The 71,317-nt window shown below is 37.6% G+C and overlaps 6 protein-coding genes, 1 long non-coding RNA gene and 1 pseudogene across 10 annotated transcripts in view; 4 read left to right on the top strand and 4 right to left on the bottom strand.

Moving 5' to 3' along the window:
* Positions 1 to 8,418: 8,418 nt before the first annotated feature.
* Positions 8,419 to 9,155, top strand: LOC103408005 (uncharacterized; annotated as a pseudogene).
* A 6,837-nt stretch (positions 9,156 to 15,992) lies between these two features.
* On the top strand, positions 15,993 to 18,750 carry LOC103408007 (aluminum-activated malate transporter 8-like). Its single transcript, XM_008346878.4, has 6 exons — positions 15,993 to 16,489; positions 16,580 to 16,720; positions 17,012 to 17,284; positions 17,377 to 17,501; positions 17,665 to 17,808; positions 17,965 to 18,750. Exons 1-6 carry the CDS (start codon positions 16,195 to 16,197, stop codon positions 18,466 to 18,468), a joined length of 1,482 nt encoding a protein of 493 aa, XP_008345100.2. The 5' UTR covers positions 15,993 to 16,194; the 3' UTR covers positions 18,469 to 18,750.
* A 12,564-nt stretch (positions 18,751 to 31,314) lies between these two features.
* Positions 31,315 to 31,986, top strand: LOC139189775 (secreted RxLR effector protein 161-like). The gene has a single exon (XM_070808999.1). It carries the CDS (start codon positions 31,315 to 31,317, stop codon positions 31,984 to 31,986), a length of 672 nt encoding a protein of 223 aa, XP_070665100.1.
* Positions 31,987 to 39,072: 7,086 nt separating this feature from the next.
* Positions 39,073 to 45,044, bottom strand: LOC103429278 (digalactosyldiacylglycerol synthase 1, chloroplastic-like). Its single transcript, XM_029090368.2, has 7 exons — positions 43,915 to 45,044; positions 42,874 to 42,906; positions 41,957 to 42,044; positions 40,923 to 41,404; positions 40,565 to 40,831; positions 40,062 to 40,411; positions 39,073 to 39,891 (listed from the first exon to the last, which is right to left on the bottom strand). The coding sequence occupies exons 1-7, from the start codon at positions 44,533 to 44,535 to the stop codon at positions 39,357 to 39,359; spliced, it is 2,376 nt and encodes a 791-aa protein (XP_028946201.1). The 5' UTR covers positions 44,536 to 45,044; the 3' UTR covers positions 39,073 to 39,356.
* A 1,882-nt stretch (positions 45,045 to 46,926) lies between these two features.
* LOC114820107 (uncharacterized) lies at positions 46,927 to 48,435 on the bottom strand. The gene is made up of 3 exons (XR_011573918.1): positions 48,211 to 48,435; positions 47,876 to 47,997; positions 46,927 to 47,257 (listed from the first exon to the last, which is right to left on the bottom strand). It is a non-coding gene; the product is annotated as an uncharacterized lncRNA (long non-coding RNA).
* A 4,125-nt stretch (positions 48,436 to 52,560) lies between these two features.
* Positions 52,561 to 56,331, top strand: LOC103443253 (receptor protein kinase TMK1-like). Its single transcript, XM_008382068.4, has 2 exons — positions 52,561 to 55,370; positions 55,607 to 56,331. The coding sequence occupies exons 1-2, from the start codon at positions 53,036 to 53,038 to the stop codon at positions 56,113 to 56,115; spliced, it is 2,844 nt and encodes a 947-aa protein (XP_008380290.2). The 5' UTR covers positions 52,561 to 53,035; the 3' UTR covers positions 56,116 to 56,331.
* A 2,748-nt stretch (positions 56,332 to 59,079) lies between these two features.
* Positions 59,080 to 61,594, bottom strand: LOC103443252 (mediator of RNA polymerase II transcription subunit 27). Of its 3 annotated transcripts, none has more exons than XR_003767233.2 (5): positions 61,316 to 61,594; positions 61,163 to 61,231; positions 61,018 to 61,061; positions 59,913 to 60,942; positions 59,080 to 59,400 (listed from the first exon to the last, which is right to left on the bottom strand). XR_003767233.2 is itself a non-coding variant. In XM_070810048.1 (5 exons), exons 1-4 carry the CDS (start codon positions 61,331 to 61,333, stop codon positions 60,789 to 60,791), a joined length of 285 nt encoding a protein of 94 aa, XP_070666149.1. In that variant the 5' UTR covers positions 61,334 to 61,368; the 3' UTR covers positions 59,080 to 59,400; positions 60,774 to 60,788. The 3 variants fall into 3 exon arrangements, 2 of the variants coding, with proteins under 2 accessions (XP_070666149.1, XP_070666148.1); XM_070810048.1 differs by having other exon boundaries at positions 60,774 to 60,942; positions 61,316 to 61,368; XM_070810047.1 differs by lacking the exon at positions 59,080 to 59,400 and having other exon boundaries at positions 59,560 to 60,453; positions 60,774 to 60,942; positions 61,316 to 61,361.
* A 7,713-nt stretch (positions 61,595 to 69,307) lies between these two features.
* The window catches only part of LOC103438987 (uncharacterized), a 6,747-nt gene continuing 4,737 nt past the window's right edge, over positions 69,308 to 71,317 (bottom strand). The window contains exons 9-11 of one of the 2 annotated variants that reach the window (XM_029090744.2): positions 71,283 to 71,317; positions 70,619 to 70,783; positions 69,308 to 70,225 (exon numbers count right to left, since the gene is read on the bottom strand). The exon at positions 71,283 to 71,317 is cut by the window's right edge and continues 91 nt beyond it. In XM_029090744.2, coding sequence (XP_028946577.1) covers positions 69,575 to 70,225; positions 70,619 to 70,783; positions 71,283 to 71,317 — 851 coding nt within the window. In that variant the 3' untranslated portion in view covers positions 69,308 to 69,574. The remainder of the gene's footprint in view (positions 70,226 to 70,618; positions 70,784 to 71,282) is intronic. The other variant, XM_070810088.1, reaches the window with a different exon arrangement.

Below are 71,317 nucleotides of genomic sequence, written 5' to 3'. Positions count from 1 at the left end.
GTTCAAGCTCTCCTTTAGTGAGTACTAGTGAATGATTTAGTACAAATGACATTAGGAAATATTGTGAGAGAATGATCTCTATTTATAGAAGAGAGTTTCTAGTTTCATTTTGACATTGACACGTGTCGTGTTGTGATTGGCTTCTGATGTTGACACGTGTCGCGCTGTGATTGGCCTCCTGGTATAACATTGATCGGTGCTCAGTAGTTTCGGGATTGGTCAAGTATGGTACAAACATCATGGAATGTGCAATGTGGAATATGGAGAAATAGAAGGAAAGTGGGACTTGGAGCCCAAGACTCCTATAAAATATAGAACGATCTCCTACCTCTTTTTTTTTTCTTTTTTTTTTCTGCAAACATATATCATTTAGGGTTTGTAGAGGAAAAACATTTTCTTGCAAAAATTCACTTGACTTGAGATATCATCATGAGTTTAGCCTTCGGCTACAATCATAGTTTAGCTTGTGTTTACGATCATAATTTAGCCATTGGTTACGATCACATAGTCATATTATCGTTCGACCACGATCAATTGGTCATAACTTAGCCTTTTGTTACGATCTCACTATTATAATTTAACATTCGGTTACGATCATACGATTATAATTCAGCATTCGGCCATGATCATAGGTGAATGTTTAGCCTTCAGCTACAATCAAACGGTCAATATTTAGCCTTTGGCTACAATCATACGGTCAATATTTAGCCTTCGGCTGCGTTCATACGATCATAGTTTAGCATTCGGCTACGATTATGCGGTTAATGTTTAGCCTTCGGTACATACTAGGTCTCAATCCCAAAATAGTGAACCCAGTCTTGCTATGGAACAATTTAGAAGGTTAACAAGGGAATTGCGTGAAACAAAAAAGACAGCAGAGGAGGCGTTGAAGAAGGCTGAAGCAAGAAATACCGTAGAAGATGTAACAGGTACCAAGAGACAACGTGCAGAGGAGGAAGATAAGGAAGGTAGCTCTAGTAACGCGCCATCTAGTAACCGTGTTGAGGTGACGAAAAATCAGGGCGAAGGGGGCTACAGGGGAAAATGATTGAAAAAGGTAAAATGTTGATTTTCGAGAGCAAATTGAGAAGATTGTGAAAGGATACAAGCCACAAACCCTAGCGGAGCTTGCCTTAGAAGCGGCCAAAGGAATTCGCAAATCGCCGTTCACAGAGGACATCTTGAAAGCTAAAAAACCTGCCCAGTTCACCCAACCAAAGTTTAGGCTATTTAAAGGCGTAATTGATCCCGTCGAACATATTTACCACTTTCAGCAACAGATGGCGCTTGAAGGAAACGACGAGGCTCTCCTGTGCAAATTGTTCCCCTCAAGTCTTTCGGGATCATCGTTAACTTGGTTCATACAACTGAAACCGAGGTCAATCAGAAGTTTCGCAGAGCTTTGCGAAGCATTCATATCTCAATATGTCTGCAATCAGAGGCCAAGAAAAGATGTTACGATCTTGTTCAGCACCAAACAAAATGTTGGCGAGAGCCTTTAAAGCTACATGACTAGGTTCACGAAGGAAATGTCCACTCTAAAAGAATGTGATTCTCACACTGCATCTTTGGCATTCCGAGAAGGGGTGCTGCCTGGAACGAAGATGCGTAGGTCGTTAATCGAAACACCGCCACTAGACATAAGAGAGGTGATGGCCTGAGCTGATGGAATCATCAGACTAGAGGAGGAAGAACTTATCCAATCTAGCAGAAGCGGGGGCAGGGATCATTTTAATTTCCTCTGAAGGTGTAGACTTAGAGTGTTCAGTTCGGTTGGAATTTCCTGCATCAAACAATGTGGCGGAATATGAAGCCTTGATACTAGGCCTTGAACTTGCAAAACAATTGAAGGTAAGCCGTCTTACAATGCATAGTGATTCATAACTCATCGTCGGCCAAGCAACTGAAGAGTATACGACCAAAAATGCGAGGATGGAGGCATATCAGCAACTGGTTAAAGGGCTGGCGAATGGATTCAAGTATTTCGAGCTGAAGTAAATACCTGGATAGATGAACAAAAAAGCGGATCAGCTAGCGTGCATGGCGTCAGCCGCACAAGAGAACCTGCGGGTAGCCAAAGTAGAATATCTGCACTCCCCGAGTATCAAAGCAGTGCAATCAGAAGTGATGCAAATCGACGGGCAAAGGTCAAGATTTGACAACCCGTTGCCAGAGCAAGCTCAAGCTGAGGATAATGACTGTTGGATGATGCCAATCGTAAACTACCTGACAAAAAAGATCCAGCCAGAAGATCTTGTGGAAGCAAGAAAACTCCGAATGAAAGCAGTAAGATATGCAATCTTTAGCGACACGCTCTATAGGAGGTCATTCTCAGGGCCTTGCCTCAGGTGCTTAAATCCAAAGCAGTCTGAATGGGTTCTAAGAGAATTACATGAAGGAATGTGTGGGAATCACTGAGGAGGAAGAAGCTTAGCACATCGAGCATTAACTCAAGGTTACTTATGGCCGTACATGGCTCGAGAAGCATAGCAGTATGTAAGAAAGTGCGACAAGTGCTAGAGATATGCCCAGTTGTTAGACAACCCACCGAATAGCTCAATTTAATCGTAGGACCCTGACCATTTGCAAAATGGGGCATAAACATTGTAGGCCCGTCATCTAGGGCTCTCGGGAATAACAAGTTTGTCATTCTCGCCACAGACTACTTCACTAAGTAGGTAGAAGCAGAAACGTACATTTATGTTACATAAGATGACGTTGTAAGATTCATATGGCGGAACATTGTATGTCGGTTTGGCATACCAAAAGCGATTGTGAAGGATAATGGGACACAATTCTATAATCAAAGATTTAGAAGTTATTGCATAGAGAAATGGATCACATTACAATTCTCTTCCAGAAGTTATCCCCAGGGAAATGGCCAAGCAGAGAAGACAAATCGAATGATTTTCGATTGCTTAAAGAAAAAGTTGGAACAACGCAAATGAAGGTGGCATGAGGAACTCCCCAATATACTATGGGCTTATAATACCACAAAGCGGAAGCCAATCGGTGAAAGCCCATTCTCTCTCGCTTATGGCATTGAAACGGTTACCCCCATGGAACTCGGTCTACCTACGATCAGAACATTAGTCGTGGAAAATGGCAAGAATGATCAGCAGCTAGCCCATAACCTCGACTTAGTCGAGGAGCAAAGGGAAATCGCCGCACTACAACTTGCCAACTACCAGAACCAAGTTGCGACCTACTTCAACAAAACGGGTCAAGTAAAAAAGGTTCGAGGTAGGCGAATAGGTATTAAGAAAGGTCATGGAAAACACAAAAGATTTGAATGCTGGAAAACTTGGACGCATATGGGAAGGACCATATGAGGTGATTGAAGCCTTCGGGAAGGGAGCTTATAAACTTAGGCACGTTGAAACAGGTCAGTATGTGCCACCCCCTTGGAACGCAATTCATTTAAGAAAGTACCATATTTAGCCTGTCATGTTTATGTCTTCCATATTAAAATTTCTATTTCCAGCAATGTTAAAGGGTGAATCCTTTCTTGTCTTCCTTGCATGTCAAAGGGTGTATCCCTAAATGTTTGCTGACATCTCCTCATTGTATGATAAATAAAGTTGCACTTCATTAAATTCTAAAGCTAAAAAGCATAAGCCATGGATTGAGGATCGAATCAAGATCGAAAACATAAGATCGAGTGGGAAAAGAAAACCCAAGATTGGATAGGCAAAGACCCAATCAAGATCGAAAATCTAAGATCAAATGGGAAAAGAAAACCCAAGATCGGATGGGCAAAAACCCAATCAAGATCGAAAATCTAGGATCGAATGGGAAAAGAAAACTCAAGATCGGATGGGCAAAGACCCAATCAAGATCGAAAATCTAAGATCGAGTGGGAAAAGAAAACCCAAGATCGGATGGGCAAAGACCCAATCAAGATCGAATGGAAAAGAAAAACCAAGATCGGATGGGCAAAGACCCAATCAAGATCGGAAATCTAAGATCGAGTGGGAAAAGAAAGCCCAAGATTGAATGGGCAAAGACCCAATCAAGATCGAAAATCTAAGATCGGGAAAAGAAAATCCAAGATCGAATAGTTAAAGACCTAATTAAAAGAAGAAGTCAAGGTTGAACGGTTCAAGAACAATAACGAAAAGGTGAATCTGTGCAAAAAATGATTTTCCTCCGCGAACACATCGTGTGTTTGCCAATGAAAATGGAGCTTTACGTGCACAAAAGTAAAAGCTCAAGTAGTGGGACGTTGTTTTTCCTGCCCGTAAAAGGGAATATCTTTTATTTAAAAGAGGAATTTGTACCCGTAAGTGGAATGTCTGAAATATTCCCACAATAGGGGTTTGAAATGAAAGGTTACCTGGAAGCCAAGAGGCCACTCTGGAACGAGAAATCACAGGCTTGGTGAAGAAACCGAGCAGAGGAAGTGAAGGAGAATGGGGATGAAGGAACTCAAGGTAATGACATATAAATATATACACTTGTATGTGCAGAGATATATACGAATATATGAACAGCACGTGCAAAGATTTGCATGTTGGTACGCAAAGGTATGCCCAAGGAAGAAAATATCGATAATATCGGCGAAATATCGCCGATATTATCGTTTTTTTAGAGATCCGAAATTTTTTTAACTATCCATATGATTTTCGTCAAAATATCGCGATATTATCGAAATTATCGATAATATCGTGACATAATACTAAAAAATACTTATTTATGTTGAGAAAACTCAACACATACTTCACTTAATCATAGCCCAAAAGGCGACCAAGATATGGCTTACTTAGCAGGGGAATGTGGGTTTTATAGGACAAATTGCGAGGGCAGTGAGCAAGTATGGGCGATGTGGGACTCTCCCAATAGGAGAAAATCAGAATTTCGGCCGAACATTTACACCCACTTTAAACGGCCATAACTTTGTCAAAACTCAACGAAATCAAGCAAGAAAAAAATGAAAGTTGTATCCCTCGAAGATACGAAGAGAATGGTACCTTACACGACGTCTGAATCGTCGTGGTTTGGCCGGAAACTGCCTCGAAAGTCACTGAGATCGCCGGAAACTGGGTAAGATTCAAATGAGTATAACTTTTTTAATACGCAACGAAATTGAGTGAAACAAAAAGGAAAGTTGTACTAATCGACGAGACGAAGATATTGATACCTTGCACGCCGGCCAACTGGCCGTGGTTTGGCCGGAAATTGCCTCGAAAGCCACTGAGGTCGCCGGAAATTGGGTAAGATTCAAATGAGTATAACTTTTTCAATACGCAACGAAATTGAGTGAAACAAAAAGTAAAGTTGTAGCCCTCGAAGAGATGAAGAGAATGGTACCTCACACGACGTCTGAATCATTGTGGTTTGGCCGGAAATTTCCTCGAAAGCCACTGAGGTCGCCGGAAACTAGGTAAGATTCAAATGAGTATAACTTTTTCAATACTCAACGAAATTGAGTGAAACAAAAAGGAAAGTTGTACTACTCGACGAGACGAAAAGATTGATACCTTGCACGCCGGCCAAAATTCAATTGACACACTCCTGGCTTTCAAAATTCAATTCTTTTACTTTATATGAACTTGAAAAAACATAATCGGCATCCAAATTAAAGTTTAGTCTTATTCTTATGTGTAAGAAATTTAAAGTGTCAAATTCGGCACATTATTCTTCATCATTTTATTCACTTCCCTTTTTTTTTTTATATCCTAAATAAAACCTCCAAATATTGTACTAATTAATTATATATAAATGATTATGGTGTGTTTAAACTTCTTTCATTAATTACTACATATTTTCTACACTCACAATGTTTGCCAGCTCGCTATATAATCAACTTAAATCAGTTAAATCCATCATGCAATGCATTTCCTTCCAATTTTTTGTGATAAACTAATAGATAATTGACTAAATAAACATCCTACAAAGTTTCATTAAAAATTTCCAAGTTTTTCTTACAATTTCCGTGGTTTCCATGTAATTTTTATCGATATCGATATTATCCCGATATTTCCATCGATATTTCCGTGTTTTCGGACTACCGATATTTCCGATATTACCGATATTTTCTTCCTTGTGTATGCCTATGTTGCGTGTAAGAATGTGCCTATGTATGCCAACGTACCCAGATATATGTATAGATATATATGTGTAGTCTGGTCAAGAATGTGATGTCTACAAGTCCACAATAATATATATAGATAGCCAGATAGCCTAGTCAAGGATGTGATGTTCGCAGGGATATACATAGATGTGTAAGAGAGGAAAAAACAAGTGTTAATGTGCATGTAGTTTCGGCAAAAACGAAATATATATATATATATATATATATATATATATATATATATATATATATATATATTTATAAAGAAAGAAAGAAGAGAATTTGACTTTTGTGGCATCATAGCATGTCCATGATTGTATTTTCTTGTCAAAGCCGCATGTCAAGTTGCCATGGATCTTTATATAAGCTTGCAGATTAGAAGTGCAGATGTGCAGCCTGCCATTATGGATTATATGCGGGATGAGGAAACATGCATGGTATATACATATATATATATACATATGTATATATATATATACATATATATATACATATGTATATATATATATACATATATATATACATATGTATATGTGTATATATATATATATATACATATATGTATACATATGTGTAATAAGTGCGGTGTCCACTGTATGTCAGTCCACTTTTATCAGTCTTCGTAATCCCCTTTCGTGATGTTCGTCATGTGAATTTACTTTCGTGATGTTCGTAATGTCAGTCAGTACTTTCGTAATGTTCGTAATGTTCATGATGTTCGTAATGTCAGTTCACTTGCGTAATGTTCGTCCTGCTAATTTACTTTCGTAATGTTCGTAATGTTCGTGATGTTCGTAATGTTCGTAATGTTCGTGATGTTTGTAATGTTAGTTTAGTCAGTACTTTCGTAATGTTCATAATGTTTGCAATGTTCATGATGTTCGTAATGTCAGTTCACTTGCGTAATGTTCATCCTGCCAGTTTACTTTCGTAATGTTCATAATGTCAGTTCACTTGCGTAATGTTCATCCTGCCAGTTTACTTTTGTAATGTTCGTAGTGTCAGTCATCGTAAATCTCCGTTCGAAAATCATATAAGGTATCAGCCCTTTAAAGAGTACGATTTTAAGGCCTCATGAGATCGAAAAACTCAATTTTCCCCTATTTTACATGCGTAAAAAAAGAAAAAAATGGGCAATTGTGGGAGGATAAAATCCGGCTTCGACTTATAGGCCAATACCAATCATCCAAGGAGAAAGAGGTGTGCAAGACAAAAGCCCACAAGAAGTATACGCAAGGGAACGTGCCTAGATAATTCCCACTACGGAGGAGAAGTGGGAGAGGGAGACGGGTCATGGTAGTTGTTCCCAGGGCATGCAGTTACATGACGGATGACCATTAAGGAAGTGGGAAGGAGGACTGGTGGTGGGACTTGATCATCAAGCATGCGGTCTTATAAATAGGGAGAGGATCCAAATAACCAGGTACCTGAGATCTACCCAAGGGAATCCAGAAAATAGAAACGAATCAACTGACTTGAGCGTCAGAGTATCTTTTGCAGGTACCCCGCCTAGGCAAGCTACGGAGGAAGATTATTTTGGAGACATCTCGAAGAAGGATTCGGCGAATGTGAGGATTGCGGTCAACAAATCTGTGAAGGTATTTCTTCTTGTAGGAAATCTCACTCCAACAATATTGAAAGGCTTCAACACGCTCGTAGAAATTGCCTAAAAGATAAGAATTCCTTCATTCTTTTCAATTATAAATTAAGATCAATGCAATTCACAGTCTCTCTTTGGAAGGAATAGAAAGAGAATGAAGTTTTGCTGCATACCAAAAATGTACATGGGCAAATAATGCACAAGCATGATCAAGTCAAAAGCTACGAAGAAAAATGAGGTTACTTATTCGGCAAGCACTTAAGGCTTGAAAGCAAAAGAAATACACTGAATTTGCTTCGACAACAACGAAGTTGTCTAACAATGGCAAATAATTCACTGGAAGAGTGCAAATAACGCTCACTGTAAAGGAGGCAAGGCCATTGAACACTAATTGGTGCAGGGAGCATGAGCTAAACCTAAAAGGGGAAGATTTCTATTCTTTATGTTTTTATTATTCTACGAGTTATTGTATGAAATGCATTTTTAGCATAATACATATGTTATAGCAAAATGGTATAATCATCGTATATTTTATTGCCGTAGTGCAGTATGATAAGCAATTGTTAATTTGTTAGAATCATAAATCATTCACGTTTTGAAATTTTAAGAAAATTTCGGTTGAAAAATCATTAAATCAGAAGTTTATCCGATAGTAACATATGGAATATGTGCAGAGATAGTAGGTTCAGTTGAAAATTCATTTATTGAGTCTTAAATTTTTAAATTGGTGAAGGTCCTATGGAATTGGGGACATGCATGGCTTAAAACTTTCATAAAGGTCTATCTAAATACCTACAAATGAGAAACTCAAAGGAGATGTCATTTCAAATAATACTCGGATCGGCGTTGGCGGCGCGCCGGAGAATACTGGTGGAGATGGGATACCATTTCACAGTCGTGACTGCAGATATTGATGAAAAAAAAAGTATAAGGATGGATAAGCCTAAAGAATTGGTCATGGTTCTAGCTGAGGCCAAAGCAGATACTAATATTTCAAGGCTCCAAAGTGAGATAACAATTGAATGGGGATGCTCCTGCTACATTGTTGATTACTGCAGACACGGGGGTGGTGCATGAAGGGATAATAAGGGAGAAACCATCCTGCAAGGAAGAAGCATGGAATTTTATCAAGGCTATTATGGTGGTCAAGCAGCAGTTATAGGATCTGTACTGGTAACCAACCTTAAAAACTGGAAAAAGAAACGGTGATTGGCGCAGAGCAGAGGTTTGTCTTTATGTCATATCAGAGGAGGTGATCGATAGCCTGATAGAGGAGGAAATTACACTCAATGTTGCTAGCGGGTTGATGCTGCAACATCCATTGATTTTTCCGTTTGTAGAAACAGTGATACTGATAGGGTTGACACCGTTATGGGATTGCCTAAAGAAGTCACAAAAAACTGATTCTGGAAGCAGTCTAACTATATATTGTTGTGGAGTGGTGATCGGGTTCTTATTCGAAACTTATCAGCTGCTGATGAATCTACGATTTTCCATTTTTACTCCTCCAACACCGTAACCACCATATATCACTTATGTTTTAATCTCATATGTCCAGACATATATTAGAGCAACCGTAATGGAGAAATCAACCTGAGTGGTACATTCGACCAAGGCTTCGCAATGCAAAAGTTTCAAACCTGTAATGGGAAACAAACTCTAACCTAAACTCGCTATTAGAACCCCCACACTAGGGAGAGCCACCAGATCTAAAAAACCTTCACATACCCCTGAAGTACATCCAAACAGAAATACAAAAGAAAAAAAGATGAAGCTAAGGGGAAGAGTATTCATTCCTCGGCCGAAGTCACTAAGTGCAACAGTGGGACATCACCACACCACCATATTCATCCTATTTATCCGGCCGAGCTTGGTTTGCGGATTGTCATGCCCGCAATAGCAGAAGGACGTAATTAGCTTGTAAATTACTTTGGCCTAGTCAGCGTAATTTTGAAGGTCAACAATATCTTATAATATGAACTTTTATTTAGTAACACTTTTCTTCATTTTTTTAAGGTCAACAATATCTTATAATATGAAATCTTATTTAACCATTATGTAAGGCTTTAGTTTGCTAATATGTGATTCACACTTTCAATAGTTATTTGTTCAAATTATATGGATAAGAACCTCTTGTAGGGTTGGTAGCGTTGTGTAACTCAAAAGCAAATGGACGGCGTTGGGGCGTGCAAAAGGTCACATGACCTCCAATTTCTAAAGGGCACCCAAAATTTATATCCTTTTCTATATATATTATGTATATAAAAATTCTAATAGGAAATTAATAATAAAAAATTAGTTTATATATGACAATTGGTTTTTATTTGGTTAACTGAGCCTATAATTATTATTTTCATTTTTGCATTTTTCTCTAATAATAAACTAAGTCATAAAAATTTACTTGTGTTGTAGACCTATTTAACTAAAAAATTATAGAGGGAGAGAGGGTGCGGCAATAAAGATAAGGAGGCCCTTTATAAAGTAAATGAACTTTTTTCCGATGCCACTTAGTATCACGATCTAGTGATATTTCTCTACTTGTAAGTGAGAGATCTTAGGTTCGATTCTTCCCAAAGGCAAATTTAAATCACATTACTGCTAGCTCATTCTCTACCTCTTAGGCCATCTCTAACCGAATGGTCCAGAGGGCCAGAGGGTTGAAAATAGCCCTAAAACCGTCTCCAACCGAGGGCTAGGCCAGAGGGCTCGGGAATCTGGGAGGGCCCCACGAAATTTCAAAGGGCCAAAGGGCTGGCTGCTTTCGGCCAGCTAGACAGCCCCGGGCTGGCTATTTTTTTTATTATAGTTTTTCATTGCTATTGGTTATAACCGACAGTATTAAAGAAGGATTTTAATACTGTCGGTTATAGCCGACAGTAATAGTTATTTAAAGGAAATTTTTTTTTTTAATTACTATTAGTGTCGGTTATAACCGACACTAATAGTTTGAATTTTTTTTTAATATAACGGCTAGTAGCCGTTGTATTAATTTTTTTTATATGAATTTAAACTTCTTTTTTTCCCTTGTTTTTTTCCTTTTCATATGAATCAAATTTTGTTTCATATTTTTTTTCAATTCTATTTTACAAAATTTGTTTCAATTTTTTTTTAAATTCTATTTTTTTTTCCTATAACTTCTATTTTACAAAATTTGTTTCATATTTTTTTTAAATTCCATTTTTTTCCTATAACTTCTATTTCACAAAATTTGTTTCAATTTTTTTTTAAATTCTATTTTTTTCCTATAACTTCTATTTTACAAAATTTGATTCATATTTTTTTTTTCATATAACTTCTATTTTACAAAATTTGTTTCATATTTTTTTAAATTCCATTTTTTTCCTATAACTTCTATTTCACAAAATTTGTTTCATATTTTTTTTTAATTCTATTTTTTTCCTATAACTTCCTAGGCCATTTATACAACATTAAATTAAATTAAGTAACATGAAACAACATTAAACAATATAAAACAACATTAAATAACATTAACCAACGATCAACATGATGTCAGCTACCAACGGCTAGCTGACATCATGTTGTCGTCACTTAGCCGTTGGATTTGAATTTAAATTGTAGTTTTTAAATAATAAATTATGTTTGGCCCTATGACCCTTTGAACCTCGGTTGGAGACGGTTTTTTGTGACAGGGCTAAAACGAGCCTTCTGGCCCTTTGGCCCTCGGTTGGAGACGGAGGCAAATATGGCCATGTACTGTTCATTAAAATATTAATATCTTAGAGAATCTTGGAGGGCCAGAGGGCTAAAACGAGCCCTCTGGCCAGCCCTCGGCTAGAGATGGTCTTAGTGTAGATAACATCGTTTGTTAAAAAAATTAAAAAAAAAAAAAAACAAGAGCATATCAAATGTTTGCTTAATCTAATTAACTACCGAACTATATATCCATAATTTCTCTTTTTGAGCAATGCTATATGCTGAGAAAATACTTACCATTTCGAATAGAGCTTAGAAAGGTACGTGCACATATCTTGGAATCCAAATTTCTAAAACTAAATTAAAGACAATGGTCACATTAATGCACCATTGATCGAATAAGGTTCCATGAAAGGAATGAAGCAGAAAACAGAGAGGCTCAAGACAAAATCTTAAATAAACAAACCACATATATTCTAGCTGTCCAGCAGCATGTGAAGCTATCAACACTTCAGCAATCGTAATCAAAACAAGTACAATAAAAAATAACGAAAATTCAGCTCCATTTAATTGTGAATTTTAAACCATTAGATGATTTCCAAAACTATGTACAATTGGTATAGTGGATAGGGCATGCATATATACAAGTACTTTAAGCATTTGGATTGCCTCGCTGTTTCCCTCAGTGAAGGACCTATCAAGTTGGTGTTGCGCTTATGTACCTCCTTTACAAGTTGCTCAAAATTTTGGCAAAATCCTGAGTACAAAGAATAAACAGTGAAAGGAATATTGTTTCCAGTTTGGGTTTTGCGTCCTTTTGTTAATTTTGGGTAATTTCAACACATTGACGTGAGGAATTAACGACGATGAAGAAATACAAAAAGAGTGGCAGACAAAGTGGGGCCTTTAATTTCTTTATTGTTCGTAAAGTCTAATGATCAATTGGCATATATTCTTACTAAAGTTGTTTCAAACCGAGTTTTTCATAATTCTCTCGACAAATTACATATTGGTAATATCTATACGCTAATTTGGCGTAGTGTTAAAGTGAGCCCACTCCATTGGGCTTATTGACGTAAACAAATTAGGGTTTCATGTAATCTAGTAACTTTGATAGTATAGCCTACTATATATAATCATAAAGAAATTAAACCGAGTTTTTCATAACTGTCTCGACAAATTACGCATTGGTGATATCTATACGCTAACTTGGGGTAGTGTTAAAGTGAGCCCACTCCATTGGGCTTAGTTGACGTAAATAAATTAGGGTTTCATGTAATCTTATAACTTTGCTGGTATAGCCTACTATATATTCATACAGAGATTAACTTTGCCTCCAATGGGTTACTTAATACTGTGGTCTAATGATATTTCTTTTTACTTGTAAGTGAGAGGTCTTAAGTTCGATTCTCGTCAAAGGCGAATTTGAACCATATTATTGCTAGTCCATTGTGAGGCTTAGACAATATCGTTTGTTCAAAAAACTTTGCCTCCACTGTCATACAAACTTTGGCAAATTCAAGCCAAGTACTTAAGATGTGTCAGAAGAATAGGTTGCTTTGTTACCATGTTAAAATTAATTCTAGCGTTATGAAACTTTTAATATATTATCCATCTCCAAAATAGAGGTATATAAAGTGATTTAAAGAGGATTTTACAATACAATTTAAAACCTGATCAAAGTAGAATTATAATAAGAATAAAATAAAATCTCCTAAATTAGGGAAACTCACACCAACACAGCAGCCATGCCTTATTTAGTACCATGCCTCCACATTTGGAAATCTTAAATATGGTATAATGCTATTTTCTAAAAGTAAGGTAGATAAAAAGAAAGGCCTACAGATTGAGTCAGATTCTACTAATTAAAGCAGTGGTTGCTGACATTATCAGTTTCATATATGAGCAATTTTTTATGGGTTCTAAAGATGACCAAAAATAATAATCAGGATAATACATGTACAACTACATGCTTCATATATGTAACATATAGAACGCGTACAACATATATAAGAAATAGAGAGAGATGCATGTACAGATCAACAGGGTTAGGGTTCTAAGCAGCAGTTTCCAAAGTGGATTAAATACTCATTTCGTTTCTAACCATGTATATTAGAAAGGAGGCAGATTGTCTGCCTTTGTGTTATGGTGCCATTCTTATCCCCCTCCTATTTATGCGGTCACGGTTAAGTCACGTTAACATTTTATATTTCTATTGTTTTTTGTATTATTATCTCTATAAAAAAATCAATATAAAATGTTAACATGGTTTAACCATGACTGCATAAATAAAGAGGGGATGAAAATAACACCATAACAGAAGGGCAGACAAATTACCTCCTATTAGAAAAAGGAAAAGAAAAAGATTGATCAACTTCCAAAACATGACCCCGATCGATGCCTTTCGTTCTAACTTCCAGGTTCCCCTGTTTTGGCTTTTCTCCTTGTTTTTTTCTTTGTCATCATGTTGTCACTGTGACCCCAACGTGATGCTACATCAGCGATAAGTGGTGACCTAATAATATTTCCTCCTTGTAATGAACTGAAGGCAGACACTAACTTTTGTTTGATATCACATTAATATATTCATTGGTACCTTAATTTGTCGTTTCATCCCAATTCCCCCAATGCCTAAGCACTTGCATATATTGAAATACTTGATAAATAAGCACTTGCAGATATTGAAATACTTGATAAATCTCCTCAGATATATCATGAATTTTTTTTTATTTTTTAAAGAATCTTCGACAGTACATATATTCAAGAGAATTATTAACACACAAATAAAAAATTACAGTTAATCAAGGACATAAATCTCGGGAGAGGATCCTCTCCGGACCCAAACCCACCGGATCCTTCTTCTTTAAAGGCCGCGTTGGCATCGTGGCTTCCCCGAAATCAGCGTCGTGCTTCCGGAGTCAGCATCCTGGGTTCCCCGGAGCTAGTTACTGACAACATCGTAATAGTTGTCGACGAAAGTGATTTTATATAAAACTGATCATGTAGAAGTTTCCTATAAACATACAAAAAATAGTGAAGAAGACCCAGGAGTGAAGGAGAAGGATTATTGAAGGAGAAGAATTGAAGAAGCAGCAGCAGTAGAAGCAAAACTGCAGAAAAGAAAGGAGGATCCCTTGGGTTTGGGTTCGGAGAGGATCATCTCCCATAAATCTCATTGTTTGAGAGATTTTTCAGTTTGATCATCAAATAGAGTGGTACACCACGTGTCACTATATAAATGGTGGGCTATGTGTTTTAAAAAGTAATAACTTAAAAAAAAAATTAATACCACTTACATAAAAACACGTGGTGTGCCATCTCCATCACAACTAAAATTTCTCGTCATAAAGAAGGAAAAAAGAAACAACTAAAAAGTGAAATAACCAAATAGAAAAAGTCTTCCAATCAGTACACAGATACTACCTTTTCTATTTGGGTTACTTATACAGTATACTACGTTACTATACTGCATCACTTTCCACTTTTGTTTCTCTGTTAACCTTGTGACGTTATCATTTTATAGTTCTGACCTCAAAGCATACAAACTTTCTACTGGTTCATATGTGAATGTCATTGGTTCTATGGATTCTTTGACGTATCTATAGTTTAAACGACGAATATATATATAGCTTCATCATTCTTCCACTACTTTCGTAGTAAATAATTGTAATAAAGCTGCTGTGGTTGGTTAGTGCATGGCATGGTGAAAGCGTATTCTACTCAAAGTCAATTCATACAAGTTCTGATAATTAACTTCAAAACTGAGTTAGCAAACTGACCATCTTCTCTCTCTCGGAACAGTGGGATACAGTGCATGTCAGACTTTACAGTGATCACACCACCATGTTTCGGGGCGCGGTGGTGAGAGAGAGAGAGAGTTTCATGGAAACTAGAATACACACTTACCCACTTGATCATCAAAAGCTGAAGGGTTTTAAACTTTTAACCTTATAGTGCGCAGAGTTGCGACTTGGGAATGACTAGTGGGTTGAAGCACTCTTGATTCCTTTAGTCTGACAAGTGGGATAAATTAACGTTTGTGGGTTTTATTAAAGGATAATACTTGCATCCCTTTGACATGAACTCATTCTTCCACTTGCAAATAATATATCTTCAACGTAAAACTTTTATAATTGGAACCGTCTAATCTCTTAATATTCATTAGAAAGTCATCATTAAAAAAATCATTCGATCATCTAGATAGTCATTCAATTGTATCAAATAAATCAACAATATAGGTACCAAGTAACATATTTGTAATAAAACGCGGATTTATTTAATATATTTAGATGACTAAACGATCATTGATTCATATGATTTTTAGTAGGAATGACTTTCAAATTAAGGATTAAGAGATTGAACGGTTCTAATTATAAAGTTTCTACATTGAAGATACGTTATTTACAAGTGTCAGAATAAACTCATTCGCAAGGAGAGGTAAGCATTATCCTTTATTTAATATAAGCTCAGATCCAAGTAAAAGCCTAGTCAGCCCACGCTTTTCAAAACCCTCCTTTTTCTCTCAAAGCAAAATCTTTGTCTCTCTTCTTACAAGAGACACAAAGACGTGTAACCCATAAAATATTCTTCAGTCACACCAAACTGGCAAACTCTGCCTTATAAATTAGGGCCAATAGTGAAAGAATTCAACCCATCAAAGTTGCTTCCATTTTCTTGCCCAACCTTTTCTCTCTTCCACACCCTTCTCCCTTTCTAAAGTCTCTGAAGCTACAAAAGGAAAACCCATCTTTCTAAGGGCTTTAATTAGCTTAGTTTTTCTCAATATAGGACACTTTAACTTGTTAGGAAAGGAACACCATCTTTCTTAATTCAAACCTTTTATACAGTTTGTCCCTAAACTGAAGACATGGAGATCACCGAGTTAGCAACTGCAGGGGAAGAGAAGGTTGGAGCTTTCACGCGGTTGTGTGGATGGCTCAAGGCCTTGCTAGTGAAGTTGAGTACCAAGGTTGTCAAAGTTATAAAGAGCATTATAAAGCTAGGACAAGATGACCCAAGGAGAGTAACTCACTCTCTAAAAGTGGCTTTGGCTCTTACATTGGTGTCCATATTGTACTATTGGCAAGCCCTTTTCGATGGTATTGGTGTTGCAGGAATCTGGGCGGTGCTAACCGTGGTAGTAGTGTTTGAATTCACTGTAGGTAAGTTACGAACAAAGTGAACATACATTAAAGTTTCATTCAACTTATAATGTTCAATTAATCAAGTACTTAGTTTCTTTTTCTGTGTAGGTGCAACCCTCAGCAAAGGTTTAAATAGAGGTTTTGCAACATTCTTGGCTGGTGCTCTTGGCCTTGGAGCTAACCACATAGCTAGTCTCTTTGGAGTGAAAGGAGAACCCATTGTGCTTGGGATCTTTGTCTTCCTACTAGGTATGGGCCCCACACCTAATCCCCATTTTTTTCAAAAAATGGGGATCCCTCCCCTTAAGCTCTCTGTATATATATATATATGTTAGTACATAAAAAATAGAGTTAACGTTCTATTGCCGGATATGACATGACCAACATGGTCCCCCTTAAATTAACGGCCCCAATTCACTATCTCTGACATAATTAACATGACATTATTCTGCAAGAAGTATTCTCCTATTATAGTCTGTCTCTATGTAAAAGACTATATTGCCTATACTAATTCATGCAAGTGTTATTCTATGGTTGCAGCTACAGCATCTACATTCTCACGGTTCTTCCCACGGATCAAGGCGAGATATGACTATGGGGTGTTGATATTCATACTGACATTTAGCATGGTAACCGTCTCGGGGTATCGTGTTCAAGGGATCTTGGAGATGGCACATGAGAGACTCTTAACAATTGGAATAGGTGGAGGAACCTGCATGATCATTTCAGGTTTTGTCTGTCCAGTATGGGCTGGTGAAGATCTGCAGAAGCTGATAGCTTCCAATATAGAAAAGCTTGCAAACTACTTAGAAGGTAAACTAAATTATATATTACCTAATTCGCTCTAGCTCCTTTAGTTTTGTTCAACATGTTCAAAGAAGAATAAGCAATTTAATAAATTACAGATTTTGGGGGTGAATATTTTCCATTACCTAAGAATGGAAAGTCTGGCATGGTCTCCAAAAATAAGGAATCATTTCTTCAAGGATATAAGAGTGTCCTCAACTCAAAAAGCAGTGAAGAATCCTTGGTGAGTACTAAAGCATCTTTTTGTTCCTTAATTTCCTGCTGCCACTAAATTTTACCCTGGATGGAAACCACTAATATACTTATCTAGCCATTTTTTACGGGTACAACTTGTACTTGCCAGATATGGTGTAGTCATATTTGTGTCACATTGTATATTTGCTTAGGTAAATTTTGCAAGATGGGAGCCAGGACATGGTAGTTTTAAATTTCGCCATCCATGGAAGCAGTACTTGAAGATCGGTGCCCTTGCCAGGCAATGTGCCTACCAGATTGAAACTCTAAATGGTCACATCAACTCAGATGTACAAGTATGTATCAAACCATCATACTCTTTTAAGGGTCCATAATTTAATTAAAATATTTAACGGAAGGAAAATGACCATGTTAAATGATTTTATATAACGTGTAATTGATCTGCCTAAATAATTTAATTTTCTATATAATTAATTTTATCATCCTTGCAGGTACCACCAGAATTTTTACAGATAATTCAAGACTCATGTAGAACAATGAGTATTGAACCTGGAAAAGCCCTAAAAGCGTTAGCCATAGCAATCAAAACCATGAAAGAACCAAAAGATGCTTGTGAACATTTGGAGAACTCCAAAACTGCAGTCGAAGACCTCAAAATTGCACTCAAAGCTGCATCACTAGAAACTGCTGACATACTTGCAATTGTACCAGCTGCAACAGTTGCTTCAATACTAGTTGAGATTGTCAAAGGGGTAGAAAACATTTCTAAGTCAGTTCATGAGCTTTCTGAACTGGCACACTTCAAAAAAGCTGTGGAGCCCACTGTATCGCCAGAGAAGCCACCATTGCTGCACAGGGGAAGCGTTAATCCTGTACTTTTGGATGGTGAAGATGCCCACGTTATAATCACCGTAGGTGAAACAAACATTGGTTTCCAAGAAAATGAGGTTAATCCTCAGGCACCAAAATGCCCAAAACCAAGGGAGGAAATGTAAATATTTCTCACTCTAACATGTAATTAATCTGGGTTGAAAATACTCAACTTGCATGCTATATATATTTTGTTGAGTATAATGATCAACTCGATCATGTTCTAATTTCACAAACTGTGGGATTAGTAGGGAAAGACATGTTAGCAATATTTCCCCATTTTATACTCAAACTTTTGCAACAAGAGTCCTCCCACTATATACCTAGTAAAGGCGAAAGATGAATATTTCTCTTCCCTTAGGCTATGTATCTGGTGTTCTCCTTTGAATTGAATTGAAAATTTTAGACCTCGTTCGATAACTATTTTCTTTTTTTGATTTTTTGGTTGTGTTTGAGATCTAGGGTGGTTATATGGAGAAAAGGAGAGATGAAAGGGTAGTGAAGGGAAGGAGAAGAATATAATTCTTCCTATCTGTCAAATTCAACTTATCAGCATTCAATGATGAAAAGGTTGAAAAGTGGGGCTATTGAGAAGAAAAATTATGCAGCTTTTTTTGCTACATTTCCTAAGCTAAACTCTCTACAAATCACTGAAGATGAACCTTTTTTCTGGTGGCTTTTCCTTTGTCACTTAAGTATCAGATTGTGCAGAACCAAATTCATTTCAAAAAGCTTCTTCTTTGCCTCAATGGAAAAAGTCTACGCAAGAGGAGTATGATTCTCTTAGAGCTTAGGGTACGTGGAGTTTAGTACCTATACCTATAGATAGAGCAATTGTTGGCAGCAAGTGGGTTTTCAAGGTGAAAAAGAATCCATATGGCAGTGTTTCAAGATATAAAGTTAGGTTAGTTGCACAAGGTTTTCTCAGGAGCATGAATAAAAGGGAGTTAAAACAATTGGACATTAAGACTGCCTGGTGATTTGCAGGAAGAAGTATATATGAAATAGCCTTAAGGTTTTGTTGATCCACAACATCCCACACATGTGTGCAAATTGATAAAGTCTTTATATGAATTAAAACACGCTCCAAGGGCTTGGAACTCTAAATTCACAAGCTATCTCTTATCTATGGGATTCACTGCTTCAAGATCTGATACAAGTCTTTTCATGAAGAAAGATCAATCTGATATGGTCATTTTATTGTTGTATGTTGATGACATTATCCTTACTGGATCAAACTCTATTAAAGTGTAACAAGTGATCACTGAGCTGTCTACAATGTTTGATTTGAAAGATTTGGGAAAACTTACATGTTTCCTGGGATTGCAGATGCAATATTAGTCAAATGGAGACATCTTTGTTAACCAATCAAAGAATGTCAAAGATCTCATTCATAAAGCAGGAATGGATTCATGTAAGCCTGCTCCTACACATGTAAACCTCATAGTTCAATGTTGGTAATATAAGGGGTTCCTCGAACAAATCCAAGTTTTTATCGAAGTATAGTGGGATCAATACAGTACTTAACTTTCACAAGGCCGGACGTTGCCTTTGCTGTGAATTTTGTTTGTCAATTCATGATGAACCCAACTGATAATCACCTTGGAGCAGTCAAAAGAATAATTCGATATCTTCAAGGGACATCTTAACTTGGTATTGTCTATTCAGCTATTGCAAAACCAACACTGAGTGCATTTTCAAACTCTAATTGGGCTGCTAATCTCAATACAAGGAGATCAATGACAGGTTATATAGTATTCCTTGGTAACAATCATATTTCCTGGCAATCGAAGAAGCAAAGTTCTGTCTCAATGAGCTATATTGGAGCATAATACAAAGCTTTAGCTCAGACTGCTGCAGATGTAGCCTAGATCAGATATATTCTTAAGGATTTGGAAGTGTTTTTACCTAGTCCTCCTATGATATATTGTGATAATATGTCAACTATAGCTTTGAGTCCTAATCTAGTGTTTCATTCTCGGATTAAGCACCTTGATACTGACTATCACTTTGTAAGGGAGAGAGTACAACAAGGAGATTTGGAAGTGAAGTATGTTCCAACTGATGAACTGATGGCTGATGTATTGACAAAAGGTTTACACAGTCATGCATTTGTTAAGCATTCATTCAATCTCAAACTTGGAAACCCTAGTTGAGATTAAGGGGGGATGTTGGATAATGTTGCCACATCAGTAAGGCCAATTCAGCAAAGTTAGTTAGCCATGTCAGCAAGCCAAATCAGCAAAGTTAGTTGAAGTTGTTGTTAGTTAGAATTGGTTGGATAAGGTTGAGTCTGTTTACCTAGTTATCTTAGGCGCCAAGCTTTGTACACCTATATAACATTGTAAAAGCTAGTGTGTAATTCAGTCAAGTCAATAGAATACAATCTTGAGAGCTTTCTCTCAGTTTCTTCTTCTCTCTAAAATTGTTCTTCTGCATTCATTCCTTTTCTGCAACATTCCATTGTTGTTATCAAACGTAAAGAACCGAGATTATAGACTGCTGTTAAAGCAAAATCAAAGGGGGTTGGTTGAAAGGTAAGAATAGCACAATTGGCTGATTGGTGAGAAGGTAAGGATTAGCATGAAATTTGGTTAGGGTAAAGATTGCAAAGTCAATGTACAGAAGTGCAAAATTGAGCAATATTCTCAAGTGAAAATTACATTAGCACTCCGCAAAATTAAATTAAAATACTTAGCAAGAAAGTACAAATTAAAAGACCTCCGCAAAATTAAACAAAACAAAGAGATCAACTTCAGTTGGCTTAAGTACTTTAGCACTCACCATTTCATTATTGATATATTCTTTTCCTTACGATACCACAACCTTTTATTCAGGTATGTAGATTTTAGTTCCTCCTCTACGAACCCTCTTCCTTCTCTTTTCCATTCATTTGGAAGTCATCCTACAAAAATAATTCTTGTCGAAGAAAAACAATCGACCGATGATGAAATTGAGGTTCCACCATAAAACCAATTGGCAATATGGAGAGTAACCTAAGACCATATGAGCACATAAGCAAACCTTGTCCCTCACCAATGTGGGATAACTCTCAACACGCCCCCACACGTGGGGCGGATTTTCAAGCCTACATGTGGACAACAACTGGGTGACGTAGAGCATGTTTGGCCGTTTGGCTTCACACAAGGACAACCCGCTCTGATACCATGATGAAATCGAGGTTCCACCATAAAATCAATTGGTAATATGGAGAGTAACCCAAAACCATATGAGCACATAGCAAACCTTATCCCTCACCAATGTGGGATAACTCTCAACAACCAAATTAAAAATCAAATGATTCCGATGATCAAACTACGAAGAAAACAGCTACTATCACCTTCCAAACATTGAAACAGCATCCATGTATGGCGGAGAATCTTAGATCATATTGGGATATGGAGCCATGAGTTGTTTCCCACTCCTATACAAGTGGGTGTTGTACAGTTGTCTCCTTCCGAGAGTGGAGGGGATTAGATGATGCTATACAACCCCTCCCCCACACACCAAACCACCACCCAATCTCTATTTTGGCGTACGGAAGTATATCCTTCTCTGCATGTTTTAATTTCTTTAGGTTAACCGTACATCAGGGGTTGGATAAATCTGGATCTTATACAAGGTGTGCATACTAGGGTGTGTGTATATACAATAAGACAATACTAGGTGCCTTTTCTATAAGTACACCAAGCTTGTTCTATAATTAAGCGCTGAATGCACCAACTTGCTCTTGGTATGGTGCTATACTTTTCTAAGTTCGAATTCTAGCTCCTCATAGGAAAATCAAACATACGTTTCAAGCTAAAAAACAGTCGAGTCATAAGTCATTCAAATTCGTGTTTATTTTAAATTGAAGGAACAAAGCACTACTAATTTATCCCCTTCAACAACATTCAAGAGAATCTTCTGCCTTGTAAGTAATTAATATTATTTGCATTTGGAATTGATCACCACCACAAATCGAAGTTGATGTTGAATCAATATATATATATATATATATATATATATATATATATATAAACATGCATGTGAAACAGGTATATATGAATCATAAGTTTTTTCCATTTCAAGTGCTTCACTCACTACCAAAAGATTCCTTACAAGTACTACATATAAATCTGCCCTAACTATCTTAGTTTTATTTTCTTGTATAATGCAACTTGCTTAATTTTTAATATGAATCCAGACAATGAGTGGTACGTATTAGCCAAAAACGTAAAGTTCCACCCTTATCAAGTGCATGCCTAATTCCTCATCAGGAAAATCTTTATTAGCAACCTAAGTGTATATAATGAGTAGATATATACACCTAAACCCTAATGATGCATATATCGATTAAAATATTTATCCCGTAGTAAAATATATAAAAAGGTACATTTCTAGGGAACCGGATCCCCTCCGGACGCAAAGGAATTGAGCTCAAGAATCAAATATTCCGGGCCATTGAAATTTCATTGAACGGCTACAATTATTATAATTTTTAGAGAGTCTCATGTTTATAGTCGTTTGATCAAATTTTAATGATTTGAGTCATTTGATGAGTAGACTCAGTTCCTTTGGGTATGAAGGGATTCGGTTCTCATTTCCAGCATGTGATTGACTTCATATGTGTGGGTGTGTGTGTGTGTGTATATATATATATATATATATATATATTTATTAAGAGCAGTAGAAAGTTGAACAGTGGAGGCAGTGCTAAAGTGGCTGCAATCCCGAAGCTAAAAGGTCACATTAAGAAAGCTGATCATTCCACGCGGATCACGGTTTGTGACAGAGGAATAATCAGTTCAATGTTGGGAGGCTGCATAAGTGCGCGCACGGAGAGAGAGTTAAACAAAATTTCTTGGGTGCTCCGACCAAAATACTTCGAAACACTTAAAAAACAATCTAGAGTAAAATATGTAATCAAATGGTTCTTCTTCTTTGTCCCATGTACATATAACTTCATTAATTATTTAGTAGAATAAAAGCACTGACTGACGGACCGACCGACTGCAATCCCATAGCTCGAAGCCTCGAACCCACATCGGAGTTTGGAAACATGACATACTTCGTTAGTGTCATCAGATTAAATAAAATTCTTAGTAAAAAGGGTAGGAAATATAAAGTAATATCACTAAGACCCTTCTCGAGAAGAGAGTAAACTAATATAAAAACGAATAACGTGGTGCTGATGTGGGGAAGAGAATCCTCTCTGAATTCATTTTGCGGAATCTTAAAGATCTTTACATTTTAATCGTTCATCGTATATCGTGCGATCAGTTTTCATCAGATATTATTTATGTTTAATTTTAATAAAAAATATAAAATGATTTCTGATCGCAAGATGCACGATGAATGGTTAAGATGTGAGTATTCTTAAGATCCCCACAATTTAGATCCGGATGGGATCCAAATCCCTGATGTGGAGACCTTTTTCACTATATGCTTCCGCCATGTGTTGCGGACATGAAAACGATTTGATCATGAAAAATCCTCTTGTTATTTGGAAAAAATATCATGTCTGAGTTTGGTTCGAAATTCATCATATCCTCATACGATATTATAAATTAAATGTGAAAGGATAAACACTAGCAATATAGATTGATGATGCATAGAATGATGAATAAGAGTAGGTTAGAGATTCAAGGTTCGGAATCCTAATAAAAACCAGAGATTGAAATAACTTGTGATCATTGAAAGCATGAACGATTAATTCAATATCAAGTATAGTTTAGGCTATAGTTTACGTACGTGTGTGTGTGTGTATATATATATATATATTCTTAATTATTAACAGAAGAGAGGTCACAAAATTTCCTAGAATATTCTAGTAGTTTCATCCCTAATATTCGAATAAATTTTAAGCTGTTCCTCCTGCCCAAGATTCACTATTTACAGTGTAACGAAATGGGGATCACATGATGGAGGAGTCACTTTTGTTTAATTTGGTCATTCCAATCTCATGTCCAATTCACTTGAGTGTACATTTTAATAGTTAAGCTGCACATGGAACCCATGTAGAAGTTAAAACACTAAAAAGTATATGCAACCACTATTAACTGATCATATTATATCCTGATAGACTCTAAATAAAAGATTGTTGATTACATGAAATCAAATGTTAAACATGGCACATTAACAGCATCTCCAAATAAATAGGTATCCAATAAGTTTGCCTCATCAGCTCATCTTATCAATATTGCTTTTTAAGAGGAGAATAAAAAATGTAAATCTAACAAAGTATATATTTTTTTTAGAAAATCTCGGCGGTTCGGAAAAAAATTATTTAACAAAGTATACTTACATCATCGATCACACCATACAACTATTGGATTTAAGTCAACAATCTGTGATAATTTATATATGCTAATAAATAATTGAATTCAATAGAAACTAACAGAATATAAACTAGAATATGAATTATAAAACAGACAACTTGAAGATCGAGGCTTGCGTACCGCAATGTCCTTGAAACAGAAATTTTGTCCCTACTCTGTGCTTGTAGTTCTACGGATGTCTGTTCCACCAGGATTCAACGATCTAAGTCAGAAATTCCAGCACCGGAAAATAGACTTCTGGCGAATATTAATGTGGTTCTCTCAGTAAGGATGTTTAAGATTGCAGGAGGAGATTTATGATTTTTCTATATATTGTAAATGCCATGCAGATGGATGTATATATAATGTGATTGTACCTGTTCGCAACAGGTATAAGGAAGGGATGCAACTGTTGGGAGACATCTGCTGAAATGGGTGTTTTTGTTTCTGCGTTTTCACACTTCAGACTTCATCTGAAAAGATGAGTCTGTTGGAAAAAATAAATAAATAATTAATTTAAATTCGAAATTAAAAATAATTAATTAATTCTGAAAATAATTAATTAATTTAATTATTAGAGCCCAAGAGCCCCAAGGGTGAGCCCAATTTTAGTCTCCAGGCCTATTACTCCAATTACTTTCTTTAAAGGACAAAGCCTTATAAAGTGATAAACTCTTTTGGGAATGGCCAATGTGGGACAAGGAAATTTCTACTCAAACTTCCAACAACAACTACACCTTGTTTGTAAAACATGAGGTGAGTTAGGAACCACACAACTTTTGCATAGAAATGAATTTAGTGATTGGACATGTTTTTACTTAAATTTATTCATCCTAACATCTATTGAGGTTTTTCATGTTTCCAGAAATCCCACAAGGTTTCGAAAATTACACACATACCCAGTTAGGGTTCTAAATGTTTTCACGAAACCCCTTGGTTAATAATTCAACGAAATCGAAGGTTTGTTGATGTCATTAAAAAATTTCTAAATTGTTGCAGTCATATTAGGAATAGGAATATAATTGTATAAATCCTAGTGTATTTAGGGATATCTTTTATATTCCCTTTAGTAGTCTAATTCCTATTAGAGTTGTAATCCTAAAAGGGTAAGGATTTAACATATCCTACTACTATAAATAAAGGCACAATGGGGTGATACAACACACACCTCACAATTAAATCTCTCTCTTCTCTCTCACCACTGCTGGCCTCCCTCTCTTTATTCCCTTAGAATAACTCAATTAAATAGGCCTACAACATGTTATCAGCACGCTCTTGCCAGAAGCTAAGGAACTGAAGGATCGTAGAAGGAGGCTCTCTTCTACAAAATTCAAAGGCTTTTATTTGTTTTCTGCTAATCAGGTACGTTAAAATAAAAGAAGATATTTGAAACGTCCACGAAGCATGAAAACATTCCCCATGATGCATGAACCCCTCTATGTTTATATTTTTCTTCCTATATATATATATATATATATATGTTTCATGCATTACGCAATTATATTGCTATGTGGAATTTGTGAGTCAAAGCATATAAATAAATTAGAAGCAATTTGGGTTTTTCAAACCCTAGAAAATTCGAAAAAAAAAATTAAAAATAAGAGCAAAACTGGGATTTTTTTTTGCAGCACTGCCGCACCACTGTGACACCATGTCGGACCACCGCATTGCCTTGAAGCCCTGCCGTGGGGGGAAACGGTGTCCTATTGACACCTGGATAAGGCACACAGCCCTTTAGGCTCGCTACCCTATTGGAAACCAACCAAGCTTCGACTTAGGTTGCATAACCTAAGGGCCTGAAGCCCCGATCCAACCCGAGCCCATAACCCACAAGCATTTGGCTTGTTAGGCTTGCTACCGCACCGGCCCGTATGTAACTTAGCTAGCCCTGCAGGCTAGGCTTATCCACAGTCCAAAAACCCAACCCCAATTTCGACTGGGCCTCGCATGTGTTAACCCACAAGCTAGCTTCGGCTGGGCTTGCTCCCGTGCACTCTTTGGCCCAAAAACGCAAGCAGCTTGCTGTTGGGCTACCTAGTCCCTCGGCCAGTGGCCTGCAACCATATGTGGGCTACCTAGTCCCTCGGCCAAAAGCCTCTAGGGCTTTGCCTTACTCACAGCACCCAAGCCAAAATGATATTGGGCTATGGTTTTTTTAATCTAATGCTAATTTTTTTGCATTTTAAATAATTTTAACCTGAATGTTATTATTATTTTTGCTTCCAAGATTGATCCCGTTTGGTCCCGATCTATTAATTAATTAAAAGTGACCTGTAGTCCATTAATCTGATAATTAATCCAAAATTATTGACCTGAAGATCACTTTTAGACACTATCGATTCAATAATTTATTTTTATACCTTGAACCGTTGACATCCTTTCGTAGCCCCGAAGCTCTCACACTTGAGTTCCCGAAGCAACCCAAATCCATTACACTTAAATCAGTATATAGCATTTTGTGTTTCTTGCAGGAACCTCTCCTTTATGAACTAATCGTTCATAAAACTAAATTGAACCTGCAGTTTCATATTTAGTGCCTTTGAAGTCCAAAGTTTTCACTCAAAACTTACCACTTGAAACCTATAGCTTTCATTCATAAATTAAAACAATACACGCCTATAGAACCCAAATGTTTTACAATGTATGTCTATGGATTACCATATGACTAACCACGTTTTTGTACCCTCCGTTTTAGGGACATGTCGAACTTGAACAAGCTCAATTTCACCGTTTTGGAAGTATCTGGAAGAAACTACTTGAAGTGGGTTCAAGACGTGAAGCTTCATCTTACTGCAAAGGGTATTAGAGCTGCCATCGAGGCACCTACCGACGACAAACCTATCGACGAAGCTTAGAAAGCTACTGCAATGATCTTCATTCGAAGACACATCCATAATCTCTGCAGATCGAGTACCTCGCTGAGGAGGACGCGAGCACCCTCTGGCTTGTTCTAGCTGACCCGTTTCGATCACCAGAAAGACATCTACTTGCCTAAAGCAAGACACGATTGGCAGCATCTTCGCTTCCAAGACTTTAAGTCCGTGAATGAATACAACTCTGAAGTTTGTAGAATTCAATCACTGCTAAAGTTCTATAAAGTAAAACTAATCAAATCAGTTCTCTTAGAGAATACCTATTCGACCTTCCATGCCATCAATATTGTCCTCCAACAACAATATAGGGCAAAAAAATTCACCAAATTTTCAGATTTGATCTCTATTTTACTTCTCGCTAAAAAGTAGAACTAGCTTTTGATGAAGAATCATCAAGCTCGACCCCCTGGCTTGAATGTTGTGCCTGAAGAGCATGCGACCAATTATAGCAACCACAAACAACGCAAGAATCGTAGTGGCCATGGCAATAAGCGACAAGTCCCACCATGGGCCCAAGGTCAACAGAATCAATGCCCACCCAATGGGGGAAATGTGACCCATAACCGCCAATCCTTTGCCCCTAAAGCCCCAAACTTCAAAAACAAGGGAATAGCTATCGTTCAATCGATTTCCACTTAAATGGACATGTGCTACCGTTATGGATCAAATGATCATTGGTCATGTGTATGCCAAGCTACCCCCAAGGCTATTGCTAAGTATCATTTCCGTCGTGAGTCTAACTTTGCACAAGTGGATCATCCCTAAGATGCTACTACATTTATGGAGATATCAGATTTTCAGGAGGCATCAACTCCTATGGATGAATAAGTTTTTATTCTTCTAGACATGTTTTAGGGTGTTTTACCCCTAGTGGCCGGACCCCTCCCCCTATTTTTCTAGGTTTATGGTTTAATTTTGGACAATTTTTCTTAAGTATTTGGAATAATTTGTTTGGTTTTGATTTGATTTGTTTTGAATTATGGATAATTGTTTTATGGATATTATTTCTCGAATTGATTAATTGAATGAATGGAATTATATTTATGCATGTGACCAATTCAATCAATATATTTCTTGGTATATGTCTAATGCGGAAGTTAGTTGTCTAGTTGATAGTGCTACCACACACACAATATTTCGTGAGTGACATTATTTTACTAACTTTGTACCTAAGAACGCCCTCTGACAACTTTCTCAGGTCATCCAACCTAATTTAAGGATACGGAAAGGCCTATATCATGTTGTCCACTGGTACTATCTTAACCATTAAATAGGCCATTTATTCTCAACATTCTGGAAGAAATTTGCTAAGTTTTAAAGATATTCGAGATAATCAATATCATATTGAAACCACTGAAGATAATGGTTCTGAATTTCTTTGTATCAGTTCATACGAATATGGCCAGCAGTGTATTCATTGGAACGTTTCTCGAGTGGGTTATACATCACAACCATTCGCGGTATATAAGTTCACCATGTGGCCAGCCCTGTGCCTGAGTTCCATAGAACTTTGTTGTTTTGGCATGACTATATGAGACATTCCGAACGTGACATGATGCACCGTATCCTCAAATCATCACATAGGCGTCATTTACCTTCTTATGCTGGATTCCTGCCATGCAAAACATGTTCTTTAGGGAAGTTGAATACTCAACCTTCGATTACAAAGATCATTCACAATCCTCCGAAGTTTCTTCAAGGGATTTAAGGGGATATTTGTGGACCTATCCAACCAACATGTGGACCATTTAGATACTTTATGGTTTTGGTTGATGCATCGACATAATGGTCACATGCTTGCCTGTTGTCCACACACAATGCTGCATTTGCGAAACTCCTAGCACAAATCACTAAGCTAAGGGTTCACCACCATGATTATCCTATCAAGTTGATTAAACTGGATAACGCTGGAAAGTTTACATCACAGACTTTTGAAAATTATTGCATGTCTGTAGGGATTGATGTGGAACATCATGTGGCACATGGTCACACCTAAAACGGCCTGGCAGAAGCTTTCATAGAGCGCCTTCAATTGATAACTCGGACTTTGGTTATGTGAACCAAACTGTCGTTATCTACCTGGGGCTATGCAATATTGCACGCAGCTAAGCTGGTCCGCCTGAGGCCTACCGTTACCCAACCTCATTCACCGTTACAGTTGATTACTAGATACGAGCCTGACGTCTCACATTTACGTGTGTTTGGGTGCGCAGTTTATGTGCCAATAATGCTGCCACTACGTACGAAAATGGGTCCTCAAAGAAAAATGGGAATTATGTCAGTTATGATTCACCATCAATTTTACCGCACATTTTGCAGATTGTCACTTTGATGAGACAGTCTTCCCGTCGTTAGGGGAGATAAACATGCTAACGTTCCTGGAGAACGTCGTAAATTGTCGTGGTATGCTCCCACTATGTCTCATTTAGATCTCTACACTACCTAGTCTGAAACTGAGGTGCGATGAACTAGAGATCTTTAGAGCATTGCTCAGAGCATGCCAGGCGCTTTTAATGATCTAGCTAAGGTGACAAGATCACATATACCTGCTGCAAATGCATCTGCAAGGATATATGTACCCCGCGTATGTCACAATCCCGTATGGGAAGGCTGGACCATCCCCGAATGTGGAGAGGCCGCATCTTCCACGCGGCCCAGTATATTAGCAGCTAGCCAATCATCTGCTCTGACCCTAAACCTTGGCAAACCCCTTGGTTCAAAGGATTCACAACCCTGGAAATGGAAATCGACACCAACTAGTGACCCTAGTTTGAATCCGACCATCACTTACTCATCTATTCCAACACATAAGGTTATTCTAGATTACAGTGATGTCCTACATAAGACAACCCGACCTCCCGAGAATCACAAGATTTCAATCCACTACACAGTTTTAGATAATGTTTAAAATCAGAAGGAGATGATCGTCGATGGTTCATTTGTGTACATAGTAGCTACTGATATTAAACCACGTTCCATTGATGAATGTCAACGTAGAATGGATTGGTTAAACTAGAAACAAGCAATCTAGGTCGAACTTGATTCGTTTGCTAAATGTAAGGTGTTTTGACCTATTGTTCCTACATCACCACATGTAAAGCCTGTTGGCTACAAGTGGGTTTTCATGAAGAAGCGTAATGAGAAGAATGAAATAGTGTGGTACAAAGCACGCCTCATAGCACAAGGCTTCTCTCAGCGCCCTGAGATTGATTATGAGGAGACGTATTCCCATGTAATGGACGTCATAACATTCCGCTACCTAATCAGTTTAGTAGTTTCCGAAAAACTAAATATGCAGCTTATAGACGTGGTAACCGCGTATCTTTATAGGGATCTAGATATGGAAATCTACATGAAAGTTCTAAAAGGACTTCCATTGACTTGTTGAAATAGTTTTAGACCACGGAACACTCTCTTTATTAGATTGAAGAGATCACTCTACATATTGAAACAATCCGGATGGATGTGGTATAACCATCTAAGTGAATATTTGACAAGTCAGGGTTATGTGAACAACGAATTATGCCCCTGCGTGTTCATAAAGAAGTCACATTCCGGATTTACAATCATTGCAGTTTATGTCGACAACATGAACCTCATCGGAACTCCCGTAGAGCTTGAGGAAATTATCGCGCACTTGAAATCGGAATTTGAGATGAAAAATCTTAGGAAAACTTGATATTGTCTCGGCCTGGTGATCGAGCATTGTTCGGATGGAATCCTAATACATCAATCGAACTACACCCAAAAGGTGTTGCAACGTTTTAATGAGGATAAAGCGAAACATTTGAGTACACATATGGTCGTTTGGATTCTAGATGCTAAACGAGATCCCTTCCGTCCAAATGAGGATGAGGAAGAGATTTTGGAACCCAAAGTTCCATACCTAAGTGCAATTGGGGCTTTATTGTATTTGGCTCAATGCACTAAACCCGACATCTCTTTTGTTATTAATCTGTTGGCTAGATACAACAATGTGCCCACAAGTACGCACTGGAATGGTGTTAAAGACATTTTCTGCTACCTCAAGGGTACGACAAATTTAGGCTTGTTCTATACCCGCCAATCTTCAAGAGTTGTCGCCCCCATCGGTTCTTGGATTGATTCCTACTTTGTTGGTTACACAGATGCTAAATATCTGTCTGACCCACATAGGGCACGTTCTCAAACGAGCTATGTCTTTACAGTTGGAAACACCACTATATCTTGGAGGTCTACCAAGCAAACGCTAGTTGTGACTTCTTTGAACCATGCTGAGATTCTCGCCTTACATAAAGCATCGCATAAGTGCTTTTGGCTGAGAGCAGTTATGGAACATATTCGAAGCACTAGTGGTCTTACTTCAGTCGTTGACCTTTCTACGATGATCTTCAAAGACAACGCAGCATGTATCGAACAGCTAAAGAAGGGATACATCAAGGGAGACAACACTAAGCACATAGCAACGAAGTTTTTTTACTCTCACCAATAACAACAGCATCAGAACATTGAAGTCAAGCAAATATGTTCCTAGGACAACCTGGCCGATCTCTTCACCAAGTCATTACCCAAGTTTACTTTTCAGAAGCTCGTCCAAGGAATCGATATGTGTAAATTATCTGAATTGAATTGCTTATAGTTCTCTTATTTGAAAGTTATGTCTAACTCAAGGGGAGTATCCTGAAGAATACTTACTTGATCTTAATGTACTCTTTTTCCTACGATTAGGAGTATTTTTCCCACTGGGTCTTTGCTACCTAACGAGGTTTTGATGAGGCACCCATCCTGGGATGATCATACTTCGTTGAGTTCACTACTTTCCTCATGTTTGGCGTTTGTTTTAGACATTATGCATACTTCTCACTTTTCTCCTTAGTCTATGGGTTTTTCTCCCACCTTGGGTTTTACCATAGCGAGGTTTTGTGAGTTTTACTACCAATGCATACTTTCTTAAATTTGAGACTCGCATTCGCCCATTGTGCTGCTGACTTCATCAATTGTTCTACCTTATCTGCTAAAGATCTGATGCGATATTTGTTTGAGTATTTACACACATAAGAATGAGTGTTGCAGTCATATTTGGAATATGAATGTGATTGTGTAAATCCTAGTGTATCAAGGGATATCTTTTATATTCTGTTTAGTAGTCTAATTCCTATTAGAGTTGTATCGTACTACTATAAATAAAGGCACAATAAGGTGATATAACACACACCTCACAATTAAATCTCTCTATTCTCTCTCTCACTATCGTCGGCCTCCCTCTCTCTACTCCCTTAGAATAACTCAGTTAAATAGGCTTACAACATAAATGATAAATTTAATCTTCTAGATATATAGTTACATGGCTACAGAGATTTTACACAATCCCTTTAGGTTTTTTTTCTTCACATAACCCTAAGATTTTAAACCTTACAACAGGACCCGCTAACATGCTTTTTATAACCTCTAAACACAAAATGAAGTGATTCTTGCAGTTAATTTTGTTTAGGGATATGATTGTACAAATTTAGAAGTTGATTCCAATAGGATTGGGGATACCTAAGCCCCGTTTGATATTGCCTTTTTCACTAGAGATTGTTTCACTTTAAAGTTAAGCACTAAAAAAATGTTTGGTAACCTGACAAGATTTAACGAGACATTTATCCTAGGTTGGTTATATCCTTATATGAGCATTCATTGCTGCTTGATCTCCTTGAGTTTCGACTTTGCACTTCTCACATTTTTCTCCAAGACTTTGGGTTTGGTCCGACTTTGATTTTACCATTGTCAGGTTTTTGTGAGTTTATAATTCTTTAATGCACCCTTAATTTTGATTTGCATGTAAACTGCCGATGCCGATCGAATACTTCAACAATCATTTGAGAAGACATGATTCAATTACTTCTTAAGCTTTACACATTTAAGGGGAATGTTGGAGTCAATATTGTTTAGATATGATTGCCTAAATCTAGAAGTAGAGTCCAATAGAATTTGGTGTTTTCTAATCTCATTATGATGTGTATTAGTTGTGAGGCAAGAAAAGACCACCTCACTAGTATAAATAAAGGCATAATGCCACCAAAGAGCATAAGTGAAATTACAACCTATGAGATCTCTTTTCTCTCTTTTGGCATCCCTCTCCTACCTTCATTCTCTAAATTCTGTGTATTTGTATTTCAATCTTTGAGAGTAAATTTTTTATTGGGGAAACTTTTTAATGACATCAACAATTCTTCTAACCGAAAGAGTTTAGTAAAAACAATTCAAAACCATGCAGAGCTTTGTGAAAACACGAAAAATCTCAGAAGTATTGGTGTACTTTCCTCATCATTTGTATAAATTAGGAGGATAAATTAGGTTCTCATCCTTTCTTTTGTTACTCCATTGATTAAAATCCTATTCATTTTCAATTTTTGATCAAGGTCCTTGGTATTAATAACATCATTAATTATTTTAATAATAAAATATTTTTTATTTCTAAAATAATAAAATATTTTTTATTTCTAAATATATTCATTTAATGTTAAAAATGTTACAATTAGTATATTTATATTTATGACTAAATTTTTTATCATATATTTTTATTTTTAGTTTGTACCCATTTTTAATTTGTACCAATTTTCTTTTCAATTTTAATTTGTACCCATATATTAATTTCTTTTTGTGCCCATATTTTTTAAAGTTTATTTGTATTTGTACCCATATATATTTTTTTATTTGTACTTTTTATTTTGCTAAATGTACCCATGCTAATTATATGTACCCATTCATGTAAAACTTTTTAATCTTAAAATGTACTCATTCTTAAATATACCAATTTGTTATATGTAAAATGTACCTTTTTTTTATATATAAAATCTATTCAATTTTTTTCTAATCCATTTTTAAACTTATATGAGTACATTCTTTTTTCTTTGATTTTAAAATGAATCCATGTCAAGTTTAATCGAAGAAATTTACTAATGTTATTAAGCATAATATCTTTTTTTTTCTATTTTTTTGTGATTTTGAAGATTGTACCCATGTTTTGATACAATAATTTTTTTGGTTAATTTTGATGAATGTACCCATGTTTACACACACACACACACACACAATAGTATATTTATATTTTTGTTTGTACCATACTTAGGGCCTCCGTATTTAGATCTCGTGTAAATACTCGGAGGACTCAAATGTAATTATGTAATAAATGAAGGGGCAAATATGTAATAAGTGAGGAGCCCTTATTCTATAAAATGACTCCTCACTCTCCTCATTAGGGGATGCCATTTCTTAAGCCCCATCATCCTCTCAAAGCTCTCAAGCCTCCCATATTCAGAGAAAAGCCTCACTCTCATTACAGAGGCTCTCACTCTCTCTTCCTCACAATCATCTCATAGAAATACAATATCAGTGTGGACGTAGCCCAAACATTGGGGTGAACCACGATACATCTTGTGTTATTTACTTTCTTGCAGATTCACGGTCGGATTTACGTTGTTCCAAGACCCCTCCGGTTTTGTGCATCAACATTTGGCGCCGTCTGTGGGAATCGACACAAAAATCTATGTCGGTTCTCTCTCAATTTTTCATCTCACCATCGTGAATCTGCAAAAACCCAAGAACCCAAAGCTTTCCTAGAAAACCCACGGAGCCACCTCCTCTCTCACTCAGTCTTTCCCTGCAATTGCAAGACAAATTCCCCCACCAATTCCTCACTCGCTTCACACTTTGTAGTTTACTATTCTCCCTCTCACAATAGGCAGTGGATATCATAATAGGCGATGGGGATTCAACGGATAGTTCCAACCTGCCTTTTGCTTGCGACACGTGGCAGGGGAGCAATTCTGATTTCGATCTCTACGACGCCAATCTATTTCGACCCCACTGCCCGAGTCGACTCAGCAATCCCTGTTCTCCACTGTCAAGTCTCTGGTTCGACTCAGGGAATCGGTCTCGGACCATGGAGATCCAACTGAAAGAGTCGTCTTTTACTTCGCAGAAACGCTGCAAAATAGAGTATTGTTTTTGCAATCAGAGAAGAGCTTTACGATTGTGTACGACACTCCTTGCGAGGACTTCACGCTGTCGTACAAGGCCCTAAACGACGTATGCCCGTATTCCAAGTTTGCCCATTTAAACGGCGAACCAAGCGATACTCGAAGCGACGGAGAGAGAGAGAGAAAGATCGGTAACGTCTCCATTCCATTGTCCGCCAAAGCCTTCTTCTTTAGTTGTGTTTGTACCATACTTAGGACCTCCGTATTTAGATCTCGTATAAATACTCAGAGAACTCAAATGTAATTATGTAGTAAAGGAATGGGCAAATATGTAATAAGTGAGGAGCCATTATTCTATAAAAGGACTCCTCACTCTCTTCATTAGGGGAGGCCAATTTTTAAGCCATGGGAAGAGCTCTCTCATCCTCAGAAGCTCTCACCCTCTCCCTCACAATCATCTCAGAGAAATACAATAATCAGTGTGGACGTAGCCCAGTACTCCAAAATTATTCGGCAACCTGCCGTTATTATCACCAACCAGGTGATCAAAAGTACGCCCAATACTCCAAAATTATTCGGCAACCTGCCGCTATTATCACCCACTGGGTGATCAAAAGTACATCCAGTACTCCAAAATTATACATGAGCATCACTCATGTCATTTATACATAAACATTCATGAGTATCACTCATGACAGTCATACATAAACATTCATGAGCATCATTCATGTCAACATTCATGAGCATCACTCATGTCAACATTCATGAGCATCACTTATGTCAACATCCATGAGCATCACTCATGTCAAAAGCTTCATTTACAGAGCTTCAGCTTCAAAAGCTTCATTTACAAAAGCTCCAGCTTCAAAGCTTCACTTGCAAATCTTCACTTACAAAGCTTCAGTGCAGGGTATACAAATACCTCATCCCAACAACCGCCACTTCGGCCCATACATGGATTGAATTTGAAGTCTCCAGCCAACAGCCTCTATTGGCTGAAAACTTGGGGAACTACACTATGTACCATATATTGGGCCTCATAAAAAAATACTTGGGGGACTTAGCCCATTATTTATGTATTGAGGAGCAGACCCTTATTTTATAAAATGGACTCTCTCACTTTCATTAGAGAGCACCCATCACTTATGTATTGAGAAGCGAGCCCTTATTCTATAAAAGGGAATCCATCACCATCATTAGAGAGCATCGCCGTCTGCTGAGCAACCGACTCGCCGCGAGCATCACTCCTAACCCATCACTTATGTATTGAGGAGCAAGCCATTATTCTATAAAAGGGAGTCCCTCACCATCATTAGAGAACATCGCTGCCTGCTGAGCAACCGCTTCGCCTCGAGCATCGACTCTAGCCCATCATTTATGTATTAAGGAGCGAGCCCTTATTCTATAAAAAGGACTTCCTCACCTTTAACACCACAAGCCGAGCCAATCAAGGCAACATAAACCACAAGCAGAGCAACCTCGCAACATGTGATACTTCTAGTTGAGCATCATTTCAGATTGGGCACCGCCTCATATCGAGTATTAGTTCTAGACGACATCTAGTTACTTCGGCCCACACATGGATTGAATTTCAAGTCTCCAGCCAAAAGACTCTCTTGACTGAAGACTTGGGGGACAACTGTTTGTACCATACTTAGAGCCTCCATATTTAGATCTCGTGTAAATACTCGGGGGACTCAAATGTAATTATGTAATAAATGAAGGGGCAAATATGTTGTTCCAAAACCCCTCCGGTTTTGTGCATCAACAATTTTAATATTTTTAATCCCACAAATTATGGTTTTTTTATTTAAAATCTCAGTTATATAAACAACTAAAATTTCTAATTTTTAATTTAAAAAATATAGTAACGTACATAGAAATAAATTATCACATCAATTTCAGGAACCTTGACCAAAAATTAAAAATCAACAAGAATTCAATCAAAGAATATTAATAGCTAAGGATCGCATCTAAAATCTCATAAATTAGGATCACACCACTTTTATGATAATGGTCTGTAAAGTATCCAACCTCATCCTTTGGAGTAGGCTAAAGTTTGATAAGATAAATGGATAAACATTATATCACTCCTTCCAGATGCTAACGGCAAACAAGAGGCAATTCCAATTTGTCTAGCCACCTCAGAAAATAGGAAGGCAAACTCAATCTGCATCTCCAACGGGGATCGAATTTTAATCTGGATCCTATTAGATTTGATATAATTAACACGATAAGAATTTAGAAGGGCAGTCTGATAATTCATTCAATAATCCGAATACAAATGAATGTGGAAGAGTACGATGGGATGTTAATAACGTCTATCAAAGTAAATTTAAAGCACCGTTATTTGGTTTAGTAACACTCAGGCTCCAATGTATTAGAGAAGATTCTAAGTTTGAATCCGACATGCCGCAATTGTTGAACAAAAAAAGTAAGTAAATTTACATTTATGAAAGAAATATTTGAAGAAACAAATCATCTTATTTCATAGGATTAATCTCAGTTTACCACCCTCAAGTTTCGTGGGCTTCAACATTTAGTACATGAAGTTTTTTTCGTCCCAGAGTCATACTTAAAAAGTGTTAATTTTGGAACAGTCTTATATATTTGTTAAGTTTTCCGTTAGAATTTCTGTTAGCCGATGACGTGGCACTCACGTGGACAATTATTGGACGTCACGTGTCAATATAGACCCACTTCAATATTAAAAAGAAAAATACGAAAAAAAAAAAAACAAACAAACAAACTAACATCCGTTCCCACCTTCTCCCCCGCACCCTCTCCCTCCCTTCTCTCTGCAACCCGCACCCCTTCCCTCCCTTCTCTCCTCTGCACCTACACCACCCTCCTTTCCTCTGCGCCTCCCTTCTCTCCTCTGCAATCCGCACCACTCACCCTCCCTCATCTCCTCTGCAACCTGCACCCACCTCTCCTACCTCACCTCACCCCCACTCCCTCCCTTCTTTCTCCTCCATCCTCTTCACCTCCACTCCCTGCTCTAAATCGACTTGGGACATTTCGGAGGTTAAAATTTCAAAAACCCAGAAGCTGAAACTCTGCCGGAAGGTAAAGAACAGAGCATTCAGACATTAAAGTTTGGAGCTTTGGGGTTTTTCTAATACTAAATTGAAGAAATATTTTATGGAATTTGAGGTTTAAGGAAGTGGGTTTTTTTGGATTAGGTGCACTTCGACTCCATTAAGATTGTTTATGTTGGAAATTTGTTACCAACAAAATTAAATGCATCGAAAAAGTTTAATCAGTTTAAGGGCAAAGGTTTAGGCTTGCAAGCTTGAAGAATGTAGGGAGAGAAAGAGAGAAGGGAGGGAGAGGGTGCGGGTTGCAGAAGGGAGAAGGGTGGGAGAGGATGCGGGGGAGGAGGGTATGGATGTTTTTTTTTCTTTTCGTATTTTTCAAAAAAAAATAATATTGAAGTGGGCTCATATTGACACGTGGCACTCAATAATTATCCACGTAGACACCAGATCATCGGTTAACAAAAGTTTTAACAGAAAACTTGACAGATGTATAAAACTGTTCCAAAATTAACACTTTAGATATGACTCTAAGACGAAAAAAACTTCATATACTAAATGTTGAAAACCACGAAATTTGAAGATAGTAAACTGAGATTCCTATTTCATAATATATGCTCACTTGTCTCATCAGTTCAGCAAAACGTAGTACAATTTCATGGCTTGACTATATACTGGCAATTATTTTCTACAAATAAATACGAGAGAACAAAGAAAAACTTGGATCTGGATATCTACCAAAATATATGCTCCATTAATGCATACATTTGCAGCAACAAATTTTTTCTACCTAAATCATTGCTTGCAGGATCCTAAAATACCGCGTGTTAGTATTATACACAGTTGGACTGGTAATCTACTTACCACCCATATATTGGATTCTCTACCTGGGGAGGCAAGAGATGAAGGTCTTTGCAGTGTTGCTTGTCATAGTCTCGGCTTCCGGGAATTGCTCCGGTGCATAGTCTAAGGAATTCATTGCCGGTGAGACAGTAGTGGGCAAATGCCAATCCTCCGTCAACCATACCTGTCAAGCTAGGCATTGATGCGGATTTTGGGATCCTCTTTCGATTTCCCGTGCTTGATTTTGCACCATCGTTGTCTTTGTTCAAGACTCTGTCAAGCTCAGAATACTCCATAAACCTCTGGGTAGCAGCTTCCCACGAAAGATGATATCTTTGCTCGGGAGTAAGGGGCTGAGGATTAAATGCCATTGCTTCCTTCACTTTGGCAACAAATTCCTCGGATGTTTTGTAGGTCAAGCAATTAGGAAATGATCTGAAAAACTCATTTGATGGATGATCCGCACAAATTACAAATTTTCCCATAGCAAGAGCCTCAGCAGTAGCCGTGCACAGCACATCACTAACGCTGGGATTTATGAAGACTTTGTACCTTCAAGCAAAGGAGAGAATATCATTAGCAGGAGAAATGAATAGAGGCGGAAGCAACAAAAAAAAATGTATAATTGAACAGTTTAATCACTCATGGCATGATATTTCTAATCAACGGTCGGCACAGAAGCGAATGTGCTTTTGTACAGTGAATTCCTAAAAGATCCTTACCCGTGAAGAGAATGATCTGCATGGTCTCTTCCTTTCAGAAAGTTGAGATTTAAATCCAAGCTTTTAGCCGTACTCTGAACTTCATTGGCGTCCTCTCCATTTCCATACACGTCCAACTTGAAGCCATCAAGGTCACACTTGTGCTTTGCCAACACATCTATAAGCTCACGGTATCCCTTTGCCCAGACCATCTTCCCTAAGAAGTATGCTCCTTTTGAGAATGCTTCCTGTCCAAGTTCCCTTTCTGCAGCGACCTTTTCTCCAATTCTCAAGAACTTGGGATTCACGCCATGGACATTGCAAATCAGAGACTTAGGTAAATCCTGTGTGGCAGAGGAAAGGCGAAGAACCTGGAGAAATCATTAACAATTTAGTTGTCAGATCAAGAAAAGCATACGTAGGTCTAAAATATCTATCTGAACCACTAGTCCCTAATAAAATTAGCAGAAACCATGCTAAAAAGAATTGCACGTGATCATCAGATATTCAATGAATTAACTTACTTTGTCGCAGTATGCTCTTGTGACCCAATTGTTTATGTGCTTCACAAAGAAGGCTTGGAGAGCACCATTCTTCTCCCTCTTGATATATTCCAAGTAATTTGTGTGAACAACACCAACAACATGGTTAAATTTATCGGTCCAACGCTTACCATGATGATACCAATTCAAGTGTTCCGGTTCTTCCAGGATAGCAATGTCAGCATCCTTGGACTGAATAAACCGAGTAGTGTCCCCAGCTGGTAAAATGCTTCGCCTTGCTTTTGAAAACTAATATATAGCAAGACCAAATATCAATTAGCAACCATAATATGATACAAATAAAAAGTCATTTGTATGGTCAGATTCACCAGATAATTACCTTTCCTGGATAAAATGATATCTTAAAGTCCGCTTTAAAGCCAATCCTTTCCTCAAGCCAGTTACGGATATAAATTTCCTGCTCTTCTGGTGAAGTAAAAGTAATGTTGCTAGGATATACAAGTTCTTGATCTGATTTACAAAGCCATGGAACTAATAATGTAACATTCTGTTTCGCAGACTCTGCAAGATATGCAGCACGAAACAGTGGATTCACTGCTGTTCCTGTCATCCAAGGAAGACTAGCAGTTGTGACAATAGCAACATGTCTTTTCTCATCTGACTGGTCATGTTTTGCATGGTCTGTCCAAAACCCACCATCATAAGAATGCCCTGTGCTTTGGATGACGCTGGCTATCCTTAAATCTAATTCATCATTCATGTTTTCACTGTCTATAAGAGATGAGTCTCCAGAAGAATGTGAGTGCAGAACTTGGTTCTTGTATTTGCTGCACAAGCTTTCCACTAGTTTCTCACACACATCTGCAGTCATTTACAATACTGTACATGTTCAGCAGTCTTGTAAGATGAAATCAAAGATAAGGATATATGAAATTATATTCCTTTACTTTTATTTTCCTTTTGTGTGTACTGTTGTTAGAGAGTGAAATGATCCTGAGATTACTCAATAAGTTAACATACCCAAGTGAATCCCTTTTTCAAGATAAATTTGTGTTCATGATAGGGATGCCGACGCTATGAGTTTAGAACATCGTTTATACCATGATTGATATCATATGTTTTACACTTGGAAATAGTCCAACAACTTTCGAATTGTAAATTCCATAACTTACCCAAAATGTTTAAAATAAAATAAAACATATATCATCAAATTTAATATAAAAAAATAAAAAAAAAAAAAAACTAAAAAAAAAAAAATATATATATATATATATATATACACCCTTGAAGTCTCACTACTCATCTAATTACTTCATACAAGCATGAAAGTTTCCCTAGCAGAAGAAAAGACACAAAATACACCTAAGAACATATACAGGAACAGCTTTAAACAGAAATTAAAGAATCACTTACTTCTCCTAACGCCAAGTTGATCGAGAAAAGGCTCAGATTGCCTAACCAAACATGCCAAAAGTTCTGTCACATCCAAAGGAGGTACTGCCTATATCATGTATACAGAAGAGAAAATTAGAATACCACATTACGTACTTAATTCCAGTTAAATTGGTTTTATGTTATGTCTATATAATAATTCATATATTCTGAAATGAAACAGGCACAGCCAAACTAGTTCACAAGGAGCATCATCAAAATCCAGGCCACTGGTTTTCCTCGGAGAGTCTTATAATAAATGACACCCAATCTAAGTCTAGTATTCTCTTGCTAACATGTCTAGACACCCTTGCCCAATATGTAGAGTTTCTGGAATACGGACTCCACAGTTTGCAAGAACAACAAATCTTAGCATCTCATCTTTCTTGGTTAAGTTTTGGAAACTTAACATTCTTTGTTGGAACTGTACTAACCCATCATTTCTCTTATTTGGTTACACTTAGAACCGTGTTACAGAAATTAACAAGCTTTGTCGTGAGTTCAATGGAAGAAAAAGGACAGCTCCAAGAGAAAGGAGAGGACTAGGAAGGCTTGGGCATCAAGGCTATATATGATTTCTTTTATACATGTAAAGAATTTTTTGCAAAAACTAAGTGTTGAATAAACAAATATACACAAAATTTACAGATGTCACCAAATGTTTCTTTTATTTACCCAACTTATACAACCACCTTTGAACAAATCAAAGAACAAAAATTCCTCTGGAGGCTCATGACAGTGATGGATTAAATAGTGTGCCTAATTATGCCAAAAATGAGTTCTGTACGGTAACACATTACAACAAAAGATTCCAACAAAAAAAGACACATGATACACAGGTTTCCAATCAACAGAAAACACAGGACAACAGAAGCAAAATATGCCGAATGTATACCAACCTTTGACTCCTCACGCTCCTTGTAAATTGACTTCTGAAAACAGCAGGAAACAAAATTAGTTGTAAAAATATGCATGCACTTGTCATTACCACTCCTCATGAAACAAACATTGATCAAGGATAGCAAAAACTGGGAAATTTAAAATGTAAACTGCGGTAAAAACAACTGTGATATAGTGATATTTATGGGTAAATATATAATGTTTTATTCACCAAAAAGAATGCTCCTTTCAGAAAACAAACATCATATGATTTGGTTGGCATCACTATGCACCTCATCATTGAATAAAATAACAATTTGCTTGTTAAAAGGGAGGATTGCCTCACACTAGACGCTCAGACTTTAGCTTTTACACCCAACGATATAGTCATAGGCACATATCAAGTTTTAACTAATCTAGTATTCCATTTGGTGCACAGGTTGTGGTTTCGAATGATATTGGGCTCCCAACATCTATGCATAACGCAGAACTACCATAAGCCTAATATTGATTAGCATAGCATAGCTCAAAGTAGTTGATCAAAAACCCGCTTACTGTTAACTGCAAAACTCTCTCCAATGATTTCAGAACCTTAGCTGAAGGATTTTGTTCTATACCTTCTTATGACCAAAGGATCACAAAAAATAAGAAACCTTTTGTATTTTCAACTCTAACTTGTTTATTCATATTTAGTGCAGGAGACCTTAGTAACGCCGTAGTGTCTCAATGTCCTTTACCCTGATTTAAATTAGGCTACCCGATAAACTCACAAAGATATCGACAAGGAAAATAAGAACACAACTATCAAGTTTAGAGCCTCATAGTTTCTTTTACTTCTGTTTTCATTTCACATGCCAAAAACACAACAGCCACCAATATCTATCACTAATACCTACTTCCACATGAAATCTAACAAGTCATTCCAATTTAACCACAGGCAAGATTCAATTTTTGTTTTTGGTACATGTAGCCAATCAAAATGCAAAGTTAACAAATTCAATTGCTATGAAAACTCAAAGCCGAAAGCAACAAATTATGAAATGAAGGTAGAGAGAACATACCAAGCTGGACTTGAATTTCTCCACAAACTCACTGTTCTTAAATCCACCGAGAAATTCCCGCTTTTCGAACTCTTTCAATCGAGTCTTCAACGCCCGAATTGGTTCCCAGTCCTTAATGGATTGTCTCTCCTCATCCTCCCCCTCACCCTCTCCCTTCCACTCGCCCCAAAACTCACTGAACTTCAATGGCCTTCCCCTAATACCCCTATTAAATTCCATAACCCCATCCCTGTCCTCCACCTCCGACACCAGCGCATTCTTTATCGCCGACAAATTGATCCGGATCCTCGACCTGGGGCTCCACTTCTCCAGAACCTTCTTGCTGAAGTCCGGCGACGAGTACACCCTCCGAAACTCCGACAGCTTCGGCTTCAGCTTCTTGACGAAGTCAATCTCTGCCGGCGGCGACGCCGACGACCGAATCCCCGCCGAGGACGCGGAGTTAAACTTGAACAGGTTCTCGAGCTCGCGGTCGAACGACGTCGCTAGGTTCTTGAACTCGTTGGCCCGGTGCTTCATCAATTGGAGATCCGCATCGGCCGAGTCCTTCACTTCCCTCCACCCTTTCGATATGAAGGAGAAGGCGTTGGAGGAGGTCGAAGCTTGGCCTTCGCTTCCCATGGCGGAGGAGCTAGGGTTTTGACTGAGAGCAAACGAATTGAATTTTCCAGGGTTCCGAATCGGATTTCGGGAATCTTCGGTATCGGATTTCGGATTTCGGGAAGCTTGCAGATATAAAGAAACAAACAGAGACGAGCTGTGGGTGGGTTGAGAATTTAACGGTTGGTATTTTCGGGGCTTTCTTTTTCCGGAACCTTGCTGGTACACGTGTACTTTCCAAGTCGGATTTTTCACGTGATGATACTGTTATGGGATGATGACGTGGAGAGAAGGCACGTGATAGGATGAGGTGGCGATCTGTGAACCGTGCGATGGCGGATTGGGTTCCTGATAAGAATATTCTGGAGGGAAAGAATGCGCTGGACGCTGGTGATTGACGGTTGAGATTTTCGCGCACCGTGATTCGTCTTTAACGTGATTAGGTAAACGTGGCTGGACGTGATTGGGGGGGGAGGGGGGAGAACAGAGAACATTGGCTCGGTGGCCTAATTTCCTGTCCCGCCGTTTCCGTCTCTGTTCTGCACCGTTGCTTGTCAAAAGAAAAGAAAATGTCAGTTGATTGTTCAATTGAAAGCTACGATATATTTCGTCCTTTTAATCCATGTGGCTTTGACAATTTCAAATGTGTTGCGTGGCATGCTCAGAAACGAGAAGGCTTTGTATAATACGGATTCATCGTCACGTGACGTCTTATGCCAATAATATAGAAACATGCATGTATTAATTTTCTACATATTATTGTATTATTGATACGAAACGCTATTGTAACAGTAAACTCATGCTATACATACAAGTTCTCCCTTGTAAATCTTGACCTTGTTATTCACCGTGTATGTCATTGTCTATATGCTTTTTGAGAGACGAACGCAACATGTTACGACACCTGCGGACCGCATCTTGCGACGCTGGCGTGTCTGTGCAACCAGCGACACTGACTTGTCCTTCTGGACCTACCTAATCGATTTCTATTGCAGCTATTGCACTCTCCACCTTCTACTCCAATAAACCGATATCCAACATACACTCCCTCCAATTTCAATTATTATCCCCAACATTACACCGTGTTATGTGAATGAGCTTGTTCCTCCTATACGAGTTCACTCTTCATCCCAGCAACCACGACGTTTGCACCCTCAATCGAACATTACTCTTTTGAATTTTCAGTTGGCAATATCCAATGAGAGTGTGACCTTGGAATTTTGGATGTTTGCATTTTCCAAGAGACCTAAGATCATTGACCACATGAACTATCCTCTTCGAACTGACAACAATGGGAGCATCGTGACAAAGGCGGGGGCCAAACATTCCAGGCTTCACAATCTTTTTCGACGGGACATCTCAATGTTGTCAGGGAATTGCACTGAGCTCTCAACTCCAATGACAAGAACCTTAGCTTCAGGAATGACCATCTCGTTGCCAATTCGAACAGCCTCACGAATGAATTAGCACTATACCGTTCTCTTGGGGGTTAATCACTGAACATGACATAGTCCCCAAATTGATTGTTTCTGACCTTTTACTGCATGATAATGTTTGGTGGGTGAATTCATGTTGTAAGAACAGATTCGAGAAGGTCAAGGTCTAGCTAAGCCACTTCCAACGCCATTTTTCAGAAAAGTAATGAGAAAGGGTTAAGTCTGTATACCTCCAAGCAGCTAGCAGGCTTATTGATTACGATATGCCTGAGAAATAACCACCAGCATCAGATATTATGCGATTACTAGAATGTTGGCTTGCAATCATCTGCGTTTAAAGATGGAAGCGATTGAGATAGTAGTTACAGCTTTGATTCAACGTTGTTCGGGTGTCATGAGCAGAATTCAAGCTTGTAATACAGAAGTAGAATATGGACATACTGAATTCCAAGGCTGTATCATGTTGGAAAACCATATGTCATGACTTGGCTAATGCGGAAGGAATTCATGATCTTGAACTCAATTATAAAGATGTAATGACTTCTACACTTTGAGTTGTATCATGTTCTTGCAACTGTTGTTTCAATGTCCGTGGAGTTGACTACCCCAACAGCAATAGCAGTTTTATTTGTGTGGTTAGAAGTGGGTCAATGTCTCATCTCTCTAAATATCTGACACTATCTTGTAGCATAAGATATACAACTTCGAAATGTAAAAAACAAAATTGTAAAATGTCCATTTCAAAGTACTTTGCATTGAAGATGCTCTTAACGAGAACCAAATGCTCTTAATAATCTTAAATAGAAACTTAAACCTTTATTTTTTTGTCAAGGATACTTATAAAACGTATATTTTTATTAATATCACATCTAAAAGCATAAACGCGCATACTCATATTATAACACGTGAATTAGTAACATTGTGAAAAACACGCGGACCAGCAACATCATTCCATACTACAGCAACCTAACCCTGATGTCATCAAACCTCAAATAAACTTCACTTTCAAGCGACGATTTTTGGACTAAACTGGTTACAACCACACCACAATGTATTCTCTCTCTCTCTGCTAAAACAATATTCACTAAGAATCTACCTACTCACTAACAAAATACTTAAGCCTTCAAAAACCAAGAATTTGGTAAATGTCAAGGATCACTTATCTGAACCTTTCGTTTTGCTTCTCCATAGGCAACTACCCCCATAACAGCTACCATGTATCCGCCAATGCCGGTAACAGTCACAGGGTTCTTCAATAAAAGAATTGAGATAACAACAGCGACAGCGCCTTTTGCATTGCGTAATACCTGATCGTAACATAATTTCCATCAAAGAAATTATATGAGAGTTCGAGAACAAGAGATAAAATTAAAAAACATGTTCACCTACAAAAAAGGCTTGAATAGTTCAATGATTATGTACAGATACAGTTGCCACTCGAGTGGCCTTTTATACTTTAGGCTTACACTTACAGTCATAGCTAGCTTCGATCCGCAGCAGTTTAATCAATGTTTTGATCCTATGCCCAGTAGAGTTGATAGTTTAGCGGTGTACGATCACACTACGAGTTGGATTTTGGGTTTTGATTACTGGGTTTTGGGGTAGACAGTGTTTTTCTACAATATTAAGTATAGAATTTCTAATTTAGTGGATTTTTTGTGACGATGTCCCATGAAGGAGTAGCTTCTAGGGCGAATGCTTGCATTCTTTTCAAAAACGAGGAATCTGGTCCTAATTCATAAATTGAGCAATGTTCTTATGCTGCTAGACTGTCAATTGAGACCATGCAATCAAGAGAAACGAAAAACCAACCTGATGGTGTGGTGTGTGTTGGTTTCTATACACTAACAATCAACATATTAATTCGAGAAATAATTAGATAAGGCAATATGAATTAGGAAAATCAAGGTGAAAGAAGTACAAACCTGAAGCGTTAATGCACTTGTATGTTTGGTCACCAAAAAATTTGACAAATTAGCAGATTGTGCCATTACTGAATTAAACAAAAGAAGTGTACAGCAGCAAATTCATTGAGTTCAACTTCTCCCTGGTAAGTATAAGACATATAAGCAGAACAAGTAGTAAGAAAACGCAGAGCAAGAAAAGAGTGATTTAATTTGGCTTGAGATAAAGATGGAACTGAACCGGAGAAACCTACAAATTGAACATAATCACAACTATTTGGAAAAATTATAGTTTTGATTGCAGAATGTCCATTGTTTGCCAATCAAATAAAGCAAGGGGAGCATAATTAACTAACCACATGAATTTTTGCATGACCAATTAACCTGAAACGAATGAAAAGAAAAAATGAAACTGATAACATCTTAATTTGAACAGACATTTCAAACAGATCTACGTGAACTTGAACTGAATTTGTGGGAAAACATCATAATTATGATTTGCGCACTTCTTCCAAGAAAGATGAAAGGCATGAATTCTGCGTATGTATTATTGCATGAGGATACAAGAGGAGGATTCTCTATCCTCCTATTCCCATCTCCTTCCATCCCCTCCTCTCACACATTGCTTTTTGTCTTATTATCTGTATAAAAAAATCAATATAAGATGTTGACGTGATTTAACCGTGACCGTTTAAATAGGAGGGCATGAAAGGGTAGAGAGATTAGGAGGGTAGAGAATCCTCATCCGAGGATACAAACCGTCATTTTGTTCATTGCTTTTCCGTTTCTTTGGTTGTTTAAGCCATCATATCATTTAGTTAATTAGAAGCTTTATTATTAATTTGTTTAAGATCACGGGATTTACGCGGCAAAGTCAAAGATTAAGACTAATCAAGTAGTTGAACGTGGCCACCATTCCTATACATCCTCAGAGGAGACACCGGCAGCCAAAAGAAAAATGTGGGGGACAAGTCGTGTCCAGCAGTATGTAGTGGTTCTTCTTCTCTGGTTACACACTATACTGTTCTGATTCCATACTATACTGTTCTGATCAAACACTGAGGTGCGTGCGTGGTACCTTAGCCACCGTCGTAAGTTCTCACCACAATTATCGTTAAATACGTGGCCCCGTCTCTAAACCCTAATTCCAGGGTTACCACAGTTTTTATTGACATTTTAACTAATCTTCTTTAATTTGCTTTTGACATTTCCCTAATTATTGAATACAAACGGTATTTCTGCTCTCATCTATATTAAGGAGAGGCAAGAGAGACTGAACTCGGAACAGAGTGGGTTGAAGATGAATGCTCAAACTAACATAGCAATCTACCACTTTTCCAACTTTAATTCATTCTTCTTCCAATTTTTACTTTTGCCATTCACATATACATTCGTGTTCATTAATTAATTTCATAAGAAAATTAACAGAATTAATTTGGTGGTTTACACACTATTATTAAACTTGTCAATATTTTGACAGTTCGTCTCAGACCTCAGATTTCTTAATGTAATTAAGTACTCTATAATTTCTTCTTCTTCTTTTTTTTTTTTTTTTGGATGTTATATTGTGAGTTCAAGTGAAATTCTTCAAACTTGTGTACACGTAATATTCTTGGATATTTTTCGTGAGTCATTGATTCATCTATGGATTATGATTTGGCAGTTAGTGAATGTGCAATCAACATTGTCGAGACAAATCTAGCAAAAATGTATATACAAAATTATAAGTATCATGTGCAAACATTATTTCAACAAGTATAATTTTATACAAAACTTGGACCATTTAAATTAGACAGAAAAATCGATTAAATGGCCTGGATGGACAGATGTTTCTAAATTAAAAACCAAATATTTTTCAAGTTATGCGTACGTGAATGTGTTTCTATATATATGGAGAAGAATATTAACCAATAACCATGCAAGATTCTTGTACTAGATCAATGGCGGAGTTAGGAATTTTTCACTGGGGTGGGCTAGCTTAAAGATTTAAATTTTTATAAACAAAGAAATTTGATACTGTATTTTTCACAGTCTCAGCTAGCTTAAGAATTTTTTCACAATGTGAGCCAAGAGTTTTCGTTATTAAACAAATATGTGTTTAGATTGAAACTTGTACATGTACAAGCGCTAAGAAAAGAGATGTAAGAACAAGAGATGGTTTGTAAACTGTATTATATAATTTTAAATATTTAAACTGAGAGAATTTGGATCAATGACTAAATATATAGTGGGTTACATTTGAAAATCTATAAAAATTACATGTAAAATTTTATTTTTCACCAAAAGCTACATGGGTTATAGCCCAGGGTAGCCCTTAACGTGGCTCTGCCAGTGTACTAGATTAAGCATCAAATAATGGGGAGACATCTTGCAAGTGGCAAGTGGCAAGTGGCTAGTGGCTTGTAACTCAGTTAATTACTTTTCACATTTGCACCTGAGGTATTGTGCTCGTATCTCCCTCCATGTAAATATCATATGTATTGTTTTAGTAAAAAAAAACAATAATAATAGGGGAGACATTACATAATAGGGAGTTTTAATGAAAAACTCACGGTACTGTTCACTTTAACGAAAAACCACATTTTTATACTAAAAAGTCAAACCTGATACTATTCACTTTACCCTTTATTTTGTCCTTATTGTTAAAACTCAAAGTTTTCAAGCCCTTTTCATTAGTTTTCCTATTGCCGTTAATACTTGCATTATATAATTTGGGATACTGGAATTAAATTTTATTTATGGTCAAATTTACAATTTAATAGGACAACTTTTTCAAAGGAAAAAAAAAATCAACACCTATATCACACATATATAAGAACTTCCAAATCCCGATCATCCACATGCATTCAGAAGAGTCACTCATTGAACACTATTACTAATCCCACATGGCTACAAGTGCCTAATAATATAATTGCATATAGTTATCAAGTTTTCCACCTCATACCTTAATCTTTCAGTTTTGTTTGTGAATTTGACTAGCTATTATCCCATTTAATTGCTTCATTTAATAGTTACCCCATTTCGACGATTTCTTATATACTGTCGCCATTTTTTTTTTCTGGTATCCAGGAATTTGGGAGGAGCAAATGTACAAGAACTTTTTTTTTTGACACAATGACATTGTGAGGTAGAGATTTAAGTTTAGTTGCACGGTAAATCAGTCATAACATTATACGTGTCAATAAACCATCAATTACTTTCTTTTACAGCTTTGAGCACAATAAGCAAGTTTTTGCAATGACTTTATCCATTTGGCATTTGCAATGACACTAAAATTAAAATCTCCTACAGAAAATGAAATTAAAAAATTAAAAGCTAAAAAGGTTGCTTGTACGAGACAGAAGCTGTGGAGAAGCTTCTAATCTTTAACCATTTCTAATTTTCTATCATACAAAATCCAGGTCACGGAATGAGAAGCAGCCATGCATGCATATGGGATCGGTCTCAGTCCAAGTCCACCACAAAATGTTCGCGACAAAATTCATTAAGCATGAATAAAACTATTTATCTTAATATTTTGTTTGATAGGTTTGATTATTAATTTCATATATTAAAGTGTAATTATGCCCTAACGGCCTCAACCAACCATAAATTCTGTTCCGATCTCGTCGTACTCCATTTCATAATATGATTTGAGATTTTTTTTTTCCCGGCAAAATCTTCATGTAATATGAAGTTTAAAAGATTTATTGATTTATATAATTTTACGATTTTCGATGAGCTCGTCTTTTAACAAGTGTTTGAAATCTATTCATTCTTTTATTATTAGCGATACTTTATAATACTATTTTTAGATCTAATTTACAAAGAATCTTTTGAGACCGAATTTTTCGTGATATATACACTTGTAATGACATTTTGTACTTTCAATGAATGAAATCGTTCTTCTTTTTTTTTTTTTTTTAACTCGTTAACGTCCACGGATGGGGAGCCACCTTGGGCCCAGGGGCGGATGACCCACTTAGTTTTCTTTGTGAAAAAAAATGCACATAATGTATAGCAATCCCATGTGATAAGAGTATTTTCGGCTATGAAATATTTGAGAAATTGGATAGAAAAATAATAGATGAATGATAATATGGTTATCTTTATATAAAGAGATGTTTGATGGTATTGGTAATAATTTCCATGAAACGATTTCAAAACATGAAAATGAATTGAGGGGTATTGTAGCATGTTGTAGAAAAACCGTATGGATTAATATATAAGTGTTTTGTTTAGTAAATTATTGAGTTTTTCAATTTGTGACGTTGTTGTTTGAGTTCAATATTATTTATTGGGGCAGATTTGACGTAGCATGTTGTGGTTGAGTTCTTTTTTTCTAAATATAAGATTTTGGCATCGAATAAGTTAACTATAATTAAGCATCAAACTTGTCATCAATAAAAATCAACAAATAGCATCAAATGCAGGCATTATATACTATGTGAAAGGTTTTTGTAAAATATATAACTTGTTTTACAATCTAACAAATAGCATCAATCATGAACCGAAAAAATGATGTTCACACACCATTTTTCTCCTTTTACACAACTCTTGTTTATTTCTGCATCTTAATTTTCTATTAATTATTCATTTTAAACATAAAAAATAAACATAAACGTGCATGAAGAGAAAAGTAGCGTGAATACATCGTTTGCGTGAAACTATAAGCATTGAGCACATGTTCGAAGGACAATGACGCCCTTGGTAGTTGAAAAGGAAGGTGTGGTGCGCACCAAACGTCCATAAACAGTACGGATGAGACATGCATAATAACGAAACATTAATCCTAATTAAGACATGCATCCAACATTTCCAATCTTTCATATTTGATTCTGGGTGTCGAATATTTCTTATATAAATCCGCTTTTGGTGGTTGTAACTTGCTCTCAAAGCTGCTTTTGTATTTGTTCGAAAAAGCAAAAAAAATTAAAATAAAGCTTATAACTTTATGGTTTTTAATTACTGTTTAAATCAATATTTTCCAATAACTTGGAGTCTGTGACTGTACAAATCATCTTTTGTTTTGTTGGTCATGGTGTTCAACTAAATATCCGATTTATTTCGCTTTTTTTGTCAATTGGGTTCCGAGATTTCGCAAGGGCAGTCCACAAAACCGCCATTGATGCTCGCATGAAGCTTCTTCTCCACAGCTTTCCAGGTTTTCTTCAATGCTTCTTCTGAAGCTGCAGATCCGCCATGGAAAAACACCATAGTGCTGCTGCAGAACATGCTCTCTCACTCCTCCTCCTGCTTCTCTCACTAGCTTCACTTGCTCTGAGCGCCACAGACCCGAACGACCTTGCAATCCTCAACCAGCTGAGAAAAAATCTAGAAAACCCAGAGCTCTTGAAGTGGCCGGAAAATGGCGACGACCCATGTGGGGCCAGGTGGGCCCACGTCTTCTGCGCCGGTTCGAGAGTGTCCCAGATTCAGGTCCAGAACCTTGGCCTGAAGGGTCCTCTGCCCCTGAACTTCAACCAGCTCACTGAGCTCACAAACATTGGCCTCCAGAGGAACCACTTCAGTGGGCCCCTCCCTTCCCTCAAGGGGCTGTCGAAGCTCCGGTTTGCTTACTTGGATTTCAACGACTTCACTTCGATTCCTGTCGACTTCTTCGAAGGTCTCGATTCTCTGGAGGTTTTGGCTTTGGACGACAACAATTTGAATGCCACGACAGGCTGGAGTTTCCCTCCTCAGCTGGGGAACTCGGCGCAGTTGCAGAATCTTAGTTGCATGAGTTGTAATCTGGTCGGTCCATTGCCCCATTTTCTCGGGAACATGTCGTCCCTAACGGTTTTGCAACTCTCGGGTAACGGACTGTCCGGCGGGATTCCGCCCAGCTTTAACGGCCTTAATTTGCAGATACTTTGGCTGAACAATCCGACCGGCGGCGGATTGAGTGGTCCGATTGATGTTCTGACCACAATGGTGCAGCTCAACAGCGTGTGGCTCCACGGGAATCAGTTTTCCGGCGTGATTCCGAACAGCATTGGTAATTTAACATCTTTGAAAGATCTTAATCTTAATCAAAACCAGTTTGTTGGTTTAGTTCCTGATGGTTTGGCTAATTTAGCACTTGATAGTTTGACCTTGAACAATAATCATTTGATGGGTCCAATCCCGAAATTCAAAGCTCGCAATGCGAGTTTTGATTCGAATGCGTTTTGTCAGTCCACTCCCGGGGTTCCTTGCTCCGCGGAGGTTATGGCGCTTATCGAGTTCCTTAGCGGGTTGAATTACCCTTCAACGCTTGTTTCTAAATGGTCTGGTAATGATCCGTGCCGGTCGTGGTTGGGAGTGAGTTGTGGGAACGATGGGAAGGTGTCTGTTATAAATCTGCCCAAGTATAATCTGAATGGTACATTGAGTCATTCGGTTGCGAAGTTAGAATCTCTTGTTCAAATTAGGCTTCAGAACAACAATTTGTGGGGTTCAGTTCCTGAAAATTGGACTAGCTTGAAATCCTTGACTGAGTTGGATCTTAGTGGGAACAATATTTCCCCTCCATTGCCGAAATTCAGTAGCATTGTCAAAGTTGCCGTTGATGGGAATCGTTTGTTTAATGGTAATCCATCTGCGGCAGGGGCAGCACCAGAAGATAGCCCTTCCTCATCCACAGATTCAGGTTCTCATGTCAATGGTACTTCTCAACTGAACCAACATAAAGCATTGAAAAGGTCTAGCACTGTTTCTTTTGTAGCTCCGGTTGCAAGTGTTGCTGTTATTGCGTTTTTGCTTGTAATTCCTTTATCTATGTACTGTAAGAAGAGAAGAGATGCATTCAAGAATTCAACTTCCCATGTAATTCACCCGAGAGATGCATCTGATTCGGATAGTATGGTTAAGGTTGTTGTTGCCAGCAATACCAATGGAAGCGCTTCTACCGTTACAGGGAGCTCTGCAAGCAGAAACAGTAGTGGAATAGGTGAGTCCCATGTCATTGAAGCGGGGAATCTCATCATATCAGTTCAAGTTCTTCGAAACGTGACAAACAATTTTGCCCCAGAAAATGAGCTAGGCCGTGGTGGCTTTGGGGTGGTTTATAAGGGAGAACTGGATGACGGTACAAAAATAGCAGTAAAAAGAATGGAGGCTGGTGTGATTAGCAACAAAGCCTTGGATGAATTCCAGGCCGAAATTGCAGTTCTGTCAAAGGTCAGACACCGTCATTTGGTATCGCTTCTGGGGTATTCCGTTGAAGGAAACGAGAGAATTCTTGTCTATGAGTATATGCCTCAGGGGGCTCTAAGCAGGCATCTTTTCCGTTGGAAGACCTTCGAATTAGAGCCGCTCTCTTGGAAGAGGAGGCTAAACATTGCCTTGGATGTTGCTAGAGGGATGGATTATCTTCACAATCTAGCTCACAAAAGCTTCATACACAGAGATCTTAAATCATCAAATATCTTACTGGGTGATGATTTTAAAGCAAAAGTTTCAGATTTTGGATTGGTGAAACTGGCTCCTGATGGTGAAAGATCCGTTGTGACCAGGCTTGCCGGGACTTTCGGGTACTTAGCACCGGAGTATGCTGGTAAGCCGTCTGGGACCTTTCAAACTATTACTGAATATTAATGTTTCATGTTCATATAATTAGTAAAGTTTGTAACCGATTATAAGCTGACAGCATTGCACACAGCATGTTTCGGATTTTGGATTGATAATACCGTTGCTAGGATTTTTAAAGTTCAAAATTTTTAATTTCTGTTATCTTCCTTTGATGCTTGTGACGAATCCTGCTAACGCCACCTCACTTGTTGATGGGTTCAGTGACGGGAAAAATTACAACGAAAGCAGATGTCTTCAGTTTCGGAGTTGTGTTAATGGAGCTGTTAACTGGAATGATGGCACTAGATGAGGATAGACCTGAAGAAAGTCAATACTTGGCTGCATGGTTCTGGCACATAAAATCGAATAAGGAGAAACTCATGGCTGCTATCGACCCAACTCTTGACAGAAATGAAGAAACATTTGAGAGCATCGCCATAATTGCAGAACTCGCCGGGCACTGCACTGCAAGGGAACCCAGCCAAAGACCGGATATGAGCCATGCCGTGAATGTTTTGTCCCCGCTTGTTGAAAAATGGAAACCTATCGATGATGAGAACGAGGAGTATTCTGGGATTGATTATAGCCTGCCGCTTAACCAGATGGTGAAGGGCTGGCAGGACGCAGAAGGAAAGGACTCCAGTTATCTGAACCTGGAAGACAGCAAGGGGAGTATACCGGCAAGGCCAACTGGCTTTGCAGAGTCTTTTACTTCCGCTGATGGTCGGTAAGGGAGGTACTTTGTCACCTTCATGTTTCGCTTCATTTTCCTCTCTAGAGGTTGTTTTTCCATCCTCTGTTAGGTGTAGATAGTATGTTGTGTTCTCTCTGCTTGGGAATTGAATGTCAATATGTTTTCTGTTGTTGGTTTTGTGTTGGAGATTTCGGTAGAGATCTCGAGTGTAAGCTATGATATATTCCGCTTTTAAGATTTATAACTTTGCTTATTTTTTGTCTTTGAATTGAATATATCAAAAGAATTAAGAGACGGAAATAAATAATTGTGAAGATAGAAAAAATAAGTGTGCGAAAATCATTTTCGCTTTGATCTAACTTGGATGGGGAAGGTTAGGTAGAAGCAATAAGAGTTTAGAATTCAGAAATAGATCCACACAGCTGAGATGGGGTCCAAGATCTAATTCAATTTAGGGTGATAACCAATAAATGCAGAGTAAGGCTACCTGTAACAAACAGTAATAATGCCTATACACTATAGTGCAGATTTGATCTCACCGCTATCCCTCCTCGCTAACGCAATCATTTGCCAAAAAAAAAAAAAATCTGGTTAGTGGAATCTGCTTTTAATTAAAGTTATTAAACCACTAAAAATAGCTACTCATTGGTCATTAGTAGTAAAATGGGAAGAAAAAGAAGGAAGGAAATTGATTGTTCTTGATTCTACATGTTTTGGTCAGATGTGAAAGTTGCTCAGCTAAATTTTAATCAACATTTCTCATAGTGGAGAACTTATTTTCGAATTAGGATCTCAAAGTGGCCTTGTTAAAATCTTGCTCGAAAAAATCTCGATCAGTAAAAACTTGGATTTTTCTTAAAATTACGTAACATTGAATGATACGGAGATTAAAAAGATAATAGTTAAAATACACGTAATATTAAATAATACGTACCAATAAAGCCACACGCGAAGCACGTACATGAGAAAAAGAGTATTACACCCCATACATCGACTAACTTACACCAATTAACTTCATCTTCCCAAAAAAATTAAAAGCCAAAACAAACTCATCAATCATAAAATTAACTCCCTGGATCAATGTAACTACATATGGGGCCTACCAAGCCGTTCATGTTTGTGGGGCCCTTATGAAAATTTATAGATTTGCTCATGGGATGTCAAGTGCATACCTAGATTGTCTGTCTTCCTCATCTCATAACTTTTTCATCTTCTTCTATTTTTGTAATCACGGATTCACGGTTAAGTCACGTCAATATTTTATATTGATTTTTTTTATAAAAATAATAAGACAAAAAACAATAAAAATATAAAATGTTGACGTGGTTTAACCGTAACCACATAAATAGAAGGGTATGAGATGGGAGAGGACAGACAATTCCCGTTCGTCAAGTGGGGGACTTTCTTGGCTACTTGAATATTGGGTTTTTTTTTTTGAGTATTTTAATCGTTTGACCTTTATTTTAAAATGTTTGGAATGTTTAAGAATTTTTTTATTAAGTGAAATTGCACATTGGTATACCCAATAGGTAGTGTTATACACACTTATTTTTACCTCTCACATTTCTCTCTTAATTTTCAATCGAATCGAATGAAATGAAAAAGATTAGTGAACAAAAATTAACAAGAGTGTGTTAGAGGTAAAAATAATAATACTCGGGGTACTCAAGTTCTCATATTTTGATTTTGTCTAATGTCATTTTAACATATATTTTGTTGTTTAGAAAATAATGTACATGTTATTAGTTTTTTTTTTTTTTTAACTTTAAAAAATAACGAACATGTGACATTTTAAAATGAGGTCAATTCAAAATGTGAGTTTAAAAAATACTCATTACATAAGTATTATCCAAATAAAAGGAAAGGGATCCCGGATCCCTCCCATCAAATTCACCAAATCAAGGGATATGGACCCTTGAAATTTGATCCAATGGTTACAAACAGGGAATTTCTTTAATAGTTATAATAACTTTAACCGTTAGATCAAATTTTAAAAACTCAAATCCCTTGATTTGGTGAATTTGATGGAAGAAATCCGAAGAGGTCCCCTTCCCAAATAAAATGAGTGTGAATAGCAGTACTCTATGCAAGTAGATCGCTCTTGCTAGTATGTGTTTGAATCAATCAGTTTGCAAACTTTAGGGAATTCAATCAGTTTGCTAACTTTAGGGAATTCAATCAGTCCCGAAGATTTAGGAAGATGATCACATTGTCTCGTCGGCCCCTCTCTGTGGAGGCCATTATCGACCGAAAGAGCCAAAGAGGTGGGTCGTGGTGAGCATGATTGGTGCTAATAAGACCAATCAACGCAGGTGAGTTCCTGACACGATTGTTGCTGCATGACACCTGCTCACTCTTATCATTTTCCACAGGTGGCAATGCCTCATTTGGTTTAATCATTTCAGCCGCTCACGCGCGTGCGAAATTTGGGCCATATAAATTTTACAATGCTTCAACGACGAATATAACTAATAAGTTTGACATCACAAAAATCAACTTTTGTGCACCTTGGCAGGCTTGGATTGGTTGTCGGGAATAACGCATAAATGTTTTAATGGAAATATCACATAAAATATTTAATGACATTTGATCGAACATTTTAATGAGTTATAATCATCTACAAAAGCCATGATGCACGGTTGTCGATAGCAGACAAAGCTCCTACCGATTCTAGCTCGGGTATTTTGTTGATGATAACTAACTAACGGTGTTGACCTCTTGATGGATCCGCCGCTGTTACTAAGGGAATCGTTATTTGGCTAAGTACTTACACTTGTCGGTACACAAGACGACTTAGACCCAATTAAACACGGTGACTACATAGACCCAATTAAACGAGTCTATCATGACATCAAACATGGGTTACTGGCAAAGAGAAGTTGATTAGCAATGCATTAAGGATGCCCATTAGCCTTATTCCCTTTACCCTGCTATCCAGTTTTCGGATGCTACCTGCTTAAAAACAGAAATCATTCAATCTCATCGCAGTGTCAAACCGCAATCACGCTAGAGCCATGGGCGCTTCATGCATTGCACTCAAAACGATCATAAAACAGCGCAAGTACCGGCAACTCCACCGTGTATAAGGTTTACATGCTATGAGCCGAACAATGAATCCCACAACTGCTACATCAAATTTCCTTTTAACCTAATATGGAATTACAACAAAGATTTTGTTTTTCTTCTCGAAAAAGCTCCTGGGAAAGGGATCATCTTCAGATCCCTGCCGCCAAATCCACCAAGTCCGAGGATCCGGGCCATAAGTTATAATAATTTTAGCCATAGCACAACTTAGACTTGTGCCGACAAAAGAGAATAGCACCTGAACCAAAGGAACGGGGCATGCTAGTAAAATTTTACGAAAACACAATATTCAAGAAAACATAAGACATTAGTATGGATAACAAAACAATCAAACCATAACAAGGAAAAGAAAGAAAGGCAGCATTGGACATTCAGTTTGAAAGAAAAGTGAGTACAATTTCTGACCAATATATTTTTTATTATAATTTTCTTGATTAAATACACCAATGAAAGAGAATAAGGCAGCCTCAAAGTAAATTACATTATGCGACCATATCATTAGTATTCAACGTAACACAAACTGTCAGTACGAGTCCACTGCATGTGACCATAGCATTAATATTCATCATAGGTGACTCGAAATTAGATATATGTAATTTAATATTGCTAACTAATTTGAATTAACTCTTTATTTACTTAAACTTTCGAGAAAGTATTAATTAGTTTATGGAGTAGATTGTTTGCAATTGCTTAAAGGATGCGCCATATTTCTAATAAATGATTGACAAGGTTGATTTCAGTTTTCCTAACCTTTCCCAATTCGGACCTTCTCCCAATTCTTAGCCGTATCTTGGATATTGGGAGGAGTTTTCATTCATGCTCATGGTCGTGGATTCCATGATCGACAAATATGGCGGCGGATTTTGTCGCAAGGAATATTTCACCAGAGATGTGCAGCTTTGGCTGGGTTGTTCAACCTCCATCTTCGCTAGTTGGCATTTTGAACAAAGATGGTCTTCCCTGTCCTCCTTTGTAATTGGGGATGGGTTGCACTGGTAATAGGGCGACGATGGTACCTGTTGAGGTGGTGTCTTTCTTGATCCTATTTATCTGTGTCTGTATCTTCTGGGGTTGCGGAAGTTGTTTCTCTGCGTGTTGTTTGGCCTTGTGCCTCTATGTTCTTTGAATCTATCCTTTTACCAAAAAAAAAAAAAAAAAACCTTTCCCAATTCTAGTTCCTTTTCCTTCTCTCTTATCTCTTATACGGTTTTACCTTCGCTTTTTTTCCTACATCACCAATTTGTCACGCTCTATGTTTGCTTTGGGATCACCAGAAACAGTTTGCATATCACTACAAAATCCATTTAAAGTGATTTCATAGTTTGCAAACAACGCATATATATAAGATGATTTGTGCACTCGGATAGCACTAAAAATTTGAAAACTTATGATCTAGCAAATTATTTTAGATTATGGTGCAGATAATTTGATTATAACCATCTCCCTTAAATAATACAAACATAACATAAAAGAAAAGTTCATGTCCCATTAGCTATCAAGAAAATTAAGAAAAGACGTAAAATTCAACATTCTAGTGCGAGTTCTTTGAATGATGTGTTATAATTTCTTTATCTTGCCAATTTGATATCTGAGACAATGGATAGTTTTTACCTGTCATAGTCAAGATCATAATTCCTCTGAGAAACAGCCTACATGGTAAGCTCCGGAAACATTCAAACTCAATGATACATTCGATGTGTTGAATTGCCGGTAAGGACGATAAACTGGAGCTAACAGTAGAGCTGATTTCTGGTCCATTGCTAGCAGCCGTCCACACTTGCTGCATAAAAAAATGTAACGTCAATAACTACGAAGCCAGTAAAGATTTCAGGGGTATAAAGTGAGAAGGTCGTACCTGCAAACTTTTGTAAAGAGAGTTTGATAGCTGCAGATCCAATGCTAGAATGAATACAGAAAGTTAGAACTTAATGCGTATAAGCTGATGCACGCATATAATTTAATAAACCAGTCAGTTCAGTGGAACATGCTAGAGATGATACCAAAAGACAATGGAGAGCTGTTTCAGCCCGAACTCCAATGAAATACTGCAAAGCAATAGCAGCATGTTCCTGAAATACGAAATGATACGCAATTTAATAGAAAGGACCATTACTTGACAAAAATAAACATGAATAGACAATTGAAGCTTTTACCGTGATGTTTATAGACATGATAAATTGAAAAACCTCTTGAATGCATGTAGCTGCCTCCCTGTTATAGAATGAAAATGCAATTATGCTCCGTTGTGATGGGAAAAAAAGAAGAGAAATATATGCTTATATAATCTGAAAGCCAGTGAAAATCTAAAGGAACACAGGATACATGATACTTTAACAAAGCATGAAACTGGGATATGTGTTTTAGCTTTTAGGTTGAACAAGCAATGATTACAACAAATGATTTAAGTTCATCGAAACCAGAGTTTATGATATATCGTCTATTGAACCCGAATGCAAGTATTAGTTACTTCAGGATGTTCAACCGTACGGGTGGTTACAGCCTGACAGCTCCACTGTACAATTTGATAATACTACAAACTCTAATAGCATACAACCTAAGTAGCATCTGGAACTGTTGATGCACAAAATCAGTAGGGACTTTGGTACAATAGAAAATGTTAAGTTTGTGACCCTCGCTAGATTGCTCCGGTCACTAGTGTGGATAAGTATGTAAATGGATAGAGACAGGAAAGCAAACACAAGATGTACGTGGTTCACCCAGATTGGCTACGTCCACAGAGTAGAGGAATTCTCATTAATTTTGAAGGGTTTACACAAGTACATAGGTTCAAGCTCTCCTTTAGTGAGTACAAGTGAATAATTTAGTACAAATGACATTAAGAGATATTGTGAGAGAATAATCTCTATTTATAGAAGAGAGTTTCTAGTTTCATTCTGACATTGACACATGTTGTGCTGTGATTGGCCTCTGATGTCGACACATGTCGCATTATGATTGACCTTTGATGTTGACATGTGTTGCGTTGTGATTGGCCTCCTAGTTGGAGGGAGACTTTTGTGGGTCATTGGGGGTATAATGTTGACCGATGCTTAGTAATTTCGGGTTTGGTCAAGTATGGTACAAACAGTACTCCCCTAAGTTCCCGAGTGAATGAAGCTCCTCTGTTGGGGACTTGCAAGATCCAAGCCATTGAGTAATCACGAAACTTCTAAGTACCGAAGTGTGGTATCATTTTCACTTGCCTTATCTATCTCATATATAGATGTGACATCTTTTCTGGAAGTACTTTTCCTCCATCTATGGGTGGTATCTTTAACCGATGAAGATGCACAAGGTAATGTATCAATTTCACTTGAAGCTTACTTGTAGTTTCGGGCTTGGTCAAGTGTGATACAAACCCTATAGTAGGAGTCCCTTAAGTCGTCGAGTTAGGAGATTTGCTGAATGAGGTAACAGACAAGGTAAGCAATCATACTACCAAACAAGCAACCTGGATCGAAGGTTCGACTTCGGCTTCCGGTTGATTGTTCTCCTTCTCTTTGTGTCGTAAACAGCAACAAGGATAAGGAGAAGCAAATGGAGAAGAGATGATATGAGATACTTTTGCTTTTGAAGAAGTAACTTTCCACAGGTTTATTCTTGAACTGGGCTGGAGGGTTTTCTTGTTTCCTCCAGAGTATAAGGCTGACTCAAGAATTTGAGGGTCAAAACAAGTCCATTAAATCTAAAGTACGTTCGACCCTGATGATATGGGATACTTTTGTTGTTGACAAAGTAGTGGATGCATCGACACATGTTCTGTTATGCTTGTCTCCACATGTTTCCTTGTATCCTTCTTACTTGCTCTATCTGCTCCTCAGGCAGATGTGGTATCTTCTCTGAAAGCATAAGATGTTGAAGATGAGTACTCGAGAGCAATGCCAGGTAAGTAATTAGGCAAGGGGTTCCAGGCAGTCAGTTCATGACTGGAAGCTTGATTCCAAGTGCTGACTGATTGCTCTATTTCTCCTTGTCTTGCAGGTAAGAACAAAGCCAAAGGAAAAGACAGGGAAAAAGCATGATATGGGATACTCTTGCTTTTAACCCTAATGATATGAGATACTCTTGCTCTGTTATGGCTTGTTTGCAGAGATATTATTGGGGGAAAAAGAAGCTGAGTATTTCGAGAGACTTTACTGAGAGTGCCCTCTCGGATGTGAAGAAAAGTTGAGCATTTTTTTTATTTGCAGGTTTTCCTGGCTGTAGAGGATGAAGGTCAACATATATAAGAATTATCCCAACAGCAAGTGGTAACGCTGTTCCTTTACCCTTCTCAATCATAGCAATGTAGTGGGAGCTGCAATATTCACGTGTTTTAACTTTGTCAGAGCACTTTGAAAAAGTGGTCTGTGTTATCTGGAAAGCTGATGTTGCGTGTGAAGATTGCAGACAAGCTTTATCCAAGAAAATCTAGCTCTCGAAGTTCGGAGAGCGGTGCCTCTTTGGTTTTCGAACAAGCAATCATGTCGGGGATCTGGCTCTCGAGATTTGGAGAACGGCGTCTCTTCAATTTTTGAGAAAGCAATCATGTTGGGAGTCTGGCTCTCAAGATTCAGAGGGCGGTGCCTCTTCAATTTTTGAGCAAGTAATCCTGTTGGGAGTCTGGCTCTTGAGATTCGGAGAGTAGTGCCTCTTCGATTTTTAAGCAAGCAATCTTGTTGGGAGTGTTTTCTCGAATGTGAGTAAAGGTTGGGCATTTTTGCCAGTCTGCCTTACCACGGAGCACGGAGGTTGACACACATAAGGACTTTCTAGTTATTAAGCAGTGGTGCTGTTCCTTTACCCTTGTGGGTAATAGTAGGGTAACTAGACCTTCAAAATTTATGTGTCTAAACTTTGTCAGAGATCTTTGGCAAAGTTATATGTGGTACCCGAGAAGTTGATGTTGCGTGTGGAAAGTGGTGCTTCTTCAGAATCTGGAGAGTGGTGCCTCTTCGATTTTTGAATCAACGACCATGTTGCCCTTTCTTTTATAAGGGCACCAATTGTGTGCAAGAAGTACATTCAGAGAGTTATTTCTTGTAGGAATTTTCCCCTTACTTCAGAGATTTATTACACCTCATTTCTCCTTCATCATTTCTGAGAATGTCTGGCCCATTCAACCGTCGTTTTGACTTGAATTTTGGTGAAGAGGCAACCATGCCTTCTCAAGACAACATATGGCGCCCATCCTTTTTATCCCCTACTGGTCCTCTTACCGTTAGGGACTCTGTGATGAAGAATGATATGACTGCTGCGGTGGTGGCCAGGAACCTTCTCACTCCCAAAGATAACATACTACTTTCCAAATAGTCTGATGAGTTGGCTGTTAAGGATTCTCTGGCTCTCAGTGTTCAGTGTGCAGGTTCTGTGTCTAATATGGCCCAACGCCTATTTGCTCGAACCCGCCAAGTTGAATCATTGGCGGCTGAAGTGATAAGTCTCAAACAGGAGATCAGAGGGCTCAAGCATGAGAATAAATAGTTGCACAGACTCGCACATGACTATGCTACAAACATGAAGAGGAAGCTCAACCAGCTGCAGGAATCTGATAGTCAGATTTTACTTAATCATCAGAGGTTTGTGGGTTTGTTCCAAAGGCATTTATTGCCTTCGTCTTTTGGTGCTGTACCGCCCAATGAAGCTCCAAATGATCAACCTTCGGTGCCTCCTCCTTCTGGGGTTCTGCTTAGTACTGAGGCTTCGAATAATCACCCTCTGGTGCCTGCTCTTTCTGGGGCTCTACCGACTGCTGAGACTTCTCCCGAGCAACCTTTGTGAAAGCTCGCTCTTGTTTGTTTATTTTGATTCATGTATATGTACATATTTGTAACTTATCAGAGATATCAATAAACAAGTTTTGCTTCATTTCAACGTATTGTGTTAAATACACCAAGGCATTCTTCACTAAGTTCTTTGAATTTTTCCTTTTGTTGAAGCTTGTATGTTGAAGCTTTGTGAGTGAAGCATGTAGGTTGAGGTAGTGCTCCCTTAATTTCCTGAGTGAAGAAAACTTCTAGGTTGGAGACTTGAAAAAATCCAAGTCATTGAGAGGCCGTGAGACTTCCGAGTATCAAGGTGCAGTAGCATATGGTAGGTGAAGCTTTTCAAATTTTTGAATTTTTGAATTTTCGAATTTTTACCTACAAAGCATATGGTAGGTGAGACTTCCGAAAAAAAAAAATATATATATATATATTAAGCTTTGTAGGTAAAACTTTGTTGGGTACCATGAATTGATTTTCCTTCACACTATCTTGATCAAAATAGGTGAAGCTTTTGTAGGTGAAGCTTTTGTGTTGAAGCTTTGTAGGTGAAGCTTTTGTAGGTGAAGCTTTTGTGATAGGTGAATCTTTTGTTGGTGAAGCTTTTGTGGTGGGTGAAGCTTTTGTGGTGGGGGAAGCTTTTGTGGGTAAAGCTTTTGTGGTGGGTGAAGCTTTTGTGGGTGAAGTTGTGGTGGGTGAAGCTTTTATTGGTGAAGCTTTTATGGGTGAAGCTTTTGTGATGGGTGAAGCTTTTGTGGGTGAAGCTTTGGAGTTGAAGCTTTTATGGGGTGAAGCTTTTGTTGGTGAAGCTTTTATGGGGTGAAGCTTTTGTTGGTGAAGCTTTTATGGGTGAAACTTTTGTAGGTGAAGCTTTGGAGTTGAAGCTTTGTAGGTGAAGCTTTGGAGTTGAAGCTTTTGTTAGGTACCATGAATTGATTTTGCTTCACACTATCTTGATCAAGATAGTGTGAAGCTTTTGAGAATTTGTAGTTGTCCTTCATTGATGAAGCTTTTGTTGGTGAAGCTTTTGTGGTGAAGCTTTGTTGGGTACCACGAATTGATTTTGCTTCGCACTATCTTGATCAAGATATTGTGAAACTTTTGAGAATTTGTAGTTGTCCTCTATTGATGAAGCTTTGTTGAAGATGTGGGGGACTAGAAATTTGAAAATGTGGGAGAGACAACATATACAAATTTTGCTTCCACACTGTTGAACAAGAGATTGTGATGCAAGCCACACCTTGTAGTAGTCGAATGTTTGGATGAACCATATAAATTGAATTTGCTTCGAATAGTCTTGAATTTGCTTCGAAGGTTTGAGAATTGTAGTTGCCTTCTATTGATGAAGCTTTTGTTGGCACCATAAATTGATTTTGCTTCACTCTGTCTTGATCAAGAGTGTGTGAAGCTTTTGAGAATTGTGGTTACCCTCCATTGATGAAGCTCTTGTTGGCACCATAAATTAGTTTTGCTTCACACTGTCTTGATCGAGAGTGTGTGAAGCTTTTGAGAATTGTGGTTGAACTCCTTTGATGAAGCTCTTGTTGGCACCATAAATTGGTTTTGCTTCACACTGTCTTGATCAAGAGTGTGTGAAGCTTTTGAGAATTGTGGTTGAACTCCTTTGATAAAGCTCTTGTTTGGCATAAGTGTTCCCCTAGTTGAGTTGTCAAGCTTGAGGGTTTTTGATTATTTGTGAATGCTAGGAGTTCACATGTACAAGTTGTACCACTCGTCTTCTGGTAGGTGGAATGAATTGTGAGTTGCTTTCATCACTTGGTTGGTGGTACGAATGTGAGTTCCTTCATCACCTTTCATTACATTTCATCACCTGGTTGGTGGCACGATGATGAGTTCCTTCTTCACCTGGTTGGTGGCATGAATGGCAAGTTGTCAAATGATATTAGAGTACGGGTTGTACATTTCATCACCTAGTTGGTGGCATAAAGAAGAGTACGGGTTGTACATTTCATCACCTGGTTGATGGCATGAAGATGAGTTCCTTCTTCACCTGGTTGGTAGCATGAATGGCAAGTTGCCAAATGATATTAGAGTATGGGTTGTACATTTCATCATCTGGTTGGTGGCATGAAGGAGAGTACGGGTTGTACATTTCATCACCTGGTTGGTGGCATGAAGGAAAGTACGGGTTGTACATTTCATCACCTGGTCGGTAGCATGAAGATAAGTTCATTCTTCACCTAGTTGGTGGCATGAGTGGCAAGTTGCCAAATGATATTAGAGTACGGGTTGTACATTTCATCACTTGGTTGGTGGCATGAAGGAGAGTACAGGTTGTACATTTCATCACCTGGTTGGTGGCATGAAGATGAGTTCCTTCTTCACATTTCATCACTTGGTTGGTGAGTATAAGGGCAATGTGTCTATACATATTGTAGCAAGTGTCGAATGACACAAAGTATGTTGAACCCTTTCAAAGCACAATTGGCTTATGTATGAATGTGTTGGAATGTATGATTAAACGAATATACTGTGAAGATGTTTGTTTATTTGTATAGTCTTGTTGACATATACTTAGACTTTGTTTCATGTTGGAAGCATTCATGTTGAAGCTTTGAACCCGAGTGTTTCATTGCTAGGAATGTAAGAAGATTAGGACCGAGTTGTCTAAATCACCTATTTATTGAATTCATGCCAAATATTCTTCGTTACATAGGATGCCGAACGGCTAAAGCTTAACACTTGTACAATGTGAGTTTACTTGTAATAGTACTTCAAGTGATCAACGTTTCATGGATGGCCAAGGGTCTTGCCATCGAAGCTTCTAAGCTTGTAGGAGCCAGGGCGACTGATGCCAACAACTTCAAACTGTCCATCCCAGTTTGGACTAAGTGTTCCTTCACTCGGGGCTCTGTCGCAGAGTTATCTTTTCTTCAATACCTAGTCCCCCAGTTTGAAAGAACGAGGTTTGACCCTTGAGTCATAGTAGTTGGAGATGCGCTGCTTGTAGGCGACATTACTCAAGTGAGCCTGGTTTCTGTGTTCCTCGACTAAATCTAAGTTGAGGGTAAGTTGTTTGTCATTTTCACTTTACACGTAGTTCTGGACTCGAAATGTTGCTTACTCAAGCTCAACTGGGATAACTGCCTCTGTACCAAAGGTAAGTGAGAATGGGGTTTCTCCAGTTGATGTCCGATACGAAGTGCGGTATGACCAAAGAACTTGGGGTACAAATTTTGGCCAACAACCTTTAGCCTCGTCCAAGCTAGTTTTAATAAAAAGCCACTCACTAACTTTATTTTAATAATAAGGACAAAAGACTAATAAGAAAGATAAAAATAAAAAATAAAAAAATAAAAAAAAGACCTAAAAAATAAAGCCACTCATTTCTTATGTTAAAAAATTAATAACATAAAAAATAAAAATTTCCATCACTTAGATAATAACACGTGGTATACCATTTGTGTTACGGACACACAAAAAAAATTCTCCAAGATGAGCTACATTTATTATTGTAGGTATATGAAAAAAAAAAGTGAGGAAATTTTAATTTTGTAATTGAAAACAGCTTTTTAAATATAATTACTGAGAACATAATCTTCTCAAGGTTTTGATCTAAAGAGTCACTTCTGGGTTCATCGTTTTCGGCACAATGAGTGCTTTAATAGGACCAAAAAGGGTTTAAGTTTCAAACCTTATGAAACTGAACCAAGAATTAAACATTATTTATAAAATTTCATCAATAAGTAGACAATATTCATGAAACTAGACCAATAAGTAGACTCTATTTATAAAACATGACCAATAAGTAGACACTATTTATGAAACTGGACTATACACTATTTATGAAAGTGGACCAATAATTAGACACTATTTATTAAACCGAAACAAGAAAGAGATACTATTTATGAAATTGTACCAATTACTATACATTATTTATGAAACATGATCAATAACTAGACACTATTCATGAAAGTGGACAAAAAACTAGGCACTATTTATGAAATTAGACAAATAAATAGTATAATACTGTTTAGTTTCATAAATAGTTTCAATTTTATAAATAGTGTTTAGTTTCATAAATAATGTTTAGTTTCATAAACAGTGTACACGTCATGCGCGCGTCAGATTTTTAAATTTTTTTTTTAATTGTGTCATTTTCATTAAAAATTAAGTTTTTTGTCCTTTTTATTAAAATTAAGGGTTTTTCATTAAATTTTGATTCTTTTTCATTAAATAAAGTTATAGCATGATTTTTTATTAAAATAAACTTAATCCAAACCCTTTTCATTAAAGTTTTTTTTTTTTATGTAACAAAATGTGTTTTTGACTTTCTAATATTAGACATTAAAAATTAGAGACTAGCCTGGAAAACTTCAACAATAAATTTCTCAGAGTCGAACCTACAGTTTATCCAACTTTCCTAAATATTAACCATGATTGAAATCTAAACCAAATCTTAAATAAATTATTATAAAGAAAACTAGGTTATCAAAACCAATTTTTCCATTTATAAAGTACAACATACCAAAATGCAACTATAATCAGGATTTTTCAATGCAAATAACTAGCCTTGATATACCCGACCGTATTCTCAATACACTTGAAAGTTTTCTCCTTAAAAAAAGTCTGCTGGCTAATGCGAGCAGATGCAACACCAAAAAGAAAAGGAAAAAGGACCGCAGCCCAAATGCAACCCGAAGGAAGTCACATGGGGAGGTGCTGGTGAATTATGTTCTTAAACTTTGTCCAGAGGCCATCTCCATTGTCCAAAATGGCCTTGAGATAACCTTCATCTTCTTTAAATTGATCTTGCTGTAAAAGCAATTTCTTGAGTTGTGCCTGCATCGTTTCAGTCTCTTTGACGATGCCATCAATTTCAGCAAGTATTGCAGCCTGCTTGGCTTCAATCTTCATTTTCCATTTCGCAAGGTCTTGAAATTCTCTCTCCTTGCTATCACAAGACTGAACCTTAGGTTGAAGAAGCTGTTTCATAGCTTCGACTCGGACAGTCAAGTTTTTACCCATATCATACTCAGAATAGGCTTTGGAGTAGACTGGAACAGATTGCTCTAGCTGCTTCAACATAGCCATAATCATTGGTCCAGTGCCGGTGGGAAAGCAATTAGAATCTACCAAGCTCTGGATGCCTGAAATCATGTGAGCTCGTTGAACCTCACCAGCCATAGTAATAAAGTCCATTTCTAAAGTAGCTCTGGTTTTTGCCATGGCTTGCGAGTCTATGGTAGGAGTAGAAATGGAGGAGCTGGCCACTGGATTGGGTGCAGACGCTTGGCCTAAAAGTTCATGGAGTCTTTTAAGGGAGCTAATAACCCGAACTTCTGCAAACTCATGACTCTACAATAGAAAGACGTTGGTGAAAACTATTGAGGCCTCGTTAAGCTAGTGTCAAGGACTGGAATGGAATAGATATATACGATGCATGCCAAACGAAGACATGGATGCCAACTTCCAAATTATGTCCAAGTCGAAGCTAGAAGATAGATTAGTTTTGAGGGTAACTTATCCCTCCAAACTCTACTATTTTCTAATCCATGTTTTACCTTCAAACTTGACAAGACCCAAGGGTCGTCGAATTGAAGAAAGTTGTGAACATACCTTTCCTTCTCTTGACTCTATGTTTAAACAGATTTGTTAATGAAAGAAGGTTTAAATAAAACTGTCTTAGAAGATTAAAACAAATGCGTGAGCACACACAGGCGCGCAAATCAAAGATGAAATATTGTTTACCTCAATTATGTCTTGGGCTAAATCTTGGTTGGCATTTGAGTTTGGCTCCGATTGCACCAAGGCAGCATTGCTGGACTTGGAAGCAGCAGTCTCATTGGTTGTGGCCGAAATAACAACCCCAGTGGTTGCAGTTGGCTGTAGAACTGGTGGCAGCAAGTCTTGAGCCTACAAATCGAAATATTATCAGAAGTTAAGAAATGAAGGAAGATCTACATGGATAGAACAAGGTTTTCAAGTACATGATCAGCCTGTTGATTATCAAGTCCTTGGTTGGAAACGATGAAAGTAGTACGAGAAGAAATTTGAGTCACATTCTGAAAGGAGAAACAAGGAATATTTTGTTGGGGCTTAAAAGGACTTCACTACTTCAGAGATGTTTATCTCACAAAAAAGAATGTAACGCAGCAGAAATTGATAGACAAGAGAATAAGGAACACTCAAGATAATACACAAAAACTTTTTACTCTCACACAAACTAATACAAGAGGAAACACTCAAACACTCAAACACTCTTAGAAGCTTTGTTACTTCTTCTTAGTTTTCACTCCTCACACTTCTTACTACTCTCTTACTACTCTCTTGGGCCAAGACAAGATTACCATTCAACATATTTTGTTTTGGAACATGAAATAAAAGGAAGGTCGACCAAAGAAATCTGTTTTACCTGATCAGCTACATTGGCTGTGGTATATGGATTTA

The sequence above is a fragment of the Malus domestica genome, chromosome 12 (assembly GCF_042453785.1).
Source record: "Malus domestica chromosome 12, GDT2T_hap1".
NCBI classification, from domain to species: Eukaryota; Viridiplantae; Streptophyta; class Magnoliopsida; order Rosales; family Rosaceae; genus Malus; species Malus domestica.
Note: the sequence above shows the minus strand (reverse complement) of the source record. Positions and strands in the feature narration are given on the sequence as shown.

What these genes read in the sequence shown, in the direction of transcription:
- LOC103429278 (XM_029090368.2), bottom strand. Translation starts at nt 44,535, where the DNA reads ATGGGAAGCGAAGGCCAAGCTTCGACCTCCTCCAACGCCTTCTCCTTC. An exon ending in AGAAATTCAAGTCCAGCTTG is followed by an intron (nt 42,907 to 43,914) that starts GTATGTTCTCTC and finishes TGCTGTTTTCAG; the next exon opens with AAGTCAATTTACAAGGAGCG. An exon ending in TATCATTTTATCCAGGAAAG is followed by an intron (nt 40,832 to 40,922) that starts GTAATTATCTGG and finishes GCTATATATTAG; the next exon opens with TTTTCAAAAGCAAGGCGAAG.
- LOC103443253 (XM_008382068.4), top strand. Translation starts at nt 53,036, where the DNA reads ATGGAAAAACACCATAGTGCTGCTGCAGAACATGCTCTCTCACTCCTC. An exon ending in CTTAGCACCGGAGTATGCTG is followed by an intron (nt 55,371 to 55,606) that starts GTAAGCCGTCTG and finishes TGATGGGTTCAG; the next exon opens with TGACGGGAAAAATTACAACG.
- LOC103408007 (XM_008346878.4), top strand. Translation starts at nt 16,195, where the DNA reads ATGGAGATCACCGAGTTAGCAACTGCAGGGGAAGAGAAGGTTGGAGCT. An exon ending in AGTGTTTGAATTCACTGTAG is followed by an intron (nt 16,490 to 16,579) that starts GTAAGTTACGAA and finishes TTTTCTGTGTAG; the next exon opens with GTGCAACCCTCAGCAAAGGT. An exon ending in GATCTTTGTCTTCCTACTAG is followed by an intron (nt 16,721 to 17,011) that starts GTATGGGCCCCA and finishes CTATGGTTGCAG; the next exon opens with CTACAGCATCTACATTCTCA.
- LOC103443252 (XM_070810048.1), bottom strand. An exon ending in CAGCTCTCCATTGTCTTTTG is followed by an intron (nt 61,062 to 61,162) that starts GTATCATCTCTA and finishes TATTCATTCTAG; the next exon opens with CATTGGATCTGCAGCTATCA. An exon ending in CTCTTTACAAAAGTTTGCAG is followed by an intron (nt 60,943 to 61,017) that starts GTACGACCTTCT and finishes TTTTTTATGCAG; the next exon opens with CAAGTGTGGACGGCTGCTAG.
- LOC139189775 (XM_070808999.1), top strand. Translation starts at nt 31,315, where the DNA reads ATGGTCGTTTGGATTCTAGATGCTAAACGAGATCCCTTCCGTCCAAAT.